A 72089-nucleotide genomic window follows, 5' to 3' on the forward strand; every position below is an offset into this window, starting at 1 on the left:
ATATACACAATTCATTTACTTATTTTAAGATTTATTTTATTTAATGCTTCTGAATATTTTGTGTGTGTTAATGTTTTGTTCACTGTGTGAATACTTGTGCACTGAGACAAGAGGAGGGTATCCAATAGTCTGCAAATGGGATTATATAAGGCTGTGAGGAACCCTGTGGTTGCTGGAGACTGAGACCAGGTCCTCTGAAAGAAAAGCAGTTTTCTTAACCACTGACCCATATCTCAAGCTGTGAATTATTATATAAATTTCTGTTCTGAGGTCTAATGCAAAAAATCATAGTTATGACAAAAGATTCCTATTTCCACTTCACATTAGTTTTTCTCATCATCAGTGTTTTTCCCAGTTCTTACTTGTAATATGTCCCTTGCCAATTTTAGTGATTATTTGCATTACACTTATTAAGTATTTGAAATTTTGTACTGTACTTCAAATTCTGGCAGTTTTTCCCAGTGAAAGAAGTAAAAGGAAAATTGTTTCAGGAGTGGTAGTGCATGCCTAGAATATTAGCACTCAGGAAGATGAAACAAGAAAATTGAAATTTAAAAACATATCTTGTCTCTGTACATAGTCAAACCCACCTAGTAAAAAATCCAGGAAACAACAAAAGTAATTCCACTGATTTATCTTTTCTTTGCCACTCATACTTTCACTTTTATTCTTTTAACTGCCCTTTTGTCATTCAAGAAATAGCTATGAAACAAATACTAAACAATGAATGTACAAATGAATAGCTAAATATATGAAATGAGATAAAGACAGAGCTCACTGGTCAAAGCACAAGACTACAATGTGCAAAAGCAAGTTCAAAGGTTGCACAAAAAATCAGTAAATACAGAAGAGGTTATACTCACTGAGTTAAAAAAAAAGGGTTGTTATTGACTGTGTTCAGTGCATTTTGCAAATCTGAACTGGACATTGTATTGAATTCCAACACAATAGAGGCCTCTTTGGCTCTCATGTGAGCAATGTTATGATTGTTAAGCAGAAAAAATTTAACATTGTATGTATAGATATGTGAACTATTTAATCTAAACTCTTGCTTAGAAGAATTATTGTAATCAGAGATTCTTTAGTACAATTATACATTTATGATATGCTCATATATAAGTTGTATGGTAATTTATAAAGTTGTATATAATTAGGATAGTTCCAATGTTTTCTTCACAGTAACTGATGTACACAGTGACTGCAAATTCTGATTACTTTGCATGGATTTAAGTGAACATACTATGTAGTAATAGTGATACCTATTGTTATAACCCTTCATTCAACCTCTTAGTCTTGAATTATGCTTTCAAAAGGGAAGGCAATCATCTGACCATTTGAAAAGTACTAAGTAGCAAATATATGTGGAGAAGTCAGAAATAGTAAACATAGAATAAGACTCCACAATAGCTGAGAGGGAATCTAACATAGTAACGGTATTGTTAAGAATTATTGCCATAGATTGTGCAATTCATTGTTTTCTACTTTCCCCACTCTTTCTCAATGATAATAACACTATAAGTTTCCCTTTATTGGAAGTGAGAAAAACCCCAGGTAACAGAATATTTCCTTACAAACTTGTAATATTGAGTTAAGCTTTAGATTTGAAAACTTGTTATGGATAGTTTTGTTAAATAAAGGGATGTAATTCATTTTTAACTTTTAATTTTTTTAATTTAGATGAAAACAGTCTTATTTTACATACCAATCTCAGTTCCCACTCCCTCCTGCCCTCCCTTTCCAATCCCACCCCCCTTCTACTCTTTAGAGAGGGTAAGGCTATTTGTGGGGGATCATCAAAGATGCCATATCAACAAGGGATATAATTCAATTTCCAGGAAGATTTCTTTTATAGATTAAATTTAGTGATTGTCTTTACTGAAAATATTAAGAATTATTAGGTTTTGACATGCAATGCAAATTTTTCTCTTTGGTCATTTTTCTAGTTAGCTGTAATGTCTAGAGTCACACTACTTAAGGAAGATTTAGTGCAGTGGTTCTCAACCTGTGAGTTGAGAACTCACTTGGGGTCACCTAAGAGTATCAGAAAACACATAGTTCCAGTGGTCTTAGGAACTGAGACACCACTCCTCCATTCATCTCCAGGCAGGCCTGCCCCTCTGCAGATATGTGCACATATGAGTACTTGGAAGTGTACTAAAGGGTCTCAGCTTTTGGAAGGTTGAGAACTACTGGCTCCTGTAAGCTTGGATAAGACCTTAAAAACACACATCAATAACATAAATCTCCCAATTTGTATCCTTTGGAACAAAATTTGGATCTCAAGTGATGAATGCTTTAAATGGTAGAGTGAAAGAGGAAATACTAGTTTTTCCCAAAGAATTAATGGGACCATTCATTGTATTGTAGAATGTATTTTTATTGGAGCTAAAATACTGGTGAAAAGCTTTCCATTTTCATCTTATTGTCTAGATGTGCTCATTTACTTTTAAACAATCTATAATGTATTAGTTCTATGGCTATATTTGAAAATATAATCTTAATATTGTGGCATATTTTTTCCATTGAGCAAGAAAAGTGTCTTTGTGTATATTAGATAATTACTACCATTAATAAGCATTATAATTTGAAGATAAATTGCTTCCCTCAGGCTTAGGGCTGAAGGGTTTGGTCTCTAGATAATTCTGTTGTCTTGAAAGTTTCTGGAAGCTTTAAAAGGAAAGCCTAAGTAGAGAAAATATGTAATATCAGGCTTGTCTTAGGAGCTGTACATTGCCCAACACTAACTCTACTTCCTGTCTTCAGTGGTAGGAGTAGCTTCTCTCATATAATTCAGCTGTCATCTAACACAGCCCCAGAGTCAAAACTCTCTGAGATGTTTGTGATTCAAACTTCTCTTGGCATTGTAATCCTTCTGTTAACAACAGTTTTCATGAAAGATTAATCCTTGGTCTTCCTAAGGAGCTTTATGGGAGATGGTGGCAGAAGTCATGCCTATGCTGTCCACCCACACTTCAAACACTTATTTTGGGGTATCCTAACTGTTTTAAAGTATTTTTTAAAATATAGTGAATGATACTTTCTGACATGATGGATTTAACTGATTTCATCTTGCTTCATGTTCTGTATATTTCTAAGGTTTCTCAGGTTGTTCGCTAATTGTAAAAATGCAGAAATATGTGAGCCTGTAAAAATTTATCCTTTTTGTTGGCAGTATTCAATACCTCACTTCCTATATCTTTTTCACTGAGAGACCTGACAGAATGATGTAGAACCATTTCCAATGAAAATGAAACCAAAGAAAAGGGAACAAAAGGCATTTATTTACCTGGGGCAAGAGTTTGCCAGGTTTTCAGTGATGTCCACCAATAAAATTAAAATTAGGTAAGACTGGGTGAGGAAACTCCAAATCCCAGTAGTACCTAATAAGCCAGATTTCTGTCTTTTTCATCATTTCAGCTAATGTAGTAGGTCTTCCTAAATGGAGAAAATGATGTGGTTAGGGAGGGGAAGAGAAGGGAGAGGATGATGGCAAGGTGGTCTTCAGAATATACTAAGATTTCCTGAAAAGTGTTTGAATGATTAGTTCTCAATTACATATAAAATGTGTGATATAAACACAACATCTATTCAAGTACAATGTAATTTATGTGCATAATTTTTCTGTGGCTTACATAATAATAATACATGTGTTGTAGGCAAACTGAGAAGACATTCTATTTCCATAGCTACTTCATTAAATAGCCATCATAAAGACTCATTAAGATAAGTCTCCCCTGGGCAGTGTATGGGACCTCTGGTTATGGAATATAATTTACCCCTAGTACATGAATGGGCTTTGGGAACCCATTCCCCATAGATGGATACTCTTTCAATCTAGACACATGGGAGAGGACCTAGGCCCTGCCCAAATGATGTGACAAAATTAGATGACCCCCCATGAAAGGCTTCATCCTCCCTGGGGAACAAAGGAGGGATGGGATGGGGAGCTGTTGGGGGGACATGGGAGGATAGGAGGGAGAGGGAACTGGGTATGATACGTAGAATAAGATTGTTTCCTTTTTAAATAAAATGATAAGCCTCCATATAATTGAGCCTGTACTTCCTTCCTCCTTAAAGATTTGAATGTATTAGGTAAATATACAAGCAAACACTCAAGCTACGGACAGATTAATCCTACCATAGCCATAGACAGGGCTTGCTCCAGTAGTTCTTACCTTATTTCTGAAACATCAGCAGCTTCTCCTTGTTCCTTTGTTTTCCAAGTGATTTCTGAATTTGATGCCTTGCTGAATTAATGATCCCTACATCTACTTCTGCTTTACAGTAAGACCTTACTAGTTCTTAATATACTTTTATTTTTATTTCAAGAACGTAATAGTATTTATTTATTATATGAAATCAATCATGATACCTGAAAAATGTACAGAAATTATGAGAATATAAATTATATTTACCATTAATGGGGGTTTATTTTTTGCATGGAGAAACTTGAGCTTAAACAAATGACAAGCAAATCCATGTCCATCCATGGTTTAGGTGTTTTAATACTCTGAAATGGTTACACAGAAAGGAAGGTGTGAAGGAATACAATCACCAGAATGTTCAAAATACATTCTTTGAGTCTGTGATTAAACAGACTATCCCATAGCAGGGAGTAAATACTTCAAGACATATATAAATGTTTTATATAAAGAAAATATTATCTGTATAAATAGTTATTAGATGATAAATTTATGTAATTCCCTGTTCTATACTTCTTAAGCATATTTTTTAAATGAGAAATATATGTAAAATAAGTAGGTAATGCCTTATAGTAACCCTGCAAGCTTTGGCTAGTAACCACATGACCTTCCTGAATATCCTGTATCAATTGTGTACTAAGTGATTCTATTTTACCAATGATATCTTATGGCCCACTGTGTGTGAAAATGTAATATCAAAATACATTTATCAATTGCAACATTAAAAGGCAAATACATCTTATTTTCCATGCATATAAAATAGGATAAATATAATGAAACCTATTATCATCTAGAGATAAAAAGTTAACTTACCCAAAATTTCAGTGTAAAATAGATCCCATTTCTTCTCAGTAAATGGCTGGAACCAAAAGCCAAAATAAAGCAAGCACCGTCAACAAAATAAAATGGCAGCCCACAGAATGGGAAAAGATATTCGCCAATCCCACATCTGATATATGGCTGATCTCCAAAATTTACAAAGAACTCAAGAAGCTAGCTACCAAAACACCAAATAATCCAATTAAAAAATGGGGTATAAAACTAAATAGAGAATTCTCATTGGAGTAATCTAAAATGTCAGAAAGACACATAAGAAAGTGATCAACATCCTTAGCCATCAGGGAAATGAAAATCAAAACAACTCTGAGATACTATCTTATTACTGTCCAGAATGGCTAAAATCAAAATCACCAATGACAGTGTATGATGGAGAGGATGTGGAGAAAGGGGATCCTCTACTGCTGGTAGGAGTGCCAACTCCTATAGCCACTTTGAAAATCAATATGGTGATTCCTTGGGAAAATGTAAATTAGTCTAACACAAGATCCAGCAATTCCACTCTTAGGCATATACTCAAATGAAGCACATTCATACAACAAGAACATCTGTTCAAACATGTTCATAGCAGCATTAATTGTAAAAGCCAGAACCTGGAAGCAGCCTAGATGCCTGTCAACTGAGGAATGGATGGAGTAAATGTGGGACACTTATACAATGGAGTACTACTCATCAGAAAACAAAACAAAACAATGGAATCTTGAAATCTTCGGGCAAATGGATGGAACTAGAAGAAACTATCCTGAGTGAGGTATCACAGTCACAAAAAAGAAAAAAATGGTATGCACTCACTCATGTATGGATTTTAGACACTGAGCAAAGAGTATCAGCCTATAATCAACACTGCCAGTGAAGCTACTAAACAAGGAGGACTGTAAGAGACATACATGGTCCCCCAGAGAAGGGGAAATGGACAAGATCTGAGCTCATTGACAGCAAAGGGGGAGGAGAAGGGAGCTAGAAGAAAGAAAGCCGAAGAACAGGAGGTGAGAGGAGGACATAAGAGAACAGGAAGATTTAGTCAGAGGAAGAATTGAGGAGAGCAAGAGAAGATACTACAATAGAAGGAGCCAGTATAGGTTTAAAGAGAATTCTGACACTAGGACAATGTCCAGATATCTACAAGTTTGACCCCAACTAGCAATCTAAACAGTGGTGAGAGGCTTCCTTAAATGCCCTTCTCCTATAAGGAGATTGATGACTATCTTATATGCCATCCTAGAGCCTTTATCCAATAGCTGAAGGAAGCAGAGGCAGACACCCACAGCTAAACAATGAGCTCAACTCTGGAATATTGTACTTGAAGTTGTAGCTAGAGGAATAAGACAAGAAAAGGAAATCAAAGGGATACAAATTGGAAAGGAAAAAGTCAAACTTTCATTATTTGCAGATGATATGATAGTCTACATAAGTGACTCAAAAAAGTCTACCAGGGAACTCCTACAACTGATAAACACCTTCAGCAAAGTAGCAGGATACAAAATTAACTCAAAAATTACTAGGCCTATTATATACGGATGATAAATGCAATGAGAAAGAAATCAGAGAAACATCACCCTTCACAGTATTCACAAACAACATAAAATAACTTGGGGTAACACTAACCAAAAAAGTGAAAGACCTTTGAGCCTTTAAAGAAAGACATTAAAAAGATCCCAGAAAATGGAAAGATCTCCCAGGCTCTTGCATAGGTAGAATCAACATAGTAAAAATGGCAATCTTGCAAAAGTATTCTACAGATTCAACCGCTATCCCCATCAAAATCCCAACACAGATCTTCACAGACCTTGAAAGAACAATACTCAACTTTATATGGAAAAACAAAAAACCCCAGGATAGCCAAAACAACTCTGTACAATTAAGGATCTTCTGGAGGTATCACCATCCCTGACTTCAAGCTCTATTATAGAGCCATAGTTCTGAAAACAGTTTGGTATTGGCACAAAAATAGACAGATAGACCAATGGAATCAAATTGAAAACCCTTATATTAATCCACACACCTAGAAACACCTTATTTTTGACAAAGATGCTAAGTCTATACAATGGAATAAAGATAGCATCTTCAACAAATGGTGTTGGCACAACTGGATTTGGACATGAAGAAGATTGCAGATAAATCCATATCTGTCACCATGCACAAAACTTAAGTGCAAATGGATCAAAAATCTCAACATATCCAGCCTCACTGAATCTTCTATAAGAGAAAGTGGGAGATACCCTTGAAGGAATTGGCACAGGGGACTGCTTCCCGAACATTACACCAGAAGCACAGACATTGAGATCTACAATTAATAAATGGGTCCTCCTGAAACTGAGAAGCTTCTATAAGGCAAAGGACACAGTCAATAAGACAAAACGACAGCTCACAGACTGGGAAAAGATCTTCACCAACCCCACATCTGACAGAGGGCTGATTTCCAAAATATAAAATGAACACAAGAAGCTAGCCACCAAAACACCAAACAATGAAATTAAAAAGTGGGGTGCAGAACTAAATAGATGATTCTCAACAGAGGAATCTGAAATGCCTAGAAAACACTTAAGAAAGTGCTCAAAATCATTGGCCATCAGAGAAAAATAAAACTCTGAGATACAACCTCACAGCTGTCAGAATGGCTAAATTCAAAAACACCAATGGCAATCTATGCTGGAGAGGATGTGGAGAAAAAGGAACACTCCTCCATTGCTGGTGGGAGTGCAAATTTGTAAGACCACTTTGGAAATCAGTATAGCGATTGCTCAGAAGAATGGGAATCAGTCTACCTCAAGATCCAGCCATTCCTCTCTTGGGCATATACCCAAATAATGCACGTTCATACAACAAGGACATATGTTCAACCATGTTCATAACAGCATTATTTGTAATAGCCAGAACCTGGAAGCAACCTAGATGCCCCTCAACTGAAGAATGAATAGAAAAAATGAGATACATTTATACCATGAAGTACTACTCTACAGAAAAAAGCAATGAAATCTTGAAATTTGCAGGCCATGGATGGAACTAGAAGAAACCATCCTGAGTGAGGGAAGCCAGTTACAAAAATACAAACATGGTATGTACTCACTCATATATGAATTTTAGACATAGAACAAAGGATTACCAACCTACAATCCTCTTCACCAAAAAACTAGAAAACCAGAAGGTCCCTAAGAGAAAAATGCATGGGCCCCAGAGAATGGGATGGGGCAGGATCATATGAGCTAATTGGGAGCATGAGGGTAGGAGACAGGGAGCTGCCAGAATGAGAGGAGGAGTAGAGGAGGGGAGAGGAGGAAATGGAGGACCAGAAATGTTGAGTTCGGGGAAGAATAGAGGAGAGCAGGGTGAGAGATACCATATCAGAGAGAGCCATTATAGGTCCTAGGAGAGATCTGGCACTAGGGAGATTTCCAGAGATCTACAAGGATGACACGAACTGACATTCTAGGCAATGGTGGAGAAGATAACCTAAATGCCCTTCCCCTGTAATGTGACTGTTGATTACTTTTTATGCCATCCTAGAGCCCTCATCCAGTGGCTGATGGAAGCAGAGGCAGACATCCACAGATATACACTGAACTGAACTCTGGAACCTAGTTGCAGAGAAGGAGGAATGAAGATCAAAGGGGTCGGTACCAGGATGGTGAAACCCCCAGAATCAGCTGGCCTGAACAAGGGGGAGAACGTGGACCCCAGACTGCTGTCTGGGAGGCCAGCACAGGACTGATCCAGTCCCATGAACATGGATGCCAATGAGGAGGCCTCTGCACTCTAGGGGGCCCCTGGTAGTGGATTAGTATTTGTCCCTGGTGTAAGAAGGGACTTTGAAAGCCTATCCTACGTGAAGGGATGCACTCTCGGTCTGGACACATGGGGGAGGGCCTAGGCCCGGCCCAGGATGATGTGGTGTATTTTTGGAGACCCTGTCGAGGGCCCTACCCTGCCTGGGGAGTGGAGGGTGAATGGGCTGGGGAACAGGTAAGGTTTTGGTGGGAAGTTTGGATGGGAGGAGAAAGAGAAGGGATTGACATGTGAAGCAAGCTTGTTCCGTATTTGAACTAATAGAAATATTAATTACAAAAAAAATAAGAATAATTGCATTCCATATTCTAGTGGTGACATATATATTACTCAGAAAGTGGTATACACCTCAAAATGATACTCCAGTCATCACAGTAGATTTAGCTGATTTCATATTGTCAAGAAGTAAATACAGGGTTCAAATCTATTACATTGTAACCACATGTTTGCTGCCAGATAGGGCACACTAAGAATTAGATGTACCTAGCCAGATATAAACATTCGGCTTGCTATATAATGATATTGGGTAAAGGACAATGACATCAAGGGAGTGGGAAAGAAGAAAAGAAACTAAAATGTTAATGATTCTTTGAAATGATTAAAGAGAAATGATTTGAAATTGCTCATGTTTGAATGCATTAGAACTTGTATAAAAAAAGGTGGCCTGAGCTAGTTGTGTGCCTTCAATTTGAAAGATATCTGATGGTCAGAATTGGCATTTTTCACTGACTTCACATATCCTTCCTGTGTCACAAGAACCCCGCTGCAGCTGGACTCTGGCTTGGGTTATATAAATGGAAGAGTATGTAATTTAGGATTACTGTTATGCCTTATCTAGAATTGTAAATGTAGATTACATGGGAAATTCAAGGGCAAATAAGGTTGATTGTTATGTTTGAACGAACAGTTTGAGTACAGGGCTGGCTCAAAGTCTTAAGTTCTATGACTTCAAGTTGTATTATTAACTCTGGTTGTAAGGTCCAGCAAAAGTTCCAGTCTCTTATAATGTAAAAGATATTTTCGACATATTTCATTTACATAAGTTCTACTCATTCTCTTCCTTCCTTCCTTCCTTCCTTCCTTCCTTCCTTCCTTCCTTCCTTCCTTCCTGCCTTCCTCTCATTCCTTCTTTCTTTCTTTCTTTCTTTCTTTCTTTCTTTCTTTTTTTCTTTCTTTCTCTTCTTCCCAAAGTTGTGATAAACAAACAAGCAGCATTTTTAACAGTTTTTAAAATTTTATTTGCATTGGGGTTTTGCCTGTATATGTTTGTGTGAGGGTGTCAGATTTTGGAGTTACAGACAGTTATTAGCTGCCATCTGAGGACCGGGAATAGAATCCAGGTCCTAGGGCAAGCAAAGCAATGGCTGCCACAGAGGTGTGTATGAACCCAACCACATCAAGAGATGTACTGGTAGCAGCTGAGGCTGTGTGCAAGTGGCCCCAGGTTCTTGGCCCCTTTGTGATGCCTTACAAACTCAGTTCAGAAGGCAGCTCTGACTAGTGTCTTCCTAGGCCGGATAAGGATAATGGCTTATAATCATTTTGCATTCTCATTATAAAAAAGAAAATGAAATACATGTAATTTTCAGTGTGAATTAGAAAATAGGATTATAGTTTTAGATAATAAAGAGGACTTATATGAAAATTGGAAAGTGTTTTATTCACTCTTAATTATGGAGGGCTTAATATAATGATTTCAACTAGAACACAAAGCAAAGCAACATACAAAGAAAATACAGAAAAGTATACCTGTCTCTAAGTTATAGTTTGGACTTGTAAAACCTCAAAAATTAACCAAAAAATGAAAATGAGCTTTCTGTCTTTCAGGGCTATAAAACTTGAGTTAACTGGTAGGCATTGTTAACCTACCAGTTGTGATAAGTTCATAATTCAGACATAGGATGCAAATCCATTAAGTTCCCAGTGTTGTGCTTCTGTGGACAAGATGAGAAGAATTTGGAATTGACTACACATTTATACTGATCTCTTAACATTGATTAATTATTATAATTACAAATGTGCATGACCTATATTATTTATAGAATGAGAGATTGATTGTGAGATTTCATTTAGATTGCCGTTTTATATGTATAAATTTTGTGAGATTTCTACTGTATTAGTTTTCTAAATAGCCCTTCAAATGGTCCTTGATTTTTGTCCTTCACTGTATTACTACTCCTCAACCCTGTCTTCCCCCACCCCTGTTTAATCCTCCTGTCCCCTCTCCTCCAACACATCCATACTATTTATTCTATTTCCCTCATTTAGGGAGATCTATTACTGCCTCTTAGTCCCTTACTTTACACCCAAACTCTGTCGTTATATGTACTATGATTGGATGACATTTTGTTAACTTCATATTTTGCAATGCCTTTATTGCATTGAGGTGTGTTCTTTGCATCCTGAAGAGATATCAAGTCAAAGTGCTTTGTGCATCTAATAATGTGATCCCACGGTTTCTGTCCTTGTATAGTTTTACGATATGTGGGTTTTTAAAAATTCAGTTTGTAAACATTTTATTTAAAAAATCTCGCACATTCATCAAAGAGCTCAGCATATAATTTCTTTCTTTCATTTTTTTGATGGATCTTTGTCTTGTTTTGGTATCAGGATAAGACTAGCCTTTAAAAATGTAGAAAAAAATCTTTATTGTTCCTTACTTTTCTATCTCCTCTGCCTACTTCTTTTCTTCTTCCTGGTTTTGTGAGACAGGGTTTCTCTGTGTGAACCTGACTGTTCTGGAGCTCACTCAGTAGACCCAGCAACAGAAATACCTGAACAGATGAAATAAACCTAAATTTTAAAATGGTATTTTGTCAGATATAGAAGAAAAGGTTTCTGAAAATAGTATAAAAGCAGAAGCTCCTTGTTGCTAGAATTAATGCAAATGTCACTCAGGAAATTCTCAAACCTAGAAAGACCTAATTCCTTTTTCTGTTCCCCCTTTTTTTTCCAAAACAAATTTTTTGACAAGTAAACAAAGAACATTTAGTTATGATAAATGCCAGAGTTATAACACAGACCAGGAGGAACCCAATGACATCCAGGGAGTGATACTGGAACCAGGTGAGTCATGCCACTCAAAGATTCTCAGCTCCTTTGTTGCACATGACAAACTCAATCCAGTAGACAGCTTTGTCTACGGGCTTCACTGGCTGTTCATGGTGAATTCTTGATAACCTCATGGTATTTTCTTTATAACTAGAAGATAAACATACATAAACTGTTTCATTGATTGTTTATGAAACATGCTGTGCATTATGCAAGCCATCAGTCATTTAAGTTGAGGAATGCTTCATTCTTTCTGGAACTTTGTTGGTTTTAGAGGTTGTCAGAAGTTGTGTGAGCAATCTGTTCTTAAGACAATGTGGTCAAATACAGAAAGAGAAATTGTAGGATCCAGTATTAAATCTTTAGTCTGATCTTTTGAAAAATTGTGTTGTTATAGGAACTAGAGTGTCCAAAGCTGTTTCAAGTTAAAGATGGGGGACATCCATGTGTATGTGTGGCCATGAGAATCTAGTTAGCTCATGTTATAGATACATGGAACAAACTCACAGTCATTTTAGAGTTCTGAGATCATTCATGCACATTTACATGTTTGTGATCTAAAAGACAACATCTCTTAGCATTGTGTGACTGATTACAAAAATCACTACTGTCATTTAAGAATGACATATACAAGTACAAGGACTTGGATGTTGTGTAGGAAATAAAAATCCCTTCCTAAAATCAGATTCCTCAGTCATTTGGCATGAAAATATTTGAGTTAAGTTTTATTCATTTTTTAATCCATTACACTGCTCTATACATTTAAAAGGTAAAATATATTGTATCTTTCAGTATCCCAAAACTGGATCAGAATTATTCTGTCTAGTGTTGGTTCTATTCAGTTTAATTTCACTGGTGGCAATGAGAGAAGGTTTGTGGTTTGTGGATAGTTGTTTCAGTGCTCCTGGACTGGCTTTAGATTACCAGCCTACAATCCACACTGCCAGAGAAACTAGTAATCAAGGAGGACCCTAAAAGAGACAAACATTGTCCCCTGGTTAAGGGGAAAGGGTCATGATCCCCTGAACAAATTGAGAGAATGGGAAGATGGGGGAGGGAGCTACGAGAATGAGAAGGGAAGAAGAGGAAGGATGCAGAGGTCATAAGGGAGCAGAAAGGTTGATTCAGGTGAAGAATAGAAGAAAGGGTATGTGATAGGTAGGGTTTTACTTGGGGGTGGTAGGGGAGGATGGGAGGGAGAAGGGAACTGAGATTGTCATGTAAATACATCTTGTTTCTAATTCAAATAAAAAATGATAAAAAAAAAATGTGGAAGAGGCAATGTGATTTTTGGGCTCCTGTAATGCAATTTATGCGCTAGCCACAGCAGGGAACTACTTGTATGCATTCTACTTTGCACTTGATGCAAAAAACAAAAACAAGAACAAAAAACAAAACAAACAAAAAGCCTTGTGTTTTTTTTTAATTTTATTTCACTGAACGACCAATAAAGTAAAAGTTGGATTCAAATCTGTTTGTCCAGCAAGGTTTTCTGCTTAGAGATTAAATTTCAAATATATACATATATAGCTAATTTAATTTACATTTTAGTCACTAGATGTTTAGGCAGAAAACTGTTAAAACATCCTGAATAATTAGCATAGCGACCCTACATGTGTACAGTGGAATGTACAATCTGTTGCTCTTTTTTCAGTCTTTCATGCCTAAGCAAACCTGACGTGTGGGTGGCACAGGCACATATACTGGTCAGAAGACAATCACTAGGATTTAGTCCTCACATTTTACCTTGTCTAAGACAGGATCTGGTGTGCACTACTGGGCACTGTGCACACCACCCTAGCTGGTCTGCTTTTGGGGATTCCTCTGTCTCATTTTGCTGTAGAAGCCAGGGATGAGAGAAAAAAAGTTAGAACACTTGGTATTTGAACTCAGGTCCTCTCACTTCATGACAAGAGCTTATAATGAGCCACCTTCCCAGATCTTTTTAGTTGTTTTACAGGATCAGATACATAATGGAATAAAAAAAGAACTATTCCCTGTTTTCCCAGGCAATTTTAGAAATACCATTTGGCTTCAGATTAATGTGGAATTATTTTATGTTAAATACCATTTTAGCATATATATTATATCATATGTATTTAAATGGTACTTAAAATAATCATAAATACTTTTAGAAATCTCATATATATATATCTCACTTGAAGGCTAAGGGAGCAGCCCTGAAAGTAAATTTGAAGACAATGACAAGTGAAGATTTACTCAATGCCTTGAGAGCTGTCATTAATCAGCCATAGTAAGTACTTCAGTTTGGAAAGCCACACCAAACACTGGTTAGCCTTGTCATCATTCCTGAATTCTTCCAATGTTTCACATTTTATTTTTGGCTTATTTTCAAATAGGAAGACATAAAACAAATGCAAAATTAAAGGAAAATTATTTTCTTTTATATCCTTTTTTTAAACTTGGATTAAACACATGATTGTTTTACATGTCAATCCCAGTTCCCTCTCCCTCTGCTCCTCCCCTATGCCCCCCAACTAACACCCTACCTACCCCATACCCTTTCTGCTCCCCAGGGAGGGTGAGGCCTTCATAGAGGGTCTTCAGAGTCTGTCATATCCTTTGGGATAGGGCCTGGGCCCACCCCTGTGTGTCTAGGCTCAGGGAGTATCCCTCTATGTGGAATGGCCTCCCAAAGTCCATTCCTATGCTAGGGATAATACTACAAGAGGCCCCATAGATTTCCGAGGTCTCCTCACTGACACCCACATTCATGGGGTCTGGCAGAGTCCCATGCTGATTTCCCAGCTATGAGTCTGGCAAACAAGAGCTCTGCCTTGTTCAAGTTAGCTGTTTCCCCAGCTAAAGACTGAACTGAACCAGAATCGAGTTGCAGAGAAGGAGGAGTGATGAGCAAACGGATCATGACCAGGCTGGTGAAAATGGTATTCTTATTTCCTAACTTCTGATGTTAGTTTCTGAAACAGGGAAAAATACTTGCTTTGAATATTGTACCAATCAAGAGATGTGCAAAATATTTTTGGAATGTACAAATTCACTTGTACATTCACTTAATAAATAAATATATAAGCACTTATATACAATTGTTTAGATACAAGTTAGAATTAATATGCTGACTATTTTTTTTCAAAATAACATTTTATAATGTTACTAAACATTGCAATTATGTAGTAGTTATTTCTGTGTAAGGATGTCATAATAGTAGTATTCAAGAAATATATTTCAGGAAATAAACTTAGGGTTAAGCATGGATTTCTTAGGGATGAGCTACTACTTTGAGTAAATGTTAACATAGATGTGTGATACATTGCACTGTTACCAAGTTTTTAGTTTGATAATTTGATTTATTTTTATTAACCATCAGAGTGTGTACATTTTACGATTCTTTAAAACATTAATACATAAAAAGTTTGTTACATTTTAATATTAATTTTAAAATTATGGATGTAAAATGAATCATAAATAATTTAGAAAGCTCACATATATGCATCTATTTAGAAAGCTCATATAATACATGTATGTATAAATAGTACATACTTGAGATTTAGAAATCTCATATATTTTTTGTTTCACTGAACCACAAATAAAGTCAAATTTTAGTTTCATAGGATCATGCAGCTGAATTTTAGGTAAACTAGATTAGTGAAAACATACTAATATTTCCAAATCTGTTTTTGCAGCAAAATTTTCTGCTTAGAGATTAAATTTCAAATATATATATATTTGTTAGAAAACAGTGTGACTAAATTTTTTTTTCTTTTTTTATTAAATTATTAATATTTTCACATATACTTTCCCTCTCCCTCTCCCTCCCCCCACCCCCATTCCTTCTCCCCCACCTCCAACCTACCCCCCACCCCATCCACCCGCCACTCCCCAGGCAGGGTAGGGCCCCCAACCAGGGTTCCACCAAGTCCACCAAATCTTCCTGTGCTGGGCCTAGGCCCCTCCCCATGTGTTCAGAGACAGAGCGAATCCCTTCAAGTGGGATGGGCTCTCGAAGTCCCTCCCACCCACCAGGGCAAAACGCCAGTCCACCTCCCTCTGGAGTCATTCATGATTTCTAGTTTCCTTGGGGTAGAGGATTATAGGCTGGTAAACCTTTGCTCTATGTCTAAAAATCCCAGGAGTGCAGGGGCCTCCCCATTGGCATCCATGATCAGGGGGCTGGATTAGTCCTGTACTGTCCTCCCAAAGAGCATCTGGGGTCGATATGCTTTCCCTTTTTCAGGCCAACTGTTTCTGTGGGTTTCTCCAACCAGGTACAGACCCCTTCGTTCTTCATTCCTCCCTCTCTTCAACTGAGTTCCAGATTTCAGCTCAGTGTATTTCTGTGGATGTCTGTCTCTGCTCTCATCAGCCACTGGATGAGGACTCTAGAATAGCATAGAGAGTATTCATCAATCTCATTCTAGGGGAAGGGTTTCTAGGCCAACTTCTCCTCCACTGCCCAGACTGTCAGATCGTGTCATCCTTATAGGTCTCTGGAGATCTTCCTAGTTCCAGATCTCTTCTCGGACCTATAGTGACTCCCTCTGATATGGTATCTCTCATCCTGCTCTCTCTCCTCTATTCTTCCCCCAACTCAATATATCTGCTCCTCCATTTCTTCTCCTCTACTCTTCATCTTGTGCTCTTATTGTGGCAGCACCCACTTCCCTACCCTCATGCTCTCAATTAGCTCGGGAGTTCATGCCATTTCCCATTCCTGGGGTCCATTTATCCCTTAGAGTCATTCATGATTTCTAGTTTCCTTGGGGTAGAGGATTATAGGCTGGTAAACCTTTGCTCTATGTCTAAAAATCATATATGAGTGAGTACATACCATGTTTGTCTTTTTGTGATTGGGTTACCTCACTCAGGATGGTTTCTTCTAGTTCCATCCATTTGCCTGCGAATTTCAAGATTCCATTGCTTTTTTCTGCTGAGTAGTACTCCATTGTATAAATGTACCACATTTTCTCTTTCCATTCTTCAGTTGAGGGGCATCTAGGTTGCTTCCAGGTTCTGGCTATTACAAACAATGCTGCTATGAACATGGTTGAACATATGTCCTTGTTGTATGGACATGCAGTATTTGGGTATATACCCAAGAGAGGAATGGCTGGATCTTGAGGTAGATTGATTCCCATTTTTCTGAGCAACCGCCATACTGATTTCCAAAGTGGTCTTACAAGTTCACACTCCCACCAGCAATGGAGGAGTGTTCCTTCTTCTCCACAACCTCTCCAGCATAGGTTGTCATTGGTATTTTTGATTTTAGCCATTCTGACAGGTGTGAGGTGGTATCTCAGAGTTGTTTTGAGTTGCATTTCTCTGATGGCCAAGGATTTTGAACACTTTCTTAAGTGTCTTTCAGCCATTTCAGATTCCTCTGTTGAAAAATCTCTGTTTAGTTCTGCACCCCACTTTTTAATTTCATTGTATGGTGTTTTGGTGGCTAGCTTCTTGAGCTCCTTGTATATTTTGGAAATCAGACCTCTGTCAGATGTGGGGCTGGTGAAGATTTTTTCCCATTCTGTGGGTGGTCGTTTTGTCTTACTGACTGTGTCCTTTGCCTTACAGAAGCTTCTCAGTTTCAAGAGGTCCCATTTATTAATTGCAGACCTCAGTGTCTGTGCTTCTGGCGTGATGTTCAGGAATCGTTCTCCTGTGCCAATTTGTTCAAGGGTTGTTCCCACTTTCTCTTCTAAAAGATTCAGTGTGGCTGGGTTTATGGAGAGATCTTTGATCCATTTGCACTTAAGTTTCGTGCATGGTGACAAGTATGGATCTATCTGCAATTTTCTGCATGTTCGAATCCAATTGTGCCAGCACCATTTGTTGAAGATGCTATCTTTTTTCCATTGTATGGATTTAGCACCTTTGTCAAAAATAAGGTGTTCGTAGGTGCGTGGGTTAATATCTGGGTCTTCAATTCGATTCCATTGGTCTATCTGTCTATTCTTGTGCCAATACCAAGCTGTTTTCAGAACTATGGCTCTATAGTAGACCTTGAAGTCAGGGATGGTGATGCCTCCAGAGGATCTTTTATTGTAAAGAGTTGTTTTGGCTATCCTAGGTTTTTTATTTTTCCATATAAAGTTGAGTATTGTTCTTTCAATGTCTGTGAAAAACTGTGTTGGGATTTTGATGGGGATTGCATTAAATCTGTAGATTGCTTTTGGTAGAATTGCCATTTTTACTATGTTAATTCTGCCTATCCAAGAGCATGGGAGATCTTTCCACTTTCTGGTATCTTCTTTAATTTCTTTCTTTAAAGTCTCAAAGTTCTTATTGTACAGGTCTTTCACTTTTTTGGTTAGTGTTACCCCCAGATATTTAATGTTGCTTGTGGATATTGTGAAAGGTGATGTTTCCATGATTTCTTTCTCATTGAGTTTATCATCTGTATACAGTAGGGCTACAGATTTATTTAAGTTAATTTTGTATCCTGCTACCTTGCTGAAGGTGTTTATCAGCTGTAGGAGTTTCCTGGTAGAGTTTTTCGGGTCACTTATGTAGACTATCATGTCATCTGCAAATAGTGAAAGTTTGACTTCGTCCTTTCCAATTTGTATCCCTTTGATATCCTGATCTTGTCTTATTGCTCTAGCTAGAACTTCAAGAACAATATTGAAGAGATATGGAGAGAGTGGACATCCTTGTCTTGTTCCTGATTTTAGAGGAAATGCTTTGAGTTTCTCTCCATTTAGTTTGATGTTGGCTATTGGTTTGGTGTATATCGCATTTATCATGTTTAGATATGTTCCTGTTATTCCTGTTCTCTCCAAGATCTTTATCATGAAGGGATGTTGGATTTTGTCAAAGGCCTTTTCAGCATCTAGTGAGATGATCATGTGGTTTTTCTTTTTCAGTTTGTTTATATGGTGGATTACATTGATGGTTTTTCGTATATTGAACCATCCTTGCATCCCTGGGATGAAGCCCACTTGATCGTGGTGGATGATTTTTCTGATATGTTCTTGGATTCGATTAGCCAATATTTTATTGAGTATTTTAGCATCAATGTTCATGAGAGATATTGGTCTGTAGTTCTCTTTCTTATTCTTATCTTTGTGTGGCTTGGGTATCAAAGTGATTGTAGCCTCATAGAAGGAGTTTGGCAATATCCCATCTGCTTCTATTGTGCGGAACAGTTTGAGGAGTATTGGTATCAGCTCTTGTTTGAATTTCTGGTAGAATTCTGCAGTGAAGCCATCTGGTCCTGGGCTTTTTTTGGTTGGGAGGCTTTTGATGACTGCTTCTATTTCATTAGGGGTTATGGGTCGATTTAAATTGTTTATCTGATCTTGATTTAATTTTGGTAAGTGATATTTATCCAGGAAACTGTCCATTTCCATTAGATTTTCGAATTTTGTGGAGTACAGATTTTCAAAGTATGACCTAAAGATTCTCTGGATTTCCACAGTGTCCGTTGTTATATCCCCCTTTTCGTTTCTGATTTTGTTAATTAGTGTGCTCTCTCTCTGCCTTTTGGTTAGTTTGGCTAGAGGTTTGTCTATCTTGTTGATCTTCTCAAAGAACCAACTCTTTGTTTCATTGATTCTTTGTAATGTTTTCCTAGTTTCTACTTTATTGATTTCAGCTCTCAGGTTGATTATTTCCTGGCGTCTACTCCTCCTTGGTGAGTTTGCTTCTTTTTGCTCTAGTGTTTTCAGTTGTTCTGTCAGTTCTCTAATGTGACTTTTTTCTAGTTTCTTCATGTGGGCACTTAGTGCTATGAACTTCCCTCTTAGGACTGCTTTCAGAGTGTCCCATAAATTTGGGTATGTTGTGTCTGCATTTTCATTAGAATCTAGGAAGTCTTTAATTTGTTTTTTTATTTCTTCCTCAACCCAGGAATGGTGCAATTGGGTGTTATTCATTTTCCAAAAGTTTGCAGGTTTCCTGCCATTTGTATTGTTGCTGAATTCTAGCTTTAATGCATGGTGGTCTGATAAGATACAGGGGGTTATTTCAATTCTTTTGTAATTGTGGAGGTTTGCTTTGTTGCCTACTATGTGGTCAATTTTGGAGAAGGTGCCATGTGGTGCTGAGAAGAAGGTATATTCTTTTGAGTTTGGATGGAATGCTCTATAGATATCCGTTAACCCCAGTTGGGCCATGACTTCTTTCAGATCCTCTGTTTCTTTGTTAAGTTTTTGTCTGGTGGTCCTGTCTAGTGGTGTAAGGGGGGTGTTGAAGTCTCCTACTATAAGTGTGTGTGGTTTTATGTGTGGTTTGAGCTTTAGTAATGTTTCTTTCACAAATGTGGGTGCCTTCGTATTTGGAGCATAGATGTTCAGGATTGAGATTTCATCTTGATGGACTTTTCCTGTGATGAGTATGAAATGCCCTTCTTCATCTCTTTTGATTGATTTTAGTTTAAAGTCCATTTTGTTAGATATTAGGATTGCTACACCTGCTTGTTTCTTGAGGCCATTTGATTGGAAAATCTTTTCCCATCCTTTTACTCTGAGGTATCGCCTGTCTTTGAAGTTGAGGTGTGTTTCTTGTAAACAGCAGAAAGATGGATTCTGTCTTCGTATCCATTCTGTTAGCCTATATCTTTTTACGGGTAAGTTAAGGCCATTGACATTTAGGGATATTAATGTCCATTGTTCGTTGGTTCTTGCTTGGTTTGGATTTATTGTTGGTGGTGTCATTGTGTGTGGATTTTGCTCTCCTGCTTCTTTTTGTGTTTGGCAATATTAGATTATCTATTGCCTGTGTTTTTGTGCATGTAGTTATGTTCCTTGAGTTGGAGTTTTCCTTCCAGAACCTTCTGTAGTGCTGGATTTGTGGATATGTATTGTTTAAATCTGTTTTTGTCATGGAAAATCTTGTTTTCTCCATCTATAGTGATTGAAAGTTTTGCTGGGTACAGTAGTCTGGGTTGACATCCATGCTCCCTTAGTGCTTGTAGTGTATCTATCCAAGACCTTCTGGCTTTCATAGTTTCCATTGAGAAGTCGGGTGTGATTCTGATTGGTTTGCCTTTATATGTTACTTGGCCTTTTTCCTTTGCAGCTCTTAATATTTTTTCTTTATTCTGTAGATTTGGAGTTTTGATTATTATGTGTCGGGGGGACTTCTTTTTGTGGTCCAGTCTGTTTGGTGTCCTATAAGCTTCTTGTACTTTCATAGGCATATCTTTCTGTAGGTTGGGGAAGTTTTCTTCTATGATTTTGTTGAATATGTTTTCTGTACCTTTGAGCAGTGTTTCTTCACCTTCTTCTACACCTATTATTCTTAGGTTTGGTCTTTTCACGGTGTCCCATATTTCCTGTATATTTTGTGTTAGGGATTTGTTGGTCTTGAGGTTTTCTTTGGTTGATGAATGTATATCCTCTAGCGAGTCTTCAATAGCTGAGATTCTCTCTTCTGTCTCTTGAATTCTATTAGTTATACTCACATCTTTAGATCCTGCTCGTTTATCCAACCTTTCCATTTCCAGCATCGCTTCATTCTGTGTTTTCTTTAATGTGTCTAATTCAGCTTTCATGTTTTGAACTGTTTCAAGAGCTTCCTTCACTTGTTTGGTTGTTTTATCTTGGGTTTCTTTAGCTTCTTTAAGAGATTTGTTTATTTCTTGAATATTTTGGTTTGTCTTTTCCTCCATATCGTGTAATTTTTTGCTTACTTTTTCTTCTATTTCTTTAAGGGATTTTCTTGTTTCCTCTTTGAAGGTCTCTATCATCTTGCTCAGATAATTTTTGAGGTCCATCTCTTCTTCATGCACTGTGTTGGGCTTTTCAGATCTTGCTGGAGTGGAGTCCCTAGATTCTGGTGGTGTCATATTGGTCTTTCTGTTGTTGAGCGGGTTCTTATTCTGTCTTCTTCCCATATCTTTTTCCAGTGAGTGCAGGTAGGATCTCTCTATCTCCTCTTGTTACTCTGTAGTGTGTGTGGGCCAGGAATTCAATGTCCGAAGCTCTGGATGGTTTTGCCTCTCCTCGTAGCCTCCTCACTCTGATGGCGTTAGGCCTCTTGGTGGATCGGTCGCCGGGAATGGAATGAAGAGTGGCCTGTACCCAGATTCGGGGAGCTCCTCCCTGCCTGGACGTGTCTGTTTCAAGCAGGGACGAGCCTGGAGGGATCTGGGTGGATGGCGCTTAGGACAAGAATTGGGTAAAAGCAGGGGGTGGCTCACCTGGTCTGCGGTGAGTCCACGGAAAGGGAAGGAAGAGTGTCCTGAACCAAGCCAGATTCAGGAAGCTCCACCCTGCCTGGGCGTGTCTGTTTCAAGCAGGGACAAGCCTGGAGGGATCTGGGTGAATGGCGCTTAGGACAAGAATTGGGTAAAAGCAGGGGGTGGCTCACCTGGTCTGCGGTGAGTCCACGGAAAGGGAAGGAAGAGTGTCCTGAACCAAGCCAGATTCAGGAAGCTCCACCCTGCCTGGGCGTGTCTGTTTCAAGCAGGGACGAGCCTGGAGGGATCTGGGTGGATGGCGCTTAGGACAAGAATTGGGTAAAAGCAGGGGGTGGCTCAGGAAATCCTATTTTTTAGGAAGTCAGGACTTGCTTGCTAATTTAATTCACATTTTAGTCACTAGATGTTTAGGCATAAAACTGTTAAAACATCCCGAATAATTAGCATAGTGACCTTGTATAAGTACAGTAGAATGTACACTCTGTTGCTCTTTTTTCAATCTCCCACGTGTAAGCGAACCTGGTGGGTGGGTGGCACACACACATATAGTGGTCAGAAGACAATCACTAGATGTTGGTCCTCAAATTCTACCAAAATTTAACATCCCCCCAAACCACTGAGCTGTTTGCAAAATTGGAGAATTATTCCTTAGAAGAAATGCTGGGATTTTAATATTATTATGCTGTTACATTAAAATGTATTGTTAGATTGATCCACCTTTTCTCTCGATTGTTAGACAATCAAGACTACTTTTATTTGTATATTGTATCCCTACTTCATAGAAGCAAGAATATATCTGTTAGTGGTGATATTTTATAGCTACACAATAAAGAAAACACAGTTGTTAATTTATTTCTATAATCATAATGACATTTGTGGCAATGCTTATTGTATTCCTGATGCATTGTATCCCACACATTTCTTTTTTATAATTTATTTTATTAGTTCAAATTAGGAACAAGATTGCTTCAGATGTCAATCCCTTCTCCCTCGCCCTCCCCCAAACATCCCTCAAAAGGGGCTCTCCAAAGTCTACCACATTATCCTGGGCCAGGCCTAGGCCCTTCCCCATGTATCCCACATATTTCTGACAATAATTATATTAATTGGAGCCTTACAGTCAAAGTAAAAAGAATACTTTACATATAAATTTGCCTGAAAATTTACAGTTTTAAAAATTTGCACTGCAACAAAATGGAACTTAATTTCTCACAGAGTAACATGTGAATCCCACTGTTTAGACAAGGGTCTTCTGTTCTTTGTGGTCAAAAACTTACAGTGAATGCATTGAAGTAAACCTATATGTTCAGCTCACATGAAGACTGTTAAGAGCTTCATTGTAATTCTTTTAGACAGTTTTTGTTTTCAGACAGTCTTGTTATGCATCTCAGCCTTGCCTCAGACTTAAAATTTCCCTGCCTGCAACTCTTCAATGATGAGGATATAAATGTAGGTTTTGACTGGTGCACTATTTTTTTGTTTCACCTTATTCTCAAATGTATATTTATATTGTAACACACAGGCACACAAATAGAAACACCCTAGACAGACAGACAAACAGACAGACAGACAGACACACACACACACACACACACACACACACACCACAATTACATTGAACATTTATTTGCATGAACCTCATCTTTTCCTTATTCTGCATTTCCCAAGAAGATGAAAGCCATGACTGACATTTACTTGGTCAAAGTCTACTTAGTTAGACAACCTGAATATGGAATATACGTACCCCTTACTATTATGAAATATGTTTAAACTGTTTTTTGGAGTTATGCAGGGACTCTAAGATGTTAAATATAACTGTATGGTAAGGAGTTTACCTAGCAAGCAATCTCTGTATCATTTGGATATTGAATCAATAAATTTTATAGAGTGACATTCAGTTAAGTTTGGTGACATCTATAACATAAGAAACAAATATTCGGAACACTAAATGAAAGTTTACATTTAAATACATTCTTCAGAGCATATACAGGAACACAGATCTCCTCAGAAAAAACATTTAATCTGCAATCTTCTGAAAATTCTTTACTTGAGGGCTTACAAATCAAACAAATTTTTATTTGTCTCCTCACTCCCTACTGATACAGTTTTTCTAATTTGTTTATGTATTATCTTTTATTTTTTAGGGATTTCTGTTTCAAAATTTCTGACATTAACTATTTTTCTTTATAAGATCTAACATGGGCTGGAGGGATATCTCAGCCATTAAAGGCTAGACTCCAACCAAAAATATAACATCTAAGTTATGATATGCAATCATCTTTTTTGTTTTGTTTTGGTTTGGTTTGGTTTTTTGAGTCAGGGTTTCTCTGTGGCTTTGGAGGCCATCCTGGAACTAGCTCTTGTAGACCAGGCTGGTCTCAAACTCACATAGATCTGCCTGCCTCCGCCTCCTGAGTGCTGGGATTAAAGGCATGTGCCACCACTGCCCGGCTGCAATTATCTTTTTTAACTTCAAAAGTCCTGACTTCATACTCATAGAGCCCCAATATATTTCATTACATTTATTTGATGTTGATGACTCTAAGTTACATCAACTGACAATTTGTTAAGACTTCTCAAAAGTTTTCTTCAGTGAAATAATAAATCTTTGGTTCTTTACCATATTCATTTCAAAGGCAAACTCATTACTGACAATTCAAGGTCAGCAGACCAATTAATGCCTAATATTAATTAATTGATCAGGTCTGAAATGCCCTGATTCTGGAGGCCTTCCATGTAAGCTTTCTTGACTAATTACAATCTAAATAATTTGCCACATCTCTCATGAAGGCATCTTTCTCTATCAAGCAGTCTGTCAGACACATGAAGAAGACTACAGGAAGTCTCCTTGGTGACATTCATGACTCCTTTTCAGAACTCACTGCAGTATCCATAGTACAGACACACAGATACTCTTAATACATCATTCCAACTTTACTCTTTTATTTTTATGTATTTATGTATTTATGTATGTATTTATTTATTTATTTAAATATCTATTTTTGGTTTTTCTAGACAGGGTTTCTCTGAATTTTTTTGGTCCTGTCCTGGAACTCTCTCTGTAGATTATTGTGGCCTGGAACTCACAGAGATCCACCTCCATCTGCCTCCTGAGTGCTGGAATTAAAGGCATGCTCCACCAATGCCCAGACCCAACTTTATTCTTAATCCTAAATTCTTTAGTAAAGTTCAAAAAGATGCAACAAGTTTTATCAAAGAGTAACTATGATGAGGAAAGTAATATCTCTGTTAATAAAGGCATAAACCTTGATGAAAATCAGCTACGTATCATGAAATACCTAATATCTTCTTCACAGACTTAGGTAATGGCTTAGCAGATTTACAGTGCAGTCCTCCCACAAACTGAAAATTTGGTAAATGTGGACGAGGGTATTCAAAATCCCAATATGTCCTGATTAGCCAAATTTCAGCTTTCCCGATGGTCTCACAGAATATAGTGGATCTTCCTTGAAAACATACAGAAAGTTGAGAGGACAAAATTGGCAGTCTGATTTGCTGAGAAAAAATGCACCAGAGGGAGACTTGTGAGATGTCTTAGTGGTGAACAGCTTTTGCTATTCTTGCAGAGAACCAGGGTTAGGTTCCTAGCACCCACATAGCAGTTCATAAGCATCTGTAATTATAGTTGCAAGTGATATGATGCCATCTTATGGTTTGTAATGTCTTATGTCATTAGACACACATGTGGCACACAGACATACATGCCAGAAAACACTAATAGACAGGAAAATATAGTCTACAAATGTTCCACATTTCTACATAAGTTATTGAGAAGAAAATTTGAATATGTAATATGTAATAGCTTAATTTTTTATTGTGCTAGATTGCCAGGGCTGCTGTAATCACGTCTTCCATGGTTAATCCTGCATTTGCAATATGTACAAAAATACCAGACACTTCAATTGACAGGAGAATGGTATAGATTTTAGAGCAATAATTTGCAGTTGTAAATATTTGTGGAATGAAATTCAGAGGCAACAAATTACATACTGAATTATTCTCATCCTAACATTAGTTTATATTTCATCTTATTACTGCCACAATGAGTTATTATTTTTATAAGTGTATGTTGTTCCTTATAAGAGACTTGCATTCTAGAAAAGATACTATTATCTGTAATTGTCTTCTTGTATATGACAGATAAAATAATGTTCTATTCAATTGATATTTATCTGTGCCTCATTTTTCTAGGATTCATGATGATTTATTAAATTTCAGTGTACTATTATACAGTTTAATGATTATAAACACAGAATAATAATAGCAAATTAACTTCATAATGCTTCTACAACTAGTTATCAATGAACAATTTACTATTTTCATTTGCAGACTTTTACATGGAAATGAAAGTTTATAGCATGCATTTCTTTTCTTATTTTTGAACTTCCATTAAGTTTTAAAATACTTAGCATGAAATGTAGTCTCTTACCTAGGGTTTCACTATAAAAGTTATCCCAGAATGCAAAGTCATACTGCTGAAGTCCAAATTCAAAAAACAATGACAGAATCATATTTATCACCTTTTCTGTGAAGGTCATATTGTCTGTTAGTTCACCCATATTAACTGGTACATAGCACAGGGGAACTGGAAGCTTGCCACAGTATTTCTCCAGGGTGTAGCCATTGCTGAAACTCAGGGTATTCACAAATGGGACCTGAAACAACTCAGCCATCAGCTCTCCACAGGGAACTACAGGATTTATAACCATTACATCGCATTTTGTGTCTTGGAGCTCATTCATGAATGTCTGGTTGTACAATACACTCCTACAGATATCTTGAAGTCAGATGGAAAAAGAATTCCTGAAATTTTGTTGCTCCTCTCCAAACTGGCAAGTTTGGAATGACATTCACAACTAGGTTCACTAGTTCATTTATATGAATTTTGGAAGCTTCTTCCCCATTAGACAGACGGATGTTCTCAAAGTGAAGTGCAGAATGTTTATTCTGATCCATCATGATAATGGAATATTTCAGGACTGTCACCTCATGTCCTCTATCCACAAGCTCTTCAAGGATAGTCTTTAAATTCAGCCAGTGACTCATATCACAGGGCCACACAAGGACCTTGTCACACAAGCCATAGCCATCACAGCAAAGCTGCACTACAAAAACTGCCATGACCCACTTCTCAGATGCCATGATGTGCCCTTCCAACCTGTTCTGCAAAGATTGAGTATTTACTCAATTGAGCAACAATTTATATCATAAATCAAATATTAACTTCCAAAGTTACAAAACACACAGTCGAGGGATTTCTGTAACAGTGCCAATAGCACATTGTTCTGTTGAAGAGAGATGTACTTATGAAGAACTTGATTGAGTTGTTTAACAATTCAAATTTTAGTTTTTATAAACATGGGAGGAATGCAATATTTTAAATTAATAGTGTAATTGTAGCAGGTATAGCAGCTAAGTGACTGCCTAATGCTATATGAAGACTAGATGAAGACTTGGCTTAGGCCAGGTGAATAATACACACACACACACACACACACACACACACACACACACACACACACACACACACACACACACATTTTTGAATCAGGATGACTAGAGCATAGAGCTTTCAGTTCATTGTATGGGTCATGGAGTTTGCAGGAATAAACCAAGTTTCAACAGTAGACTTTGGTGTTCCTTTTAAATCTCTATGAAATTGTATCAGGGAGAATACAGTCTTGGTCTTTGGGTGGAACTATAGGGTTAGAGCTATTATGATGGATGAAAAGTAAGAGTTGTTCAAAAATTTAAAAACAGGGTTCCATCTCAGTTCATAACCCGAGGAATCAGAATGAGGGGGTGTCCTTAGCAAAGATATGAAAGGAAAGTGGGAATAGCAATAGACTGTCCAGGGGAAGGGAAGAATGTGCTAATACTTCAGCTAAATTTTCAAGGATCAATACTTTATGAAGTAAAAAAAGCACTATTTTAACTTAAAGAGAATTGCAATGTAGGTGGTACTATATAAAGGCCTATTAAGAGTTGTGTTCAAATGGGGATGTCTTGGTCCCCAGACTGATAGCTGGGATACCAGCATGGGACTGATCCAGACCCCAGGAATATAGGTTTCAGCGAGGAGACCTCAGATATCTCAGATATCAGATATAGGACCTCCTGTAGTAGTTCAATACTTATCCCTAGCATAGGTTTGGACTTTGGGAGCCCAATCCACATAGAGGGATACACCCTGAGCCAAGAAACACAGGGGTGGCCCTAGGCCCTATTCCAAAGTATATGATAGACTCTGATGAACCCCTATGGAAGGCCTCACCCTCCCTGGGGAGCAGAAAGGATATGTGATAGGTAGGGTTTTAGTTGGTGGGGTGGTAAGGGAGGAGGAGAGGAAGAGGAAACTGGGTTTGACATGTAAAACCATCCTGATTCTAATTCAAATTATAAAAAAAAAAGAAAAAGAAAAAGAAAAAGCTGAAAATCCTCAACAAGTCACAGAAGGTCTATTTACCTTATTGTGTAAAGATGAACAGTAAAGATCATTTAGTGATGTTAATCAAAATTTTAAGAAAAAAAGTTGTATTCAGTATCAACATTTGATGAGAAATGGATTGTTAAAATTTCAAATTTCTGTTGGAGAGATGGCTCAGAGTTAGAGAGTGCAGTTTTTGTAGAGGACCCAAGATCATTTCTATGCATCGTTGTCTGGAGTCTAACAAGTGTCTGAAATGTAAGCTGGAGGAGATCTGATGCAGTTATCTGCACTCATCCACAAACACAACAGACACGTAATCACACAAACATGTTTTTTTTTTTAATTCTTTGGAGGTTTTGCTTTGCCAAAAAAAAATTCCTAGAACATGTTCATGTAAAATACCAAAGTAAAATGAACAGCAAAGTCAAGGAATTTACACAGGCAAGTGGCTTCACAAAGAAAGCACTCCCCAAAAGTTTGGGAACAGCAATTTCCAATGTATGAGAGGGCTAACAAGTACTCTAAAAAATATTAACATTATTATCTTAAAAAGCAAATTCCTTTGAAATAAAATGATTACCACACAGGTAATAAAAATCACATAGTGTGAAAAGTTTTGTGATAGGATATATTTGAAGAAAAGTAGAAGTGACAGAGCTACACAATACAAATTAAACATTTTTTCCACTGAAATCCAGATATAGATGTTTTTAAAAAATTCTGAGTTGTATGGTTTTGTGAAAATAGTGTCTAGCTCTGGCTAAGAATAGAATTCATTTAAATAAATTTAAATGTGCATATGTTGTAGCTCTTTCAATAGGATCAGACTCCATAGCCTGGTGGAACTGTTTGGGAGGGATAAGGAGGTATGGCTTTGTTGGAGAAGTAGTGTCACAGGACTTGAGGTTTTAAAAGCTCATACCATGAAATCCTGAGTTAGTTGTCTCTCTGCCCTCTGGTTGTTGTCTTAAGATGTCAGAGCTCTGCTACCTGTCTAGCACCATGCCTGTCTGCCTGTTGCCATTATGGTCATAAAATCTCCCTTTGAAATGGTAGGCCATCCCTCAAGAAACTCTTGCATTAGTTGCCTTGGTCATGAAGTCTCACTATAGCAAATAAAAATATAACTCAAACAGATGTGAAGTTCAAAATCTGTCAATCAGCTGCTATCCAATTACAAAGAGCAGTTTAGTCCAAGAGGTGGGGTTTACATTAGGGATGGACGAGACTGGGGATAAGAGGTGGAGCCAGAAAGATCATGGTCATTTTTCTGAGCAGGGAAGCAGGTGGTGGCTGAGTGCTTGACCGGGAGCTTGGATTTGTCTGAGCTTTTCTTTTTCCTTTAATATTTATGCACTGGATTTGTGAAATAATAAATGGTAAAAAAGAATCATTTTCATCTGGTTCCCAATGTGTAGCCTTGTTCAACCATGCAAAGATGTGCAATTTTGAGTCAACAGAGAGTCCCAGGACACATACCTCACCCTTTCCCCATCTCTATTCTGGCATGGCTTCCTGATATCCTGCTTTCTCTGGCACTGACTCCTGGTCCACTGGTACCCTAGAAGGCCAATTCTTCTCAGCATAGGCAAGTCAGGGAGCAGAATCCGGTGCATTGTGTTGGGGAGCAGAGTCCAGTGCAGTGTGCTGCTATCCTCCAGAGAAAATTCTACTCAGTGCTGGCAAGTCCTAGAGCAGAAGCTTTTACCTGTAGAGTTTTGCCTGGACACCAAAAGCTTAAAAATAATATTTAACAACTAACTTATCATGAACCCTACTCACTTATCTAGTGTTTCATTGTAAAACTTATCCCAGAATGCAAAGTAATATTGCTGGAGCCCAAATTTAAAAAAAAAAATGACAGCATGAGAGCATCATACTTTCACTGTTTCTGTGAAGGTCATATTGTCTGTTAGTTCACCCATGATAACTGGTACATAGGACAGGGGGACTGGAAGCTGGCCACAGTATTTCTCCATGGTGTAGCCAATGCTGAACCTCAGGATGTTCACAAAAGGGACCTGAAACACCTTGGTCACCACCTCTCCAGGGGAATTACAGGATCTATAACCATACATTGTATTTTGCATCCCAGAGCTTGTTCCAAAATGTCTCATTGTACAGTGCAATCCTACATAGATCTTCAATTCTTTCTATCATTTGAAGAAATAAATCTTGAAATGATTTTTCTGCTTGCCAAAGTGATGAGTTTGGAATGACATTCACAGCTACATTTAAAAATTCTTTAGAACATTCTCATCAGTCTCATTCCCATGTTACACAAAGGTTCTCAAAGTGCAGTACAAGATGTTACTCTGATCCATCATGATATCTGAATGTTTCAGGACTCTCACCTCATGTACTCTCTCCACAAGCTCCTCAAGAATAGTCTTTAGGTTCAGCCTGTGACTCAGGTCACAGGGCTACATGAAGACCTTACCACAGAAGCCACAGCCAGCACAGCAAAGCTGCAGCAGACAAAGTGCCACAGCCCACAAAGGAGTTGCCATGATGTGCCTCCTCAAGCTGCTCTGCAGAGACTGGGTATCTCCTTTGTTTACTAACAATTTAGCCATTAACCAATTTACAAATTAACTTCCATACTAAAATTTAGAGCTAAAGATGTCTGCTAGATACATTGGCCATGCAATGTTTTTCTTTGATTACAATCATTACATCATTTTGAATATCTGGATCCAGTTGTTGAACAATTATACTCTAACCTTCTTAAAAACAGACACAAAATGTGGTATTTTAAAATTAATATTGTAACATTAGCAGGCACCACATCTGAGTGTAAGGTTGAAAACTAGATTAAGACAATTAAGCTAGATGAGTAGAAGAGCACAGGTTAAGGAACAATGACCATGTTTCAAAATTATGAAATATCTTATGTGTTGGCCCCAGGTCACGCTTTCCCGCATTATGAGAAAGAAGAAAACCATTTGATTCCATACAACTTTTTTGACTTATTGGGCTAATGACCTGTTATGATTCTGTTGTGATGAGGATTGTAGTATTTATAAGTCATCACTCCCAACTTTAGAGACATTTTCTCACAACCTTAATTCAGCCAGTAACTGGACACATGAGTCATATGAAGGTCATGGAATGGATATCATTTTCAGACTTTTCTCAGTGATTAACAATAGGATCTCAGGGAAAGTCCAGTAGAGCGGCGGTGGGGGGGTAGTTTCCTATGACATCCTGTATTCAATCCAGAGGAGAAGGAAAAATTATGGCACTCCATATCTATTCCTACAAAAACAGGCACCCTGAACAGAGAAAATCAAGGTGTTTGTAATGACCTGGGACATGCCCCAGAAGAATACCTCCTTAGGACAGTGAACATATTCAATATCTTATCTCAATGCCATTTTAGTTCCCTTAGCCTGAAGAATTGAACTCACCATAGTTTATGCCCCCTTTGTAGCTGTGGTGATACTGCAAGAAGTGGTAGACTTTGGCCACCTTTCAGTTGCAGAAAATGACAAATGGTACTCCATACCCATATATACCAGCTAGTAAATAAACTCAGTAAACAAATCACTCAATAGCCTTCAGTATCTATAACAATCTAGATCTGGTGGGGGGGGAATTAAAAAATAAGCAAGACAAAATTTGCTATTGCAATTGGAGATGCCTTTGACAGAAGCTCAACAACCAAAGAAAACTTGAGAAATTAATTTTAAATGCAATTATTTTAATTACTGTTTTCTTGTCAAAAGACTGGACTAGTTCTCTACAAAACATCTCTCGTGTCTGCCAGAGACATGCTAACATGGAAAGAGTTAAATCTTACTCTCGTCCCAACTCGACACAAAATTATTATAGGCACTTAAATAATTCTGAGATTGGATGAGAAATACTCTTTTCCATGAAAGAGCTTCCACATGGACTTTTAAAAATCAAACAAAAATAATGATGGGCATATTAATTTGTTTATTCTAATAGGTTTTCACTATTTAAATTTATCATAAAACAGACTGCATATTTAAACATTTAGCCATACACTTACTTTTTTATTTTCTTTTTTTTATTAGTTCAAATTAGGAACAAGCTTGTTTCACATGTCAATCCCTTCTCCCTCTCCCTCCCCTCCCCCAACCCCTACCTCAGACCTACCCCCATCCCATCTACCCTCCACTTCACATATACTTACTTTTATGTTAATATCTGTTTTATTTCAATGCAGAAACTTACAACTTCCATAAAAGTTACATATCTCTTTTATAACATTCACATTTCTCTGTTGTAATGTTTTCCTAAATCTTCTAGGTATAATACATCTGGTACCATGCATAACATTTCATTTTACTTCACTTATTGGCTATTTAAGTTTTGTATTATCCTTAAGATTCTGATCAGTTACTTCACTAAAAGAACTAAAAAGAAAAATTGACAAGAGCTGGTGGCATAGGTCTGTTGGCCAAGCAGTTTGGAGGATGAAGTAGAAGGATTGCACATTTAGGACCTGTCTGATTTACATAAGAAAGTAACATAAAGTGTAGCATGCAAATAAAAAACAATAACAGAAAGAGAGAAAAACCTATGACTCTGAATCATGCCTAATTTGTCTCTGTACCTACCATGATTTTTGCCTTCAGGATAATTCTGTTTTTTTTTCAGTGATAATAGTCCAGAGAAATTTATTAATTGACACTTTTTAAGACAGAAAACATCAAGCTGGGCAGTAGTGGTGCATGCCTTCAATCACAGCACTCGGGAGGCAGAGGCAGGCGGATCTCGTTGAGTTTAAGACCAGCCTGGTCTACAAGAGCTAATTCCAGGACAGCCTCCAAAGCCACAGAGAACCCTGTCTTGAAAAACAAAAACAAAAACAAAAACAAAAACAAATCACAATAAGCACAAAAAAGAAAATCAACTATTAGTAATAAAACATTGTTTTTCAAGTTGGAATATTATCACTTCTAATACTTTTTTACACAGTATGTCTTTCACTGTTTTTTAATAGAAATGAATCTCTATACTTTTGGTACTTGCGATTATCCTTACTACTTGTTGCCAATTTTTTTTTTTTACTGGAAATAAAGTGTACATTTTCTTCTCCCTCTGCAAATTAAATTATTAAGAGAAAAAAAAACCAAGGAGTCATAACTAAATTTTTTCAAATAGGACAAAACTTACATTTTTAATTCAAGGTAGCATTACCAATGTAAATGTTAAGAACTGTATTTGTATGATGTAGTACAAGGAAAAAGTAGATAAGAACAATTTAAATACATTTGGAAAAATTCTTATCTGTTCTCAACAGAAAGCACTATAGCATCATGGGAATATCATATAACTGCATGTGTGTGAAATGTGTATGTATGTGGAAATAGAATGTGTATGTCTCCCAAGTGATGGGATTAAAGGCAAGGGCCACCACCACCTGGCAACTTTCATATGCTTTTGTGTGTATAAAATCATATAGCATAAAAATTAAACTGATATTTCTTCTCCATCATCACAGCATCAGGAAATCCAAAACCCACATTTAAGATTTGATAACATCTTAAAACACATTGGAAGAGCTCTTAAGTTAGATGAGCCATTAACACCATATGTCAACAGAGGGTTACAGACTTGTTTTAGCAGCTTCAAAAATGCTTTATCTCTATAAATATAGATGCCTCAAAAGCAATAGATGTTACACTATGGTTGTGGTATATATGTCATTATATTTTGATATCTGGAAGAATGCCTTCAGGATAATTCTTGCTCCTTTGGCTTTCAGTAAGTAGCACAGTGAATAATAAATAAAAAATAATGAGTGCACATTTTAAAAGATTATACTTATGAAGGATTCTCAATGACTGCTTCCAGTTCTTTGAGCACATCTGACCTTGTCATTGTTCTGAAATTTAATGCAACAGCTGCTCTTTTGGCTACTAGTTTAGCAATGTTATCATGTTGTTTTCCAAACAAAGGAATGCTAATCATAGAAATTCCAAAATGAATTACATCATAGATGCCATGAGCTCCACCATGAGTTACAAAGGCTTTGGATTTTGGATGACCTGGAATAAGAGGAATTCAGGTTAACATTAATTAGTAGTCTTAGCCATGAAATGAGAAATGTATACTATGAGAAACTGAAAGGATATTTTTCTACATGAAGATTATTTTTTAATAATTGAATTTATTAATTTAGTTTGCATCATGACTGCAGTTTGCCTTCCCTTCTCATCACAAGAAAACCTACTTGAAGATTCTTATAACCTCAGTAAAATGTTTTCCTATCTCAGAGCAAGAAGAAACTAAATGTACCCACCGATATCATGTAAATTTACTGTGACTTGAGGATTAAACTATGAAATATTGATTTCCAGTTGAACATGTGGAGTACATGGTATATAAGAGAAATTGAGTGTTAAAATAGACCAAATGGGCCAGGTGCTGGTGGCACATACCTTTAATCCCAGCACTCATGAGGCAGAGGCAGGTGGATCTCTGTCAGTTCAAGGCCAGCCTGGTCTACAGAGTGAGTGCAGGACAGACGCAAAGCTACACAGAGAAATTCTGTCTTGAAAAAACAAAACAAAGACTAAGTGCATTTCAGAAATTGTAATCTTAAATAAATAATAGGTTCACTTTGTGTAATTCAAAGGATTTTGAAGTCAACTAGAATAGGTTTGCTTTCCAGAGTCTTACCTAGAAGGTCATTCTGTGGAAGCCATTTGCAGACTCTGGTATTTGGTTCTAATGTGTCTGGTGTTTTGACATCAGTCTCACAAGAATCTGCTAAAGGTTAGATAATCTTTATTGCTGGAGCACAATTTAACATTATATGAGCTGAGTAGGTTATATTTAGGAATTTAAATGTATATACATATGCATAAGTGTATGCAACAACATTAATGAAAAGTAGATGGTATGAATTTGAAAGACATCATGGTTATGAGGGGGTTTGGAGGAGGAATGAAAGGAAAAGAGTGGCACATTACTATAATTTATATGTTTTATAAATATATCTTGGTAGCTTTATTAGTCAAGTTTTAATATTGTATTTTAAATGCTTTAGAGTTACTTTTATTCATTTGTCCTATGTTATTTTAATGAATTTCAAGTTCTTGTCTTTATTTACTCATGAGAAATATTCCTGATCCACAATATTCTCTTGTCTGGAGTTCTTTGAAACAATGCCATAATGTTGGCCAATAGGAATATGGAGTCAGTCATCTGACCCATCCCAGGAGTAACCTTCTATAGTATAGTTTTGGAGCATGGTCCAGGAATGGAGTCACATGATGAGAATTCCGAGTGTTTGAGAGAACACTCTAAGAAAACAGGACAAGAGTCTTGTGACCTCAATTTCTTAAAAACACAAGAATTTTCTTGGAATGTATTTTCACCTTCCTTCCAGGTGTAGCAGATAGGAGTGTGTCTACTTCAAGTTAACCACTACTGCTTGCTATTGTTATCCAGAAAATGTTTAAACTCTTCTTGGTGTGCCTCTGTGGTGATTGGAAACAAAATGGGTTCCTAAGGGAGTGGCACTATTAGGAGATGTGGCCATGATGGTGGAGGTACATCACTGTATGGGTGGGCTTTGAGGTCTCTTTTGCTCAACCTTCCCTCTGTGTGTCTTTCAGTAGACTTCCAGTTGCCTGAAACTCTCAGCTCCAGCATCACATTTGCCTGTATGCTGCCCATTCCTTTTGTGATGGTAATGGACTGAACATCCTGGAAATGTAAGTGAGCCACCACAATTAAATGTTTTCTTTATGAGTTGCCATGGTCATTGTCTCTCTTCACAGCAGTAAAAACCTACCTCAAACAGCTTCTATGGAAAAATATGAGTTTGTTTGTTTGTTTGTTTGTCACACGTAGCTTGTCCTTGTGATTGTATATGGCTTCAACTCATGTTATCGTCACTCATATGCCCCTTCCTAACTCTCAGAGTATACATTGTCTGATTCTCTGACAAAGTTGACTATCACATGAGACTTTAGTCTGCCTCATTTGTTGGCTCCATTCTCCCAAGATCCACTTTCTCTGGAGCTGTGACAAGTGGCTCCTGCACAGAGAACTAAACTTGGCTACATGATAGGAGAGTGGGGAGTCTCACAGAAGGAGGTGATTGAAAATAATGAGGCAGAAACCAGGGTAGACTTTGCCTTATGCCAAGGTTTGTGTGTCTTTATTATTATTTTGAAAGAAGTAGTATCAAAATCACAACTATTAGACTGCATACAATTGGCCTGTGATCATAATCCCTAGTTTCCAGAAGAAGGCACTTTAGATGAAGTATGGGACAGAGTCTGAATGAATATTGAAAAGGCATATAAACAAGGGGAGGAGATTCCTATTCACTTTTGGGTCATTTTGGGCATTGATTTGGACTATTAATAAAATATGTAAAGAAGATAAAAAAGTTATTAATCATGAGGAAGAGATGGTTAATTTCTTTCATGAATATAAACTAGATGATCATATCTTAAAATGGGTAAAAGAGGCCAAGAAATAGAAAGAGAGGACTTTCCCATTGTAGGTAAAATCAAAAATAAAAACAGCACCCCTGACAACTATGCAGATGATAGTTCACAACTCCCTTACTGGAAACTCCTTTAAATATGTTTCCTGTATTGTCTAAAGACAGTCCAGTCCAGAAGCATGAGGTGAGAAATCTGATAATTAATCTAATCTTGAGTTTGCTCTACTTGTTTTTTTTTTTTTTTTTTTTCGAGACAGGGTTTCTCTGTGTAGTTTTGGAGCATATCCTGGCACTATCTCTGGAGACCAGGCAGGCCTCAAACTCACAGAGATCTGCCTGCCTCTGCCTCCCGAGTCCTGGGATTAAAGGCGTGTGCCACCAATGCCCAACTGAGTTTGTTCTACTTTTTGATGAGTATTTAAGAGGGCCTACAAAAAAGCTAACTTTACAACCTAGACAAGCTAGGGCATGGCAGGGAAAAGTAATTAATTTACCAATTCTTCCCTGGCCACCTCAACTGAGCTTATTATTTTCAGTAAAATTTAAATAAAATCAAAATATTTATCAGGGAGTAGACATGGATATAATGAAAGATTTTAAGAAGGCTTGTGCTTCATATGGACCTACTGATCCAAGTAGATATTAATATCTTTTTGATTGGAACAATAATGTGTAATTCTTTCCATGTGATTGTCATATAATTATTAAAATGGTTCTTAGATCTTTTCAATTTTTTAAGTGGCAGATGTGGCTTGCTGATAAAGCCCATCAAAAAGTTCTACAGCTAGGACTGATGGGTAATTCTAGAATTCTCACATATGAAATGCTGACAATGACTGGCAGATGGGTATCAACCAATTATCAGCTGCACAATATGCCTCCCGTAGCTCTCCCTCACATTAGGGATGTAGCTATCTATCACTGCTTGAATGAAAATTGATATGGAGTATGACTTTGAGTCTAGTTACATAAAAATATACAAAATCCCCCTGAACCTTATGCTAATTTCATAGGGAGACTCCAAGATGCTATTGAATAACAAGTAAAAAGCCAACAAATTCATGGGTTATTATTAAAACAGTTAGCTTTTGATAATGCCAGTCAAGATTATCAAGGATTAATGAAGCCTCAAATATAGATAGAAAATGTTATGGGCTTTCCAGAGGTATGTGGAAATATAGAGATCTGTAAACATAGAGAAAAATTATAGAAATCTATGCTATATAAGTGGCCATTTAAAGAAACAGTATAAATTGTACCTGCAACGAATGCTCAGAATCAATGAGCTCCTGGCTTATGACCTGGCAAGAAAGAAAAACATTGGGTTAAGAAATGCTGATCTATATAAGATAAGAATAGCAATACATTGCCTGGCAACAATAGCAATGCCAATCAACAATTAGGAAAACATGTTGAGTGCCCCTATAGGCCCCACACAATTAAAGGGCTTAAATCTAAAACAATACTATTTATGCCAGCTTCAGATTGTAATCAATGTATTCTTTTGTTACAAGCTGTTACTCAAGGAAGTGCTGCTATTGATAGTCCTTGCTCTAAAGTATTGCCATTTCTTCTCTTCGGTATCTTTTTAAGTTATACACAGGATATTGGAAACCTATACTGCCTCAAACAGGTGAACTTCTATTGGGTTTCAGTAGTTTATCCATGATATGCATCATAGTTCATACAGGAGTAATTGATGATGGTTACACAGGAGCAATTGAAGTCATGATCACAGTGCCTACTAAAGTGAGAAAAATAATTGCAGTTATTATTTTAGTTCTTATAGTCCACGAAGAAATGTGCTTTGTAAAGGAAGCTTTAGTAGTACAAATAAGACTGTGGCTTTAAGCCCCTTACTAAAGGAAAATGATAAACCATTATTGGATTTTAAAATAAGAAGAAAAATATTTATAAAATTAATTGGTTATGGAACTGATATTCCTCTTATAACCATGGAAGAATGGCCACCTGAATGGTCTGTTATGGGTGGTAAATTGGACCATGATAGGATTTGGAAGTATGAGCTCTAACCATATTGAACAGAATGCTACAAAATTATAATGTACGATCCCAGAAGGCATACTAGAAGTCCTCCAGCCTTAAGTTACTCGTAATAAGATTAATCTTTGGGGAAGAGTCTTTCTAAACAAAGCTCCTGCACAAAACTATATTATCACCTCTAATGCTATCCATATTTCACAATTACAATTGCTTGTGGTAAGATTGGGTTAACAAAAATGAAAAGGACTAGAAAAAGAATTACAAATGATTATGAAACCTGAATTCCCACGTGGACAAGAAATTGAGCATGGCTTGGATTTTTCATAGGGGCCAAAAACTACATAAAATCCAGCAACCCTGTCTGGATAACTCAATAGCCTATTTCTAAAGAAAATTATGGGCTCTTTAAAAGGTAGTCAGAAAACAGGGCAGAATGGGCACATAGAGCCATCTGGTCATGTCCACTCTGGACTCTCCAATATGCCCTTGTCCCAGCCTCTGGCTATCCTCTCTCATATGTCTATAATAAACTTTCTCCTTCACCATGCCTAGGAGCAGACATGTCCTTTCCTTTCCTTTTATTTCTTGTTTATTCATTATATGGATGATATCCTGTTCGTCACCCCCAAAGAGAAAGAGCTACAGTCCTTATATGACATGACTCAGGATGTGTTACATAAAATGGGCTTATTATTACACCTGAAAATGTACAATGATCAGATATGGCATAATATCTGGGGCAACTACTTACTAGAACAACTAATAAGCCCAACCCATCCAAACACAAATGGCCATTAGACAACAAAATTTTAAAAGACTCAATGACTTTTAAAATTATTAGGGAATATTAATTATCTACATACCATTTTATGAATACATAATTATTCCATAACCAATCTATTTAAAATTCTGAAAGGAGAGAGACAGGAGTGTCAGCCCTTAATTTATCTTGAGAGGTAAAGGAAGAATTACCGGTATTTGAATTGAAATTAAAAGAGGTATTTGCTTATTGTGTGGATCCCTTGCTTCTTTTAAATTTACTTAATTTTCCCACTAAATTATTTCCTACAGTTAGTGTAGCACAAAAGGATAAATTTTTAGAGTGGATTTATTTTACAGCAGAAGAACCATAAAATGCTGACTGCTTACCTTTCTCTACTTGCTCAGCAAGTAAACCAGGGAAGGACCCAATATCAACAATTATATGGATTTGATCCTTGCTGTATTTTATTACCTCTTACTAATTATCAGTTTAAAAGACAGTTACAGAACTCTATGGATTTTAAAATTTCATTTATACATTACTATGGAAGGACAGGAAACTGTTTCAATTTAATTGTCACATACTTTTTTTTCTTGCGGTGTTTTTACCCTCCTCCCAGGTGGAACAAATTGGAGTGTGTCTACTTCAGGTTAACCACTACTGCTTGCTATTGGTATCCAGACAATGTTTAAACTATCCTTTGTGTGCCTCTGTGGAACAGCACGTTTCTTCTACATACAGCTTGTCATTATGATAACATATAACTTGAGTTCATATGATTTTTTTCATGACCTTTCCTAACCTCAGAGTGTATGTTGTCTGATTCTCTGAATAAACTTGGCTATTCCATGAGACTTTAGTCTTCCTCATTTATCAGCTCCATTCTCCCAAGTCCCACTGCCTATGGAGTGGTATTAGTGTAGTTTTTAAAACAGGAGAGTAAAACTGCTGTATCAACTTCACCCCAAAAGACATACGTTCTTTGTAGAGCAATGCTGTGGACAAACAGGCTCAGAACTTCCTCTGTTGTCCATGATGAGTATGACCACACTGAGTGAAACTGACATATTTTCCATTTCTTTGGAAGTTTCATATTCATTCCCTACCCCAATATTTCCTAAATCACCTGCTTCCTTTACTCCAACTTGGTGTCCTTAAAAAAAGGATCCTTGAAGACCAATTTGTGCACTCTAAATATTCTTGAATGTGTGGTCTGCCAGGAGAGAATGATTAACCTACAGAAGGTACACTCTTCCCCTCTCACAAGCTAAAAATTGTCAGTGGTTCCATGGCTTTGGGTGGGATTGTGTACCTACTTCTCCTCTCCATGGTTAGATTTTGACTGCTTTTGGTTGCACAAGTTTTGTTCACACTGTTTTTTATTTACAAGATTTCAAATCTATGCAATCATTGTCTTTTCATGAGAAAATAATTTTGTTTTGGGAGTCTAAGCATCTTAATGCAGTTATGCAGATCTCAATTCACAAATAGCAGGCAAAATTGCACGTAGAATTTTAAACTTTAATCACATTGTAATAGTCTCTAAGATTGGAAATTTCTTCATCCAGCTCTGTTATATTCTCTCTCTCCTTCTTTGGGTGTTCTTTCTGTGTTGGAGTATATATGAGCCATTTCACATGTGTGAATGCATTTTAAGTGTTTCAAGGTGAATTTGTAGAATGGTAAGGATGAAATGGTAAGGAAGAAAGACATTTATTCTGATGTCTCTCCTGTTGGTGACGGAGTTTCATATTTGTTTGTTGGATTTTTTCCTGCTGCTGGCCCACAGGAATTCTCCTATTTCTGCCTTCCGTCTGTGAAGGGAGTGCTGGCATTACAGACACATACAATACCATGCCTGACTTGATGTGGACTTGCAGGATTCAAACTGAGATGATTACACTGCACTGAAAACGTTTAACATCCTGAACCATTTCTCTAGCTCAGAAATTCATTAAATGCATTAAATTGACATTTGTATCCAGTAGATGTTCCATTTTATGAGGTTTGTCAGGGAGTTCTAAAATTATTTCTTTATTTGGGACCTGGTTTGTAACTGATTTGATGAGTATATTAATCCTTGCAAGGATTCTTTACAATCTATGGAAAATAATTTGCTGTGCACAAGTGGTTTTTGAAAAATATTCCCAAATCTAATGACACTACTTTACACTCTACTGATTGGTTTGTAGTGCTTATAACAAACTGCAATGATTTTACTACAGAGGTCATAATGGTCTGAGACAGAAAAACCAGTTCCAAGTCCAGGCCAATTATAGGTGCTAATGGTAGAATTCTCAGACAAATCTCATTAAATGAACCATTATCCACATGGCTACCATGGATTTGCTATATGACTGACAAAATTAACTATAGCATCAGAAAACTAATAGAGTTGATTAAAGAGAAACTGTTCCACTACAAAATTATAAAATGTTCAAATCATTCCAATCTAATTCATAGAAAATTACTTTGTAATATGCTTTATGAAGTGAGTCACCTGTAACTTTTTAAACTTTAGGTTCCTTTGGACTGTTTCTTGTTTTCAATTTTCTTCCTTGAGTGGTAGGGCTTTCACTCTGACTGATTCCAAGCAAGCCCTGTGTTTCTTTATTTAGAGGCACAGACATCACTGTGAGGGTAGCACCCATCTCTGTATTTCCTTTATATATTTCCTATACAAATATTGGCAAGGCAGTCCAGAACATAGTTTTTTCTTTTAATTCTCTTTATCTCAATTAGGCAAAATTATGCTTTGATTGAGAATAGTGAGCCTTGGCCCCCCTCCCTGTAAATGGCCCTCTCACTGCACACTGAGCAGGCCTATTCCAAAATTAGGATGCAGAGTCATGCTACATTTCAAACTTTTTCCAGCTTTAAGTTATTCTGCAGGTAATAGTAAATAACCCCCTCCCTTGTTAAATCTGATGTATGCAGTGACTTTAAATAATCAACAAATAGAAAAAGTGTCACAGAAGAATTTGGCTATGTCTATACACTCTTGATAGCAATGTCATTATCATGCCAGCATTTCAGAATGTGTGCACAGTGATCACAGTGCTTATATCCAAGTCACTGTCAGTCAAAAACACCTTCTGTAGTATTGTAGAATCTGTTATGAATATGTTTCTAAATTGGCTAAGGCAAATTAGAGCTTACTTAAAACTTTACCTTTAGTAATCATTTTTATAATCAGACCTTTCAAGGACTTTCACAGACTTAGTGTACAGTCACTTCCCATGGAGCACTTTACCTGACCTTTCATGGAATCTGAGCAAGGGCCCATGCAATTGCATTGGCCTTTTATTCTGTCATGTTGCTGATCATTGACTCCAGAGAAAACACCACAAGACCATGCTCTCTGGACAAAGTCTTCCATTTCCTGTAAAGAGAATTTGCTTCATGACAAAATACCAATTGTTGAAAATTTTCTTATGATATATTTATGAAAAAACATGGAGGATAAAAATTAAGGTGTTCGCCCAGGGCTTCACTGCAGAATTCTAACAGAAATTCAAACAAGAGCTAAAACCAGTACTCCTCAAATTGTTCCACACAATAGAAACAGAAAGGACATTGTCAAAACCTTTTTCCTAGCATACAATCACTTTGATACCCAAGTCACACAAAGATACAACTAAAAAAGAGAACTACAGACCAATATCCCTCATGAACATCGATGCTAAAATACTCAACAAAATATTGGCTAATCGAATCCAAAACACATCAGAAAAAAATCCACTGTGATGAAGTAGGCTTCAACCCAGGGATGCATAGGTGGTTCAACATATGAAAACCCATCAATGCAATCCACCATGTAAACAAACTGAAAAAGAAAAACCACATGATCATCTCACTAGATGCTGAAAAAGCCTTTGACAAAATCCAACACCCTTTCACGATAAAGGTCTTGGAGAGAACAGAAATAACAGGAACATATCTAAACATGATAAAAGCAATATGCATCAAAACATATCTAAACATCAAACAAAATGGAGAGAAACTCAAAGCGATTTCTCTAAAATCAGGGACAAGACAAGGTTGTCCACTCTGTCCGTATCTCTTCAATATTGTACTTGAAGTTCTAGCTAGAGCAATAAGACAAGAAAAGGAAATCAAAGGGATACAAATTGGAAAGAAAGAAGTCAAACTTTCACTATTTGCAGATTATATGATAGTCTACATAAGTGACCCAAAAAGGTCTACCAGGGAATTCCTACAGCTGATAAACACCTTCAGCAAAGTAGCAGCATACAAAATTAACTCAACAAAATTAGTACCCCTACAATATACAGATGATAAATGCAATGAGAAAGAAATCAGAGAAACATCACCCTTCACAATATCTACAAGCAACATAAAATATCTTGGGGTAACACTAACCAAAAAAGTGAAAAACCTGACAGTAAGAACTTTGAGTCTTTAAAGAAAGACATTAAGGAAGATACCAGAAAATGGAAAGATCTCCCAGGCTCTTGCATAGGTAGGATCAACACAGTAAAAATGGCAATCTTGCCAAAAGTAATCTACAGATTCAACTCAATCCTCATCAAAATCCCAACACAGACCTTCACAGACCTTGAAAGAACAATACTCAACTTTATATGGAAAAACAAAAACCCCAGGATAGCCAAAACAACTCTGTACAATAAAGGATCTTCTGGAGGCATTACCATCCCTGACTTCAAGCTCTATTATAGAGCCATAGTTCTGAAAACAGTTTGGTATTGGCACAAAAAATAGACAGATAGACCAATGGAATCAAGTTGAAAACCCTGATATTAACCCACACACCTATGAACACCTTATTTTTGACAAAGGTGCTAAATCTACACAATGGAATAGAGATAGCATTTTCAACAAATGGTGCTGGCACAACTGGATTCAGACATGCAGAAGATTGCAGATAGATCCGTATCTGTCACCATGCACAAAACTTAAGTGCAAATGGATCAAAGATCTCAACATAAATCCAGCCACACTGAATCTTCTAGAAGAGAAAGTGGGAGACACCCTTGAGTGAATTGGCACAGGAGACTGCCTACTGAACACTATACCAGTAGCACAGACATTGAGATGTACAATTAATAAATGGGGCCTCGTGAAACTGAGACGCTTCTGTAAGGCAAATGACACAATCAGTAAGACAAAACGACAGCCCACAGACTGGGAAAAGATCCTCACCAACGCCACATCTGACAGAGGGCTGATTTCCAAAATATACCATGAACTCAAGAAGCTAGCCTCCAAAACACCAAACAATGAAATTAAAAAGTGGGGTGCAGAACTAAATACTCAACAGAGGATTCTGAAATGGCTGAAATACACTTAAGAAAGTGCTCAAAATCCCTGGCCATCAGAGAAATGCAACTCAAAAAAAAAAAAAAAAAAAACTCTGAGATACCACTTCACACCTGTCAGAATGGCTAAAATCAAAAACACCAATGACAATCTATGCTGGAGAGGATGTGGAGAAAAAGGAACACTCCTCCATTGCTGGTGGGAGTGCAAACTTGTAAGACCACTCTGGAAATCAGTATGGCGGTTGCTCAGAAAAATGGGAATCAGTCTACCTCAAGATCTAGCAATTCCTCTCTTGGGCGTATACTCAAATAATGCACATTCAAACAACAAGGACACATGTCCAACCATGTTCATAGCAGCATTGCTTGTAATAGCCAGAACCTGGAAGCAACCTAGATGCCCCTCAACTGAAGAATGGATAGAGAAAATGTGGTAAATTTGTATAATGGAGTACTACTCAGCAGAAAAAAGCAATGGAATCTTGAAAATCACAGGCAAATGGATGGAACTAGAAGAAATCATCCTGAGTGAGGGAACCCATTCACAAAAAGACAAATGTTGTATGAATTCACTCATATATGAATTTTAGACATAGAGCAAAGTATTGCCAGCCTATAACCCTCTTCACCAAAGAAATTAGGAAGCAAGAAGGACTCTAAGGAAAAAATGCATGGACCCCAGGAATGGGAAGAGGCAGGAACTCCTGAGCTAATTGGGAGCATGAGGGTAGGGGAGAGGGAGGTACCAGAATGAGAAGAGGAGATGAGGAGAGGAAGAAGAGAGGAGAGGAGAGGAGTGGAGAGGAGAGGAGAAGAGAGGAGGAAATGGAGGAGCAGAAATATTAAGTTGGGGGAAGAATAGAAGAGAGCATGATGAAAGATACCATTTTAGAGGGAGCCATTATATGTCTGAGGAGAGATCTGGCACTAGGGAGATTTCCAGAGAACTACAAGGATGATATGAACTGACAATCTAGGCAACTGTGGAGAGGATAACCTAAATGCCCTTCCCCTATAATGAGACTGATGAATACTTTGTATGCCATCCTAGAGCCTTCATCCAGTGTCTGATGGAAGCAGAGGCAACTACCCACAGATATGCACTGAATGGAACACTGCAACCCAGATGCAGAGAGGGAGGAATGAAGATCAAAGCGGTAGGGACCAGGCTGGTGAATCCCACAGAAACAGCTGGCATGAACAAGGGGGAGCACATGGACCCACTTACTGCTGTCTGGGAGGCCAGCACGGGACTGATGCAGAAGCTTGAACATGGATATCAATGAGGAGGCCTCTGCACTGTAGGGGGGCCCTGGTTGTGGATCAGTATTTTTCCCTGCTGTAAGAAGGGACTTTGAGAGTCCATCCCATGTGAAGAAATGCTCTCTAGGCCTGGATACATGGGGGAGGTCCCAGGCCCTGCCCAGGATTATGTGGTAGACTTTGGTGAACCCCCATGGAGGGCCCTACCCTCCCTGGGGAGTGGAGCAGGACTGGGGTGGGGAGCAGGTGTGGGGGGGGGGAGGGGAGGGAGAGGGAAAAGGAATTGACATGTGAAGCTACCTTGTTCCTAATTTGAACTAATAAAAAAGAAAGCTTGTCACAATACTGGAAATTATGACCCTGTTTACTGTTACTATGGATGTGATGCAAACAAAAAAGATAAATGATGAGGTAACAAAGTTCGCTGGGATCAAATTAATGTTGGTTATAATTTTTATCAGTTTGGTAATACATATTTTATTCTTAAAAGTGGTTTGATAATTGTGCCGAATATGAGAAGTTGATTGGAAAGATACAAACCTTAGAAAAACTTACTATTCATAGATAGAAGCCTTAGAAAAGGTTTCTACTAATAAAATACAAGTTTTACAAGTATTTACTAATGAAAATAATAAAAATTTGACTGATAAGATACAAGCCTTGGAAAAACCTACTAATTAAAATAATAAAAATATTCAGACATAGAGGAAGTTAGAGCAGAACCCACCTCACCATTACATTATGAAACTGAAGAGGAATGACCCAAGATTATCTAATGTGCCATACATGATTTCTGACTTGAGTCTGAAATGGGTATTTAGGAATTAAGCCTGTGTATCCTGGGTATATTTAATAGATTATGGTGCTTAGATATCTCTGAGATCTGCTGCATATGATGTTTAAAATGTTTAAGTTTTCTTTAATAAACCCAACAGTAATCTTTCAGGTCTCCAAAAGACTTGGAATTGTTAATTTTTTAACTTTCAATCTGTAAAATATATAGATAAACTAAGTAGCCCAATGTCTTCTAAAACAAGAAGGATAATGTTGCTACACCAGATACACAGTGTTAGAATTGAATGGAACAATCTTGCCCATCATGGCTACAGATCCTATCCATTGTTCTGCTAGAGTTCTATTCTCTTTTTTTCTTTCCATTCTTTACAAAGAACCGGTAAACAATCAAGCAGCACTTTACAGGGAGGAAAGCCATGGTTGCCAAGCAGATGACTAGGAATCCAAGCACATACAGAGAGTGGTACTCGTACCAGCTGAGGTTAAAGGAAAGTGTCTTCAGGTGTTTGGCCCATTTGAGGCACATGACAAACTCAATCCAGAAGACAGCTCTGTCCAGGGGCTTCATTGGCTGGTCATGGTGAATGGTTGATAGCCACATTGCATTCTCTTTATATGTAAAGAAAAATAAGATGGAAATTAACTTAGAGAACAAATTAAAAACAAACATGTATGTTTTTCACAGGCAGTAAAGGTGATTACAACACATGTAGAAGGAAAATAAATTATTATCTTTTTTCTCTTCATTAAAGAGATCTTAGTAGTCAGGCCAAAACATGTACACAAATTTTCAATACAGATGAAAAAGATAAAATGCACCAATATTTGTAAGAAACAGACTGGACCACTTAAGGCCCAAATACAAATTAAAAATTAAGTAGAGCTGAGCTGCCAGTTGGGTGTATGAAACTTGAGCAATCTGGCAAGTAATTAGTAATTTACCAGGTGTGCAAAGTTCACATTACTATCACAGTTTAGAGATAGGAGGCAAATTTCTGTCAAGTCACCACTGTGATGCCTATGTGTGGAAAGCCGTGAGGGAATTTGGATTGTTTGGGACTTTGAATTGATCATTTGTCAGCAATTGATTATGAATATCATTGTGGGTAGCTTGTTTTCTTAATGACCCTGATTGTTCCTTCCTGCCCCTTACATACCTCTTTGAGCTTTTGATTCCTTTGGCAAATTATTATTATATAGGAAAATTTTATTTCCTTTTTGCAGCTGAGAACATGCCTAATCCAGCCTGAATTCTGATGTGTGCTATAGAGTAACACAGTAGAATGACAACAGAGGTAACATCCTTCTCTCATATTATAAATGTCATAGTGAGAGAATTGTTTCTCAAGGGAGAGTGGTAATCTTTATGAGTTTCATGACATAACACATTATTTTGCAAATAGAAGAAAACAAACAATTTTCCAGAAAGTCATGGTTTAAATAACCAATATCTCCTAATCCTAGAAATGTTGTGTATAAATGTGTTTTTATTACCTCTGTACAAACAAAAGAGTTTAATTTTTATTTAAAGTCAGTAAGAAGGAAAAATATATGGAATGTTTCTGATGAGAAGAGAGTTGACATAATACAATTAATATTAACATTTGTCCTGAAGATTTGAAAGGTGAATTTTTCTACTTTGGAGAGCTTAAGATTTATTTTGGTTTTAATTTTTTATTTCTTTAATTTGGAAGTTTTTTTCATTTTACATACCAATAACAGTTCTTTCTCCCTCCCCTTGCCTTATCCTCCTCTGTGCCCCACCCCACCCCCATCCAGTCCTCAGTAGGTGTAAGGTCTCTAGTAGGGAGTCAACATATGATGGGGTTAGAGAGAAATCTGGTGCTAGTTTAGGTTTTAAATAGATGTTTTCCAAGATATAATTTTAAAAATAAGCATGCAATTTACTAATCTTAAAGATACCCTAATTTTCATGCATCAATGATCTTCTCCAACATTTTGCAGCTGTTTAACTTCACAGCCCAGCAATTCATAACTACACTGCACAGGATCATCAGCAAGACTGGAATGATGTGTAGAAGGCACCATCATGCTCATTACATTGCCAGAGAACAAAAAAACAGTCCTCACTGTCCACAGCTTAAAGAAAGGAAAGGGGAGGAGGAGTGTGTTGAGCATCCAGCCATCCCTGTACTCAAGAGAGAAGGTGGGGAACTTTTACGATAGGGAGCCGCTAAATCTAGCCTAGTATTTAAGACCAGGTCATTTGAGGTTCTCATTTTTGTTATTTCGTTCATAACTAAATGATATCCTTCTGGAATATTTGCAGTCTTGTTAAGGTTTGTGTGCACACGCTGGTCACAGCAAGCAGATAAAATGCCCTCATCATTTCACAGACTATTCTCTACTGGAAAAGAGGATGAAAGATTTTTTCCCTGTTGTCTCCTGGTGCAGATGTCAATCAATGTTAATGACTTCAGAGTACCAGGATAGTGCATTTTGATGAATACATAAAATGTTTCTGTTGGTTTGTATTGGGGGAAGCCAAGGGAAAAAAGGCAAGAGTCTCCAATTGCACAAATTGCACTATTTGTGTTTCCAACATTAATAGCAGAAACAGTTGACACTTAAACAAAATGTGCAGCAGAGGAATTGTTTTTTTAAACCCAATGACCTGAATTCAGTGGGGATGTCCTTTCAAGTTCATTTTGTTGTAGAGAGTTTAAGATATGGTCATTTCTCAGTCCTTAATTCTCCAAGTCTAGATTTATAAATTAACAATATGAATTCTGTTGTGAAATTGGGGAATAAAGATGCTTTTCACGTCAAAGAAATTATCAGAAAGGCTGTGTCACATTACAAAGCCAAAACTAAAATAAAATAAAATAAAACTTAACAAGGATGCAAACACGATGAGTTAGGTACCACTGCCAAAACTTTGCCAACAGTGGAACTTCAACGATGCTGTCCTGTGAAGCAGCCTTCCATCTGCCCGGTTCCTCCTCCATAACCAAGTTTCTGAGCCATGCCACCTCGTGGAGGTGGTCCTCTTCCATCACGATCACGCATCATTCCACCACCCACAATTCCATGTGGACCACCAGAACCTCGATCACTGCTCCTGATATCCCTGCGGTCGTCACCACCACCCCTGGTTTCTTGCTCTCTGGCAGCTCTTGTTTTCTTCCACATTTAAATGCACTTCTCCCCGAAATATAATTGGTTTTTCAATTAAGATTCTCTGAACTGGTTCAGACTCATCAAAAACCACAAAACCAAAATTTGGAGTTTTTCCCCAACACCCTTGGTATTGATGCGAAGTTCCACAACATTTCTGAAACTCATAAAACAGTCTTTTAGCTCATTTTTATCAATATCATGAGGCAAGTTGCCAACGAAAAGCTAAAGACTATCTGGATACTGAATTATTCTCTGGTTATCAGAGTCATTCTGTTCCATGTCTCCTCTGCCTGGTCTTGATGAAATGGAAAAGGAGCAAGAAGAAAAGCAGCTATCTCCTGAACCTGTTCAAAAGAATGCTAACAGCGCTTACTAAGATGTTCTTCCTGTGACTAATTCCATTAAGGAACCTTTAGAAGAACTCTCTCATGAACCTGAACCCGAGCCCAAATCTGAAACAAAGGCTGAAGAACTGAAACCACAGCCAGAGGAGAAGGGTCTATAATTTAAATATACACAGTTCATTTAGTTATTTTAATATTTCTTTTATTTAATGTTTCTGAATATTTTGAATGTGTTAAAGTTTTGTTCACTATGTGAATACTTGTTGTGCATTGAGACAAGAGGAGGGTATCCAGTAGTCTGTAAATGGGATTTTATAAGGCTGTGAGGAACCATGTGAGTGCTGGAGACTGAGACCAGGTCCTCTGCAAGAAATGTCGTTTTCTTAACCACTGACCCATATCTCAAGCTCTGAATTATTATATTAATCTCTGTCTTAGGGTCTAATGCAAAAAACATAGTTGTGATAAAAGATTCAGATTTCCATTTTACATTAGTTTTTCTCACTATCAGTGTCTTCCCAAATTCTTACATGTAATTACCCCTTGCCAATTTTAGTGATTATTTGCATTACGCTTATGGGTTATTTCAAAATTTTGTAGTGTATTTCAAATTCTGGCAATTTTTCCCAGTGAAAGAAGCAAAGGGAAAATTGTTCAGGGGTGGTAGTACATGACCAGAATCTTAGCACTCAGAAAGATGAAACAAGAAAATTGAAATTTAAAAAACATATCTCATCTCTGTACATAGTCAGACCCACCTAGTAAGAAACACAGGAAACAACAAAAGTAATTCCACTGATTTATTTTTTTCTTTGTCATTATTACTTTCACGTTTACTCTTTGAACTGCCCTTTTGTCATTTAGGAAATAGCTAAGAAATAAATACTAAATAACGAATGTATAAATGAACAGCTAACTGAATGAAATTAAATAAAGACAGAGCTCACTGGTCAAAGCACATGCCTACCATGTGCAATAGCAAGTTCAAAGGTAGAACAAATAAATCAGTAAATACGTAAGTAAATATGGAAGAAGTTGTACTCACAGAGGGTTGTTAATGACTGCCTTCAGTGCATTGCGCTAATCTGAACTGGACATTGAATTGAATTCCAATCCAACATCGGCTCCTTTCACTCTCATGTGAGCAATTTATCATGTTGTTCCCCAAATAAAGGGGTGCCAACCATGGGGATCCCATGATGGATTGCCTCATAGATGCCATTGGCTCCACCATGAGTTACAAAAGCTTTAGTTTTGGGATGACCTAGCATCAGATGAAAGACAGTAAATACCATGAGACAGCAGAGAATAGAAGTGCAGAAAGTGGAAGGACTTTCCATGTAATTGCATTTAAATTGACTTTGTATATCAGAGCAACAAGCCCCTAAGTTCACATATAACACAATGGACTATTACACAGCATGTGACCCATGACTTGTTAAAAGAAAACCTGATTGTCAATTGAACACACAGAAGGCCTTTAATAGATAAAAGAAAGCACTGTTTAAAAAATTCCAAGTACATGTCAGAACTTGCTCTCCTACGGAGTGTACCCACTCAGTCTTGCATGAGAGTATTTTAGGGAATCAGGAGGCTGCATGCCTTACAGAAGACTGTGAATACTTTATGATAAAGACTATGAATCTTTAATCATTTATAACATAGTAGCTAATAATAAAACAGAACAAAGAATGTTTCTTAATGGTATTTGAGAAAACTTTATTTCATTCAGTTAAAAAACTGTGATAAAAAGAGTTAAACTCTAGTAATTATAGAAAGTTCTCTGTGAGTAGCAGTTACAATTCAAGTATATAAAGTATTTCTGGTCAGAAATATTACTGTAATAGAAATAAATATATATTCTACTTACACTAAAACTTGCAAGACATTTAAACACTGATTTCATTTGAATTTTCTATGACTAAAAACTCAGTTGTTTCCTGTTGTGCAATCTATTTCTGAGAAGGTGCCTTTCACTCATCATTTCAGTGTCCAGTCTTACCAAGAAGGTTGTTCTTAGGGATCCACTTGTACACACGAGTATTGGGTCCTAAATTTTTTAGTTCCCTGCCCTCAAATCTCCACAGAACCTGTTAGTTGTAAGACAATGCTTTGTTACAGTGTCCAGGTTTTAAAATGTTGTATTTAAAATTTAGAGACTGTATGACTAAATACCATTCATAGGACAGATGATGAACCTGAAGAGAAATTGAGTAGTGATAATTATAAAAAGATGGTGACAAACAGTATATTTCCTGTTTGTTTTCATATTCATTCAGGTTGATTGTAATTATGTTTTCCCAAAAATTAGACTAATGAGATAATTAATATTTAGTAGTTATAGTTAAGATATTATTTTGTCACCAAAATTATATTTTAATGAAGAGTAACAAATTACCAATGATCCATATTTTGCATATATTTATTATAGTAGCCATAATGAAGAAACTAGGTTTACATGAGATTTCTAAATGTCTTGCTACATTGAAAACTTTCAATACATGGTTAATGCTATTGTGTTAGTGCAGTTATTAAGTAAAATTTACCTCTTCCCTGAAATATCTTTAGCATGTACTGAGTCCTCAGACATTCTTAAAGATAAAGAAGCAAGTGACTTGGCAGAATACTTTTGTTCTCTGTATTCCTGCTAGCACTGTTTCCAAAACACCATAGTCACACACTTCTAAACTCGTTAATGCAATTTAGAGTATAATATTTTCCATCTGTCACATACTTAGTTTCTGTAATTATATCTTCTAAGACCTTACAGACTGAGTACATAGTGGGCTCCCAGAGGGAAGTTTGACCTCACCTTTTGTGGAATTTGTGCAAGGGCTGATGCAATTGCCATGGCCTTTTCTAATGTCACATTGCTGACCATTGACCCCAGAGAAAACACCACAATACCATGATCTCTAGAACTCTGGACAAAGTCTTCTATTTCCTTTGAAGACAGAGTTTGTTTCAGCATCAGATAAAAATAGCATGGAAAGGACTATGGAGAAAATGCAATGAAAATATTGTGAATAAAAGTCAAATATAATTAGGATTTAGTTGAGGTATATCAAACATAAAAGACAGATAGTACAAAATTTTCCTTCTTACACATTTTGTACTTTTCACACAGCAGTATTAACTATATTCATATTATCTGTGCAACAAGAAATGAGTAAAGCTAAAACTTTAGGTACAACATTTATCATAGGAAGTACTTGAAATTAAAATAGCAACTTATATACATCTGTTACTCTGTGAAAAATGTGACTTTAAAACTGTGTTTCAATGAGTCCTGCCCCATTGGGGAAATGCCTCCACCTATGAGTGTGCAGTTTTGGAAAGCATACATATGGGTCAGAGAGAATGTTGACACTCACATAGTCATGCAAATCAACTGAGTCAGTACTGGACATCAATGAGGTAACAGATGTCACCATTAGGTCACCCTCACCTATCTACAAGTTTACCCATCCACCATGCTACCAGGGGACTGCTTGGTGTTCTGAGACCACAACCCCAGGTAGGGCACTCAGAGGTTTTCCTGCATACCCACCAACTACCCCACTTATCATGGTATTCAGGAATTGTAACAGATTCTGTATCCCTACCTCCAGGTAGAGACCAACAGCCTAACCTACACCATACCATCTATGCCTGAAGGAAGTATAACATCCTGTACTCAACTCCTGATAAATAAAAGTCATTTTTAGAACCCAGCAAGCCCTTTCACAGACACCTGAAAATCAGCAGTAAGACTCTTTTAACTCTATGCATAATTTGCTTCTGGACTCAGAAATTGTACCAATACCAGGCTGAGCTTGAACTACTTCAGATGCACCATGCACATGTGAGCAGCTGAAATTAGACCTGAGTGCATGCCATTATATGGATAGGAAGGTGAGAGTGGGTCTGTGAGTAGATGGCAGAAGCAGGTGACTATGATCACAAAAAGTGTATGAAATTTCAAAAGAATAATGAAAATATTATTGTAAAAGTATGATTTTAGACGGGCAGTAGTGCCACACACTTTGAAACCCAGCACTCAGGAGGCAGAGGCAGGCAGATCTCTGTGAGTTTGAAACCAGTCTTGTCTGCAAGAGCTATTTCCAGGACAGCCTCCAGAGCCACAGAGAAACCCTGTCTCAAAAACATTCCACCCAAAGTTTGATTTTATTCTTTATAATTAATTTCATTTATATCTCCTACCATTCTTAAATCAATGTTTCCAAGGACTGTTAGGCAGAACAATTTTAATGTTTTATATATAGATGCATAAGTTATTTCATCTAAATTCTTGCTTAGCTCATTTAGTGTTATCAGAGATTCTTTAGTACAATTATAACGTTATGGTATGCTTATATATAAGTTGTATAATGATTTATAAAGTTGTATATAATTAGGATAGTTCCAAGGTTTACTTTATAATAACTGATGCACACAGTGACTGTAAATTCTGATTACTTTGTATGAATTTAAGTGAACAATCTAGGTAGTACTAGAGATACCCATTGTTATGACCCATCATTCAAGCTCCAAGTCTAGAATTATGCTTTATAAAGAGAAGGCAATCATTTGACCATTTGAAAAGTACTAAGTAGCAAATATTTGTGGAGAAGGCAGAAATATTAAACATATAATAAGTCTCCACAATAGCTGACAGGGAATCTAACATGATAGCAGTATTGTTACTATTGCCATAGATTGTGATTCATTGTTTTGTCTACTTTCCCCACTGTTTTCTCAATTTTGATAACACTAAGTTTCCTTTTATTGGAAGTGAGAAACTCTCCAAGTAACAGAATATTTCCTGCACAAACTTCTATAATATTTAGTCAACTTTTGGACTTTGAAAAGTTGTAATGTATATTCTTAATAATTTAAATTGAAGAGTAGTATTTGGTTTTGTTAAATAAAGGGATATGGGCTAGAGAGATGGCTCAGAGTTTAAGAGCACTGACTGCTCTTCCAGGAGTCCTGAGTTTAATTCCCAGCAACCACATGGTGGCTCACAACCATCTGTAATGAGATCCGGTGCCCTCTTCTGGCCCGCAGGCATACATGCAGACAGAACACTGTATACATAATAAATAATAAATCTTTAAAAAAATAAAGGTATACAAGTCTTTTTTACTTTCAATTTTTAAATTTAGATTAAAAACGATCTTATTTTATGTACCAATCTCAGTTCCCTCTCCTCCAGCTATCCTACTCACCTCACCATCTCCCCATCCCACCAAACCTACTCTTTAGAGAGGTTGATGCCTTCCAAGGGGGATCATCAAGATGTGGCATCAAGAAGGGATATAAATCTATTTCTACGAAGATTTCTTTTATTGATTAAATTCAGTGATTGTCTTTACTGAAAATATTAAGAATTATTACATTTTCACACTGAGTGCATATTTTTCTCTTTGGTCATTTTTCTAGTTAGCTGTGATGTCAAGAGCCATGATACTCTAAAAAGCATTAGTGCAGTGGTTCTCAACCAACTGGTGAGGCACTACTCGTTTCGGGTCACCTAAGACTATCAGAAAACACTTAGTTCCAATGGTCTTAGGAACTGAGACACCATTCTTCCATTCATTGCACTAGTTGCTAAAAAAAACTTTGACAAAATCCAACACCCATTCATGATAAAGGTCTTGGAGAAATCATGGATAACAGGAACATACCTCAACATAATAAAAGCAATATACAGCAAGCCAACATCAAATATACAGCCAACATCAAATTAAATGGAAAGAAACTCGATCCTATTCCTCTGAAATCGGGGACAAGACAAGGCTGTCCACCCTCTCCATACCTCTTCAATATTGTCCTTGAAGTCCTAGCTAGAGCAATAAGACAACAAAAGGAGATCAAGGGAATACAAATCGGAAAGGAAGAAGTCAAACTCTCACTATTTGCAGACGATATGATAGTCTACATCAGTGACCCAAAAAACTCTACCAGGGAACCCCTACAGCTGATAAACACCTTCAGCAAAGTGGCAGGATAAAAGATTAACTCAAAAAAATCCATAGCCCTACTATACACCAATGACTCATTGGTGGAGAAAGAAATCAGAGAAACATCACCCTTTACAATTGCTACAAACAACATAAAGTACCTTGGTGTAACACTAACCAAAAATGTGAAAGACCTGTACCATAAGAATTTTGAGTCTCTAAAGAAAGAAATTAAAGAAGATACCAGAAAATGGAAAGATCTCCCATGCTCTTGGATAGGTAGGATCAACATAGAAAAAATGGCAATCTTGCCAAAAGCAATCTACAGATTCACTGCAATCCCCATCAAAATCCCAGCCCAATTCTTCACAGACCTCAAAAGAACAATTCTCAACTTTATATGGAGAAACAAAAGACCCAGGATAGCCAAAACATCCCTAAACAATAAAGGAACTTCTGGAGGCATCACCATCCTGACTCCAAGCTCTATTACAGAGCTATAATCCTAAAAACAGCTTGGTATTGGCACAAAAATAGACAGGTAGACCAATGGAATAGAATTGAAAACCCTGATATTACCCCACACACCTATGAACACCTGATTTTTGACAAGCAATCCAAATTTATATGATGGAACAAAGAGAACATCTTCAATAAATGGTGCTGGCATAACTGGTTGCACACATGTAGAAGACTGCAGTTAGGCCCAAGCCTATCACCTTGCACAAAACTTAAGTCAAAATGGATCAAAGATCTCTATATAAATCCAGCTACACTGAACCTATTAGAAGACAAAGTGGAAAATACTCTTGAATTAATTGGTACAGGAGACTGCTTCTTGAACATTACACCAGTAGCACAGACACTGAGGTCAACAATTGATAAATGGGACCTCCTGAAACTTAGAAGCTTCTGTAAGGCAAAGGAGACAGTCAGCAAGACAAAACGGCAACCCACAGACTGGGAAAAGATATTTACCAACCCCACATCTGACAAGAGGGCTGATCTCCAAAATATACAAAGAACTCAAGAAGCTAGTCCCCCAAACACCAAACAATCCCATTAAAAAGTGCAATACAGAACTAAATAGACAATTCTCAATAGAGGAATCTAAAATGGCTGAAAGACACATGAGAAAGTATTCAACATCCTTAGTCATCAGGGAAATGCAAATCAAAACAACTCTGAGATACCATCTTACTCCTGTCAGAATGGCTAAAATCAAAAATACCAATGACAGTTTATGCTGGAGAGGATGCAGAGAAAGAGTAACACTCCTCCACAGCTGGTGGGAGTGCCAAATTGTACAGCCACTGTGGAAATCAGTATGGTGACTCCTCAAGAAAATGGGAATGAGTCTACAACAAGATGCAGCAATTCCACTCCTATCCATATACCCAAAAGAAGCACACTCATATAACAAGGACATATGTTCAACCATGTTCATAGCAGCATTATTTGTAATAGCCAGAAACTGGAAGCAGCCTAGATGCCCCTCAACCAAAGAATGGATACAGAAATTGAGGTACATTTACACAATGGAATACTATTCAGCAGAAAAAAACAACGGAATCTTGAAATTTGCAGGAAAGTGGATGCAACTAGAAGAAACCATTCTGAGCAAGGTAACCCAATCACAAAAAGACAAACATGATATGTACTCACTCATATGTGGACATGCTTTATGATATATAGTAGTGACCATAGTAGTGTCTGAGATGTTTTTAATGATGTTGCTCAGAATGGTTTCCTCCCAGATGATGACTGAGAAGCTAATTTTTTTTTTTTTAAAAAATGGTGTCAAGTACCACAAGAGTAATAGAACTGCTCTGTTTTCTGGGATTTTGTTTTTTACTTTTTTGTTGTTGTTTGTTTGTTTGTTTTTTGTTTTTGTTTTTTTTTTTTTGTTTTTTAAATGGAGTGTGCTGGATGTCTCTACAATTCTGTTCAAATGACTGCAGAACCTGGAAAAGCTGTTGCTGCTATTGATGCATAACATATTGCCATTCATTATTTCTCTCTCTCTCTCTCTCTCTCTCTCTCTATATATATATATATATATATATATATATATATGCTAATTGAAACTCAAATATGTGATGAATCCAAGGTGTTTCAGAGAGTGCTCACCTGTGCATGCAAATTTGATTTCATCTTTAGTAAGTAGTAAAGTTATATGCTTGCCAAAAAAAAAAAAGTGACACACTGGAAGACAAATGTCACACAATTTCAATTTTATGTGTAACCTAGAAATGATGAACTTATGGGAGCAGAGAGCAAAATTGTGACTATTAGGCTTCAATGTGGGTCTTTTAACAATGGGGAAATGATTGGTTTAAAGATATAAAACTGCAGTTGGACAAGAGGCATGGACTCTGTGAAGTCTTGAGGTCTACTGAGAGCATGATAAATATGGTTGACAACAATATGCTATATTGGCCGATTGATCACAATGAGCGCCATTCACCCAGATCTCCCTGGGTTTGTGCATGCTTGGAGTAGACACGCCCAGGCAGGGAGGAGCTCCCTGAATCTGGGTACAGGCCACTCTTCCTTTCCTTTCTGCCGACCGATTCTCAACGAGGTGAGTGACCGCCTGCTCTTACCCAACTCCTGTCCAAAATGCCATTCACCCAGATCTCCCCATGCTTGTACCAGCTAGAAGTAGACATGCCCAGGCAGGAAGGAGCTTCCTATATCTGGGTACAGGATACTCTTCCCTCCCTTTCCGCCAACTAATCCTCAACGAGGTGAGTGATCCACTGCTCTTACCCAACTCCCTTCCAAAGCCCCATCCACCACAATCTCCCTGGGCCTGCTCCTGCTTGAGTTAGACCTGCCCAGGCAGTGAGGAACTCCCAGAGCCTGGAAATACCCCACTCTTACTTCCTATCCCGCCCCCACACACCTGACCCCTATGGAGGCCTAACTCCTTCAGAGTGAGGAGACTACCAGGAGAGGCAAGACCATCCAGAGCTGTGGACATTGAATTCCTGGCCCACACACACTACTGGGTAACAAGAGGAGATAGAGAGACCCCACCTGCACTCACTGGAAAAAGATATGGGAAGAAGACAGAATAAGATCTCGCTCAACAACAGAAAGACTAATATGACACCACCACCAGAAAATAGGGACTCCACTACAGCAAGATCTGAAAAGCCCAACACACAGCATGAAGAAGAGATGGACCTCAAAAATTATCTCAGCTAGATAATAGAGACCTTTAGAGAGGAAACAAGAAAATCCCTTAAAGAAATAGAAAAAGCAAGCAAAAAATTACACAAAATGGAGGCAAAGACAAACCAAAAAATTCAAAAAATAAAAGAATCTCTTAAAGAATCTAAAGAAACCCAAATAAAAACAACCAAACAAGTGAAGGAAGCTCTTAAAACAGTTCAAAGCATGAAAGCTGAATTAGATACAATAAAGAAAACACAGAATGAGGCGATGCTGGAAATGGAAAGACTTGATAAGGATCAGGAAGTAAAGACATGAGTATAACTAATAGAATTCAAGAGATAGAAGAGAGAATCTCAGCTATTGAAGACTCGCTAGAGGATATACATTCATCAACCAAAGAAAACCTCAAGTCCAACAAATCCCTAACACAAAATATCCAGGAAATATGGGACACCGTGAAAACATCAAACCTAAGAATAATAGATATATAAGAAGGTGAAGAAACACTGCTCAAAAGTACAGAAAACATAATCAACAAAATCATAGAAGAAAACTTCCCCAACCTACAGAAGGATATGCCTATGAAAGCACAAGAAGCTTACAGGACACCAAACAGACTGGACCACAAAAAGAAGTCACCCAGACACATAATAATCAAAACACCAAATCTACAGAATAAAGAGAAAATACTAAGAGCAGCAAAGGAAAAAGGCCACGTAACATATAAAGGCAAACCAATTAGAATCACACCCTACTTCTCAATGGAAACTCTGAAAGCCAGAAGGTCTTGGATAGATATCCTACAAGCACTAAGAGAGCATGGATGTCAACCCAGACTACTGTACCCAGCAAAACTTTCAATCACTATAGATGGAGAAAACAAGATATTCCATGACAAAAACAGATTGAAACAACACATACCCACAAATCCAGCAATACAGAAGGTTCCGGAAGGAAAACTCAAACCCAAGGAACATTACTACACTCACAAAAACACAGGCTATAGATAATCTAATTTTAGCAAACACAAAAAGAAGTAGGAAGGCAAAATCCACACACAATGACCACCAACAATAAATCCAAAACAAACAAGAACCAACGAACAATGGACATTAATATCCCTAAATATCAATGGTCTTAACTTACCCATAAAAAGATATAGGCTAACAGAATGGATACGAAGACAGAATCCATCCTTGTGCTGTTTACAAGAAGCACACCTCAACTTCAAAGACAGGCGATACCTCAGAATAAAAGGATGGGAAAAGATTTTCCAATAAAATGGGCTCAAGAAACAAGCTGGTGTAGCAATCCTAATATCTAACAAATTAGACTTTAAACTAAAATCAATCAAAAGAGATGAAGAAGGGCATTTCATACTCATCACAGAAAAAGTCCATCGAGATGAAGTCTCAATCCTGAACATCTATGCCCCAAATACAAAGGCACCCACACTTGTGAAAGAAACATTACTAAAGCTCTAACCACACATAAAACCACACACACTTATAGTAGGAGGCTTCAACACCCCCTTACACCACTAGACAGGACCACCAGACAGAACATTAACAAAGAAACAAAGGATCTGAAAGAAGTTATGACCCAACTGGGATTAACGGATATCTATAGAGCATTCCATCCAAACTCAAAAGAATATACCTTCTTCTCAGCACCACATGGCACCTTCTCTAAAATTGACCACATAGTAGGCAACAAAACAAACCTCCATAGTTACAAAAGAATTGAAATAACCCCCTGTATCTTATCAGACCACCATGCATTAAAGCTAGAATTCACAACAATAGGAATGGCAGAAAACCTGCATACTCTTGGAAAATGAATAACACCCAATTGCACCATTCCTGGGTTGAGGAAGAAATAAAAAATCAAATTAAAGACTTCCTAGAATCTAATGAGAATGCAGACACAACATATACAAACTCATGGGACACTCTGAAAGCAGTGCTAAGAGGGAAGTTAATAGCACTAACTGCCCACATGAAGAAACTGGAGAAAAGTCACATTAGAGAATTGACAGAACAACTGAAAGCATTAGAGCAAAATGAAGCAAACTCACCAAGGAGGAGTAGATGCCAGGAAATAATCAACCTGAGAGCTGAAATCAATAAAGTAGAAACTAGGAAAACATTGCATAGAATCAATGAAACAAAGAGTTGGTTCTTTGAGAAGATCAACATGATAGACAAACCTCTAGCCAAACTAACTAAAAGGCAGAGACAGAGCATGCTAATTAACAAAATTAGAAACGAAAAGGGGGATATAACAACAGACACTGAGGAAATCCAGAGAATCATCAGGTCATACTTTGAAAACCTGTATTCCACAAAATTTGAAAATCTAAAGGAAATGGACAGTTTTCTGGATAAATATCACTTACCAAAATTAAACCAAGATCAGATAAACAGTCTAAATCGACCTATAACCCCTAATGAAATAGAAGCAGTCATCAAAAGCCTCCCAACCAAAAAAATCCCAGGGCCAGATGGCTTCACTGCAGAATTCTACCAGAAATTCAAACAAGAGCTGATACCAGTACTCCTCAAACTGTTCCACACAATAGAAGCAGATGGGATATTGCCAAACTCTTTCTACGAGGCTACAATCACTTTGATACCCAAGCCACACAAAGACAAGACTAAGAAAGAGAACTACAGACCGATATCCCTCATGAAGATCGATGCTAAAATACTCAATAAAATATTGATGAACTGAATCCAAGAACATATCAGAAAAATCATCCACCATGATCAAGTAGGATTCATCCCAGGGATGCAAGGATGGTTCAACATACAAAAATCCATCAATGTAATCCACCATATAAACAAACTGAAAAAGAAAAACCACATGATCATCTCACTAGATGCTGAAAAAGCCTTTGACAAAATCCAACATCCCTTCATGATAAAGATCTTGGAGAGAACAGGAATAACAGGAACATATCTAAACATGATAAACACAATATACACCAAACCAATAGCCAACATCAAACTAAATGGAGAGAAACTCAAAGCGTTTCCTCTAAAATCAGGAACAAGACAAGGCTGTCCACTCTCTCCATACCTCTTCAATATTGTACTTGAAGTTCTAGCTAGAGCAATAAGACAAGAAAAGGGGATCAAATGATACAAATTGGAAAGAATGAAGTCAAACTTTCACTATTTGCAGATGACACGATAGTCTACATTAGTGACCCGAAAAACTCTACCAGGAAACTCCTACAGCTGATAAACACCTTCAGCAAGGTAGCAGGATACAAAATTAACTCAAAAAAATCAGTAGCCCAACTATATACAGATGATAAATCCAATGAGAAGGAAATCAGGGAAACATCACCTTTCACAATATCCATAAGCAACATAAAATATTGTGGGTAACGCTAACCAAAAAAGTGAAAGACCTGTACAATAAGAACTTTGAGACTTTAAAGAAAGAAATTAAAGAAGATACCAGAAAATGGAAAGATCTCCCATGCTCTTGGATAGGTAGAATTAACATAGTAAAAATGGCAATCCTACCAAAAGCAATCTACAGATTCAACGCAATCCCCATCAAAATCCCAACACAGTTTTTCACAGACATTGAAAGAACAATACTCAACTTTATATGGAAAAATGAAAAACCCAGGATTGCCAAGACAACTCTTTACAATAAAAGATCTTCTGGAGGCATTACCATCGCTGACTTCAAGCTCTACTATAGAGCCATAGTTCTGAAAACAGCTTGGTATTGGCACAAGAATAGACAGATAGACCAATGGAAGCGAATTGAAGACCCACACACCTACGAATACCTTATTTTTGACAAAGGTGCTAAATCTATACAATAGAAAAAGAATAACATCTTTAACAAATGGTGCTTACACAATTGGATTCGGACATGCAGAAAATTGCCGATTGATCCATACCTGTCACCATGCACGAAACTTACGTGCAAATGGATCAAAGATCTCTCCATAAATCCAGCCACACTGAATCTTCTAGAAGAGAAAGTGGGGATTACCCTTGAACAAATTGGCACAGGAAACCGATTCCTGAACATCACACCAGGAGCACAGACACTGAGGTCTGCAATTAATAAATTTGACCTCCTGAAACTGAGAAGCTTCTGTAAGGCAAATTACACAGTCAGTAAGACAAAACGACCACAGAATGGGAAAAGATCTTCACCAACCCCACATCTGACAGAGGGCTGATTTCCAAAATTTACAAGGAGCCCAAGAAGCTAGCCACCAAAACACCAAACAATGATATTAAAAAATGGGGTGCAGAACTAAATAGAGAATTTTCAACAGAGGAATCTGAAATGGTTGAAAGACACTTAAGAAAGTGTTCAAAATCCTTGGCCATCAGAGAAATGCAACTCAAAACAACTCTGATATACCACCTTACACCTGTCAGAATGGCTAAAATAAAAAATACCAATGACAACCTATGCTGGAGAGGATGCGGAGAAGAAGGAACACTCCTCCATTGCTGGTGGGAGTGTGAACTTGTAAGACCACTCTGGAAATCAGTATGGCTGTTGCTCAGAAAAATGGGAATCAATCTACCTCAAGATCCAGCCATTCCTCTCTTGGGTATATACCCAAATAGGTCATGTACTTACAACAAGGACATATGTTCAACCATGTTCATAGCAGCATTGTTTGTAATAGCCAGAACCTGGAAGCAACCTAGATGCCCCTCAACTGAAGAATGGATAGAGAAAATGTGGTACATTTATACAATGGAGTACTACTCTACAGAAAAAAGCAATGGAATCTTGAAATTAGCAGGCAAATGGATGGAACTAGAAGAAACCATCCTGAGTGAGGTAACCCAGTCACATAAAGACAAACTTGGTATGTACTCACTTGTATATGAATTTTAGACATAGAGCAAAGGTTTACCAGCATATAATCCTCTTCACCAAAGAAACTAAGAATCATGAAGGACTCTTAAGGGATAAATAGACCCCAGGAATGGGAAGTGGCATGAACTCCTGAGCTAATTGGGAGCATGAGGGTAGTGGAGAGGGTGCTGCAGCAATAAGAGCACAAGAAGAGGAGTAGAGGAGAGGAAATGGAGGAGCAGAGATATTGAGTAAGGGGAAGAATAGAGGAAAGAGAGCAGGATGAGAGATACCATGCTAGAGGGAGCCACTATAGGTCTGAGAAGAGATCTGGAACCAGGGAGATCTCCAGAGACCTACAAGGATGACAAGATCTGACAATCCAGGCAATGGAAGAGAGGATAACCTAAAAGCCCTTCCTCTAAAATGAGATTGATGATTACTCTTTATGCCATCCTAGAGCCCTCATCCAGTGGCTGAGACAGACATCCACAGAAACACACTAAGCTAAAATCAGGGACCTAGTTTAAGAGAGGGAGGAATGAAGATTAAAGGGGTCTGTACCAGTTTGGAGAAACCCACAGAAACAGTTGGCCTGAAAAAGGGAAAGCATATCGACCCCAGATGCTATCTGGGAGGCTAGTACAAGACTGATCCAGCCCCCTTAATATGGATGCCAATAAGGAGGCCCCTGCACTCCAGGGAACCTCTGGAAGTGGATTGGCATTTTTCCCTGGTGTAAGAAGGGACTTTGAGAGCCCATTCCACATGAAGGGATACACTCTGGCTCTGGACACATGGGGAAGGGCCCAGGCCCAGCACAGGAATATTTGGTGGACTTTGCAGAGCCCCTGTTGAGGGCCCTACCCTGCCTAGGGAGTGGTGGGTGGATGGGGTGGGGGGTAAGTTGGAGGTGGGGGAGGAGGGATGGGGGTGAGGGGAGGGAGAGGGAGAAGGGACTTACATGCGAAACAAGCCTGTTTCCTAACTTGAATTAATAAAAAAATATATAAAAATTTAAAAAAACAATATGCTATATTTTAAAAGTTGTGAGATAGTATACTTTAAGTTTTCTTAAAACAAAAATGATGAGTATGTATGATATAGCATGTTAATTGGTTTAATTTAGCCATGCCATTGTGAAAAATACTGTATTGTGTATCATAATTGTGCATGACTTTATTTATGAGCTAAATAAATGAATAAAAAATAAAATAAAATAAATAAAAAAATCTCTGTGCCATTATTGGCAGGCTGGAGGTCCCAACAAGAAAGTGTTAGTATAGCCTTAGAATAAATTGTGTACAGCATTTTGTTTTTTGTTAAAAATAAATTAACAAAGTTAAAGGGAATTGTTTTTTGTTTTGTTTTTTTCTACTGAGTAGTATCTCATTGTATAAATGCACCACATTTCATCTATTCATTCTTCAGCTGAGGGACATCTAGGTTACTTCCAAGTTATGGATATTACAAATAATGCTTCTATAAACATAGTTGAATGTATTTCTGAGTTGTATGAATGTGCTTTTTGGGGGGGTATATGCCTAAGAGTTGAATTGCTGGAACTTGTGGTAGACTGATTCCCATTTTTCTGAGGAATTGTCATACTGATTTCCAAAGTGGCTGTAAGAGTTTTGAGGTGGCACTCCCACCAGCAGTGGAGCTCCATATCGTCTCCAGCACCAACTGTCATTGGTGTTTTGGTTTTATGTCCCACGCTGTATGTTCTCGCCGGCAAGAATCACGCAGGACACTCGGATCCTTCTGCAGGAAAGCTTTAATGCATCTTGAGAGTGGGAGAGCATAAGCTTACCAGAGTGGAGACCCTGAGCCAAGAATCCCATCCCTTAATAAAGGCTGGCAGCCCCGCCTGGGACGTGTTACCCTATGAATGGCTTCATCTCCTCAGGCCAAATGAGCCACGGGATAGGCAGAGATCAAAGGAATGGAAATTACCCAGCGCCTGCGAAATAATTTACATTTGGTGCCTGCAGGCACCATCATTGTAATGGAGAATGCAGGAACGGCTCCCTACATATCCCCCTTTTTTTACTAATTAATGATAAGGCTTTATATTTTTATAAGCAAATAGGTCACCCATATGTTGAGGGATAGAGGCAGAGGTTGTACCTTCCCAATAAGACTGTGTACGAGAGTCGCGACTAGGCTGTTAGCTTAACCCGAAGCGCTCTCGACCTGTCCTCTGCCGTTTTTCTGGGAAAGGGAGGCTGGGGCAGGCAACCCTTATGCAGGACAACATGCCTCCCAGAGAAGCCTGCATACTGGGCAACTTCTCTGTGTGAAGCTTTGTTCGACATCCCTCATGGGCTTCTCAAACCAGACACTCTACCCTGTGCAATGAGCCTAGGCTCCGGGTGTGCAAGAGCTGTCTGGCCGGCGGCCTATTGCTTAAGCATAGTTAGCCAAATATCAGTGGAAGCACTTGGGCGATAACCATCTTGTCTCTCTTTAGTTTGAGCCTTGAGCTTACAGACCAGCCAGAGAAGTAACACCAATCCGCAGCAAACGGCTGCACCAAACAATCCCACCCCCACCCCTTAAGCAATGACAATCTCTCCGCCAAGGACAGGAGTTAATCTGGATAATAATAGCGGCTCTCAACTCCCGGGGAGAGGGTGGAGTTTCAACTTTTGAAGGTCCGAAGGGGCTCTTCGGGTGAGTCTTTCTGGGATCCACAGGGGATTCTCTTCATCCTGTGGAAAAACACAATAGCTCCCCTGGATCTTATGAGAATAGGATCCGGGCCTCTCCAAAGACCAGTTAAGATATCTTTCCATTTTACCATTTTCTTTGGCCTTTTAGGTTCTGAGGTGAGACGCTTGGCCCCAGTATGGCCCTGAGCATCAATGTTTATGAGGCTTTAAAGCCCCAGGCATTCCAGGCCTAACATGCATGGCCTTTTCCCCTATCAAAGACTGGGAAAGCCATCTGTAATTTCCTCCGCTCCTCTAATGGTAAGAAGGAGTCAGTACCAAATAATGGGGGTGTTGATGGAAGTACACCCGCTGGATTAACAGGTCTCTTAAATTTACCGGGTTGTGACCGGTTATCCCCTATTTTCTCTCCCTCCTTTTTTGTTTCTTTTTTACCTAGCTGAGCTGTTTCCTCTAAAACTTTATCTCTTGAGCTTTCAGAGTCATCAGAGCTATCAAGATTTAAAGCTTTAAACTTATTTATAGAATCATCTAACAAATTATTCACTCCCTTGTCATTAGACATCCTGGGAGGTCCTTTTTTCTTATTTGTTGCTGTTTCTCTTCTTATATACACTCCCTTGTCAGTAGACATCCCGGGAGGTCCTTTTTCCTTATATTTTATTGTTGGGCGCGCCCCATCTCTCACTACATTCGGTTTCTGACATGTAATTCTGGACTTCTTTAAGATTGCTACAACAGTGAGAAAGGTCAAAATGGCTCCTAGTAAAAGCACAGAAGCCTCTACATTAACCTCCCAAAATAGCAACATTCCCAAGCCAAAGTCCAGAAAAGACATACCTCTCCGAATTTACCACCCTGCAGTTCTGAATCCGCCTTGTAGCCAAGGGGTCTCCGCGGTGCCGGTGATGTTAACAAATTAAGCTTCCCGGGTTTCGGCACCAGATGTCCCTCGCTGTATGTTCTCGCCGGCAAGAATCACGCAGGACACTTGGATCCTTCTGCAGGAAAGCTTTAATGCATCTTGAGAGTGGGAGAGCATAAGCTTACCAGAGCAGAAACCCTGAGCCAAGAATCCCATCCCTTAATAAAGGCTGGCAGCCCCGCCTGGGACGTGTTACCCTATGAATGGCTTCATCTCCTCAGGCCAAATGAGCCACGGGATAGGCAGAGATCAAAGGAATGGAAATTACCCAGCGCCTGCGAAATAATTTACATTTGGTGCCTACAGGCACCATCATTGTAATGGAGAATGCAGGAACGGCTCCCTACAGTTTTAGTCATTCTGACAGGAGTAAGAAGGTATCATAGAATTGTTTTGATTTGCATTTCCCTGATGGCTATGGATGTTGAACACTTTCTTATGTGTCTTTCAGCCATTTTAGATTCCTCTGTTGAGAATTGTCTATTTAGTTCTGTACCCCACTTTTTAATTGGATTGTTTTGTGTTTTGGAGACTAGCTTCTTGAGTTCCTTGTATATTTTGGAGAGCAGTCCCCTGTCAGATGTGGGGTTGGTGAAGATCTTTTCCCAGTCTCTGGGCTGCCAATTGTCTTGCTGACTGTCTCCTTTGCCTTACAGAAGCTTCTCAGTTTCAGGAGGTCCCATTTATCAATTGTCAATCTCAGTGTCTGTGCTACTGGTGTAATATTCAGGAAGAGGTCTCCTGTACCAATTCATTCAAAGGTATTTCCCACTTTCTCTTCTAATAGATTCAGTATGGCTGGATTTATGTTGAGTTCTTTGATCCATTTGGACCTAAGTTTTGTGCATGGAGATAGGCAAGGATCTATCTGCAGTTTTCTATATGCCAGCATCCAGCTATGCCAGCACCATTTGTTGAAGATAATTTCTTTATTCCATTGTATAACTTTAGCTTCTTTGTCAAAAATCAGGTGTTCATAAGTGTGTGGGTTAATATCAGGTTTTCAACTGGATTCCATTGGTCCACCTGTCTATTTTGTAGAGGTGGTTTCTTAATTAAGGTTCCCACCTCTCAAGATGTGTCCCCTCCAGGCTGCATTAGTTTTGCATAATATTAGCCAGCACATGTAGAAGCTATCAGGTATGAATCAGAAAAATAGGCAGAGAGAGCAAGAATGTATAATTTTACCGCCCCCCCCAAAAAAAAAGTTCTGCATCACAAGAAGACTAGGAGTGCAGAGAAAGCCCACAGAATGCAAGGTATGCAGTTGACGCCCAGAATGCAATTGCTTTACAGACTGTAAGCATCTGTGCTTAACTGGGCCAAGGTCACCTGGTATAGCCTCAAGGAATTAAATGAGGCCGGTTGGAAGAGCCATAGCACAACTGAGACTGTGGCAATTTTTTTTTGAGAACTTTCAGAATTTTTATACTTTTAACAAAAAGAGAATATAATGGGAATTGGAAGGATCAATACAGCTGTAGTCGCCAGGAGACAGAAAAAATTTTAAGGCATATGGGGTACACAAGATTAATGTCTAAGACCAATTATCCTATCAAGCCTTCATGCTTCTTTGACTACTAAAGGAGCATACAGATTAACACAGAGCAGCCTGAACACTTCACTGTCTGAGGCAGTGCTTTGGTCTCTGTGGAGCTGAAAAGCACATTGTGCCCCAGAACTCTATCCTGAACAACCTACCATGCCTACCTCTCAAGAAGAAAAGTAATCATCCATTTCAAATAGTTATACACCCTGTGATCCATAACAGAGATGCACATATAAAATATACTGGTGCAAAAATGGCACAAATGTTATATGAGTAATAACCACTCTTTAATTGAATATAATATCTACTCCATGAGATGGATCCAATAGCTGACACTGATAAAGTGGCCAAGAATCTGAAACTAGTTAGGTCATAGTACCAGTTGAAAACTTGTTACTATTGTTTTCCTCAATAAACTTATCAACAAAATGCCTCCTAATGACTTAGAGCTATGCCTGTAGACTAATACCTCACTCAACTTGTATCAGAAAAAGTTAATCTTGCAGTAGTTAGTAACACAGAGACTCACAACTGGACACTGTGCAGAGAGTGAGAGACTTTGGAGCAAAATGGGATATCTTTAACAAAGCCCTCTCCATAAGGCCCAGAGATCCTAAGGAAGAGAAGGAGGAAAGAGTGTAAGAGCAAAAGATATGGATGACTCCAAGAAAACAGTGTTTTACAAATATAACAGGACTAATATGTATATGAACTCAGAAAATGTGACAGCATTCTCAAGACCTGCTCAAGTTCAGACCAAACAAAATTCCAGCACCAAGAGGAAATGGGAACAAAATCCCACCCCTGCCCAAATGATATTTGTGATTGATACATGCTGGGAGAGGGAAAAATAAGTTTTTCCAACAGTTTCACTGGGTATATCAACTACACTCCAAGTTAGGCCCATACCTATGAGTTCTCGGCCAACAGAAGAGTCCATATTTCGTTTGGGATTTTTTTGCACGTGCTTTTTTATTTTTGCCTCTTAATTCTCCTTCCTTTCTTATTTCCTTCCTTCCTACTTTCTTTTTTGTCCTGTCTTTAGTTCATTTATATCTTTTGATTTTAATGTTTTGCTGTTTTTCCTATTTTATATATTTTAGAGAGAAAATGAATTTGGTTGGGCGGTGAGATTGGAAGGATTTAGGAGGAATTCTAAAGGGAAAATGTGATCAAAATGTGCTGCATGAAAACTGTTTTAAATAAAAAATATATTTCCAAAAAACATAAAAGGAATTCGTGCTCTAATACCCACAACACTGAAGAAACAGAAAATTTCATTTTTATTAGAAAAGTATCGTCTCATAACACACTAAATTGCTGTAGTTATTCTTAGATAATACAACAAGCTGGTGACATTGATCCTTATATACATCAATTACAAACTGTTAGTCATCACTCCATTTCTATAGAACATGTTTAGAGTTAACAGATTCCATATTTGAGGACAGTACGTGGAGAATAATGAGAATGCCTATGAGACAACAACAGAAATGCCAGAACAGATGAAATAAGCCTGAACATTTAACACTAACCATTTCAGAAAAGGTTTCTGAAAATAATATAAAAGCAGAAGAATGGAAGATGCTTGTTGCTAGAATTGGTGTCACTCAGGAAATTCTCAAACCTAGAAATACCTAGTTCTTTTTTTTTCTGTTCCCCCTTCTCTTCTTCTCTGACATACAAAATTTTCGACAAGTAAACAAACAACATTTAGTCATGATGAATGCCAGAGTTACAACACAGACCAGGAGGAACCCAATCACATCCACGGAGTGGTACTGGAACCAGGTGAGGTCATGTGCTGCCACTCGAAGATGCTTGGCCCCTTTGTTGCGCATGACAAACTCAATCCAGAAGACAGCTTTGTCTAGGGGTTTCACTGGCTGTTCATGGTGAATTCTTGATAACCTCATGGCGTTTTCTTTATAACTAGAAGATAAACATAATAAGCTGTTTTGTAGATTGTTTTTGAAAAATCCTGGGCATTATGCAAGCCAATGGTCATTTAAGTTGAGGAATGCTTCATTCTTTCTGGAAGTTTGTTGGTTTCAGAGGTAGTCAGAAATTGTGTAAGCAATCTGTTCTTAAGACAATGTGGTCAAATACAGACAGAGAAATTGTAGGATCCAGTATTAAATCTTTAGTTTCATCTTTTGAAATAATCGTGTTGTTATAGGAAATATAGTGTCCAAGACTATTTCAAGATTAAAGAATCTAGTTAGGTCATGTTATAGATACAGGGAACAAACCCACAGTCATTTTAGAGTTCTAAGATTGTTCACTGTTTCATGGATATTTACATGTTTGTGATCCAAAAGACAACATCTCTCAGCAATGTGTGACTGAATACAAAAATCACTACTGTCATTTAAGAATGATATATACAAGTACAAGGACTTGGATGTTGTGTAGGAAATAAAAATCCCTTCCTAAAATCAGATTCCTCAGTCATTTGGCATGAAGA

At 37.7% G+C, this 72089-nt stretch overlaps 2 protein-coding genes and 2 pseudogenes across 2 annotated transcripts in view; all 4 read right to left on the reverse strand.

Moving 5' to 3' along the window:
• Window positions 1-11743: 11743 nt before the first annotated feature.
• Window positions 11744-43027, reverse strand: LOC100763822 (annotated as a pseudogene).
• Window positions 25279-27153, reverse strand: LOC103158560 (UDP-glucuronosyltransferase 2A3-like). The gene is given in 3 exon segments (XM_027389279.1): window positions 25279-25457; window positions 26441-26793; window positions 26795-27153. Coding segments are annotated over 3 exon segments (891 nt in total).
• Window positions 43028-47349: 4322 nt separating the features above from the next.
• On the reverse strand, window positions 47350-53465 carry LOC100764111 (annotated as a pseudogene).
• A 17794-nt stretch (window positions 53466-71259) lies between these two features.
• The window catches only part of LOC100762673 (UDP-glucuronosyltransferase 2A3), a 15810-nt gene continuing 14980 nt past the window's right edge, over window positions 71260-72089 (reverse strand). Inside the window, exon 6 of the mRNA XM_027389257.2 lies at window positions 71260-71554. Coding sequence (XP_027245058.1) covers window positions 71260-71554 — 295 coding nt within the window. The remainder of the gene's footprint in view (window positions 71555-72089) is intronic.

The sequence above is a fragment of the Cricetulus griseus genome, assembly GCF_003668045.3.
Source record: "Cricetulus griseus strain 17A/GY chromosome 1 unlocalized genomic scaffold, alternate assembly CriGri-PICRH-1.0 chr1_1, whole genome shotgun sequence".
Lineage (NCBI taxonomy): Eukaryota > Metazoa > Chordata > Mammalia > Rodentia > Cricetidae > Cricetulus > Cricetulus griseus.